Source organism: Heteronotia binoei, chromosome 3, assembly GCF_032191835.1.
Source record: "Heteronotia binoei isolate CCM8104 ecotype False Entrance Well chromosome 3, APGP_CSIRO_Hbin_v1, whole genome shotgun sequence".
Classification (NCBI taxonomy): domain Eukaryota; kingdom Metazoa; phylum Chordata; class Lepidosauria; order Squamata; family Gekkonidae; genus Heteronotia; species Heteronotia binoei.
In genome coordinates, this window is record NC_083225.1 from 136,487,317 (window position 1) to 136,559,405 (window position 72,089).

Consider the following 72,089-nt stretch of genomic DNA (forward strand, 5'->3'; position numbering starts at 1 on the left):
ATGAATGTTCCAATTTATATAATCTAGCTTTCTACTTGTGCCTCTTTCTGAATGTCCATGATGTGTTGCTACTTATTGCATTTTTAGAATACATAAGCAGAATTACTATCATTCCTCAAAGGCATAGCTGAATGACTTTTTAAAGCTACATTTTACAAGTCTCCTCACCTATAATAGCTAAAACAAGTCATCTTCTCATGTTTGCAGATCAAAATTGAATATTTCTTCAGAACAAAATTTAAAGACAGCTGTAACTAATATATGAAAAAAATCGCTAAATTTGGTTTCATTGTTACTTCTGAGGCACCTGAAAAGTAGACTAATACTGGCAAAAAGCCTGTAAAGATTTTAAGGTGACCATATTATTGGAAACAGTAAATGGGGAACCAGTAAAACAGAAGTCCTCAAGAAATGTTAAAAGTTATAGATTTCTGATAAAATCTGTTAGGATCTGAACCAAATAGCTTAGCATCTTAGTTAATCAATTATTAAGAATGAGAACATATTATGAGATGGGTTTGGGTCATCGCAGTGTATAACAGATGCCTAAGCTTCAGCAGCTAACTCACTGTTAAGATTCCTAACAGAAAGATAATATTTATTTATTTATCATTGGGTTTATATCCTGCTCTCCCTGCAAGTGGACTCAGGGTGGGTCACAACAGCTAATTAACAGTACACATAAATACAACTGATAACAGATTAATATTTTTTAAATCAACTCAGTAGCAATACTATCTCTGGTGCCCACCAATGCCTCCTACTAGTGCAGGGCAAGTAAAGATTTTGAGAGAGAGAGAACAACACAGAATGAATTTGGCCTATAGGATTTCTACTCTTCACACATTCTGATTGTAGGAAGGGTGACTTGTGGTGACAGCCTGAAAGTAAATCTGGTAATCTTTCCAGAGGCAGCAAGGTATATATTTATGTCTCAATCTCAGATAAGAATGCAAGAACTGAATTCTGTTTTCCTGCCTGTTTTTAGGTAATTTAAATAAGAGAAATAAGCTTTTGACATTAACCAAAGAAACAGAGTAAGCTAGCTCTGTGAATCCAGGGATCATCTCAGAATGTAGTCTATTGCAATTTACTGTTAATGGGCTACTCAGCACATGTGATTTTTTTCTGGTCTTAGCCCTGAACCACTTTAACTTTTTTCTCTTTTCAGCACTTGTTTTGCCCCCTAAAGTAGTCTCTACTATTCCTCAACTTTTCTTTGGCTTTTGTAACAAGAACTTTTACCACAAGATTTTTTTCTCAAGCCAATTCTGAATAGGTTTCACTCAAAGTGCAGAAATGTGGAAATGTTTAGGTCCCCCCCCCCCAGTGTCATTGATCCCCACCCACTCCCACATCCAACCTCACCAATTGATTCCACACCCCTTTCCCACCTTCCTCCTCCCCTCCACTTGCTTTTTAAAAAATAAATATGTAAGATTAGCAATGTAAAATTGAGTCTGCACTCAGCAGACTCTTTTGGCCAATGTTGCTGCTATGAAACTGACCAGAAAGCCATGGGACCATGAAACTGACTAAAAGTAGATATTTTTCACTGTCTCTCATGTGATCTGATCGATTGCATGGTGGCATCACTTTAAAGTCAGGCCGTTTTCGCACTAGCGTTTACTCCGGCGTAGCACCCCATTTACCTCCGGATCTTTTCCTGGTTTTCCCACCTGTTGCTCCGGCGCTGCGGTTTGCTCCGGCGCTGCAGGGGTTTCACGCCGGAGTATCTAGATCCACCTCCTTCCGGAGTTTTTGAAAACCTCCGGATCCACTCCGGATCCACTCCGCGGAGTTTTCTGTGGGAAATCCATCCACGCCGGATCGACTGCTGTGTGGGCGGCACCCTCTCCCTTTCCGTCCTCCCACCCCATCCACCCCCTTGGCCAATCATCAGCCTTTCGCGGCGCTTCCCCAAAGTGCCGGCACGGTCATTTTTTTTTAAACTTCACAGTTTTGCATAATAGCGATATTTCGAAATTACAAATAGAAAAAAAAAACCCTCCTGGAATAGCCTCAATTGCCACTTCAATTGGTTTCGTTAGAATTTTTTATTATTATTATTGACTTTAGTTGCGTTATTTCGCTGTTGCGTTATCTCGATAATGCGAAAACGACCATTGTTGGGGGGGGGGAATCTAGTGCCGGTGCGGGCCAAAGCGTTCATGTGTGTGTGTTTTAAAAAGGGAATGCCTCCCTCAGCTGTGCCACCAGGATTTCTGGACCTGCACAAAATCGCCATGTATAAAATGGGAAGTTGGAGTCCTGCATTCTTCTCCCTGGCTACATTCCGCTCGGTTAGAAAATAGACGCGAGCTCGCTCTTCACACGCGCCACAGAAGGGGAAGGAGAGAATGGGGCGGGGGGGGAGCTCTGGCAGCAGGAATCAGTCAGGTCCCCGTTGCAAGCGCCAGCCGGGGAGGGGAAAGAGAGCGGAGGAAATTTTGGGGGGGGGAATATAGTGCTTCAGAATTTGGGGGGGGGGCGAATCTAGTGCTAGGATTCTCCACTGTGAATGCTTCTGTTAATACATAAAGGGCTGTGGAGGATTCTACAGCTGCAGCCAATCCATAAGCAGCAGCAGCACACGTGATGCGGTTTGTCCACGAAAAGAAGGGGAGGGAACAGCTCGATGTTACGTTAGTACGTTAGTACGTCATTACGCAACCAGACTTGCGCTTAAAAAAAAAAATGATTGACAGGGCATCGAACTCAAGTCGATGCCAGTGGGAAAACGATTTGAGCCGGGGCTTCAGGGAAGGCGACTCCGCAAAGAGTCACTAGTGAGAAAACGAGAAAAATGATCCGGACATAATTGCGCCGCGGAATAAGGGGAGCAAACGCTAAGTGCGAAAACGACCTCAGTTTTTTTTAAAGGCAATACATATTGCTATATCACTGGAACACTGAAGTAATAGTCTAAGCAAGTTCTCTAATTTCCAGCTTTCATCTAAAGAAAAATGGAAGTCTCCATATCTTTTCCTGCAGAGGTGTAAAGAAAAAGACATATCTCCTCAAGAGAAGAAGCTAGAGATTTACTTTTAAAAAAATGAAAGCTGGTGATTCAGGGAACCATCTAAGACCATTTCTTCAATGCTCCAGTGGTATAGTGATATTTTATGGCCTTTTTAACAAAAGAAAGAAATCACAAATCTTCAGGCATGTATGTGTGTGCAAGGAAGATGCAGATCCTTCACATACTATTTAAAATGGCACCCACTGACATCAGTTCAGGGGCCATTTTCTTTAGCATTTTGTTCCCTGACTGCCACCTTCCCCCCAGAATTCTGTCACTAAAGTTGTCCTTTAAAGATAGCAAAAAAATGGGAACTGCTTGCACTGGCCATTCTGTAGGGAGACTGTTTCTGTTAATTGCTACCGCTTGCTGAAAGAGTTTTGCCTTATATATTATTTAAAATAGCTCCAATTAATGCAGTATTGGGAGCCATTTTGTTGAGTGTTCTTTTCTCCAACCTTTCTAATTGTGCATTGATCATCCAGTCAGTAAACAGAGAATCATCAGTGGCAACAGTTTTGGTGGAAAAAAAATGTCTGTGCAGTAGTGCTAGACTCCATGTGCAAAAACTAAAAGGTGGATGCGGTTGGCACTGTGATGCCACAAGTGATGCCATTGATAAAACCCTGTACCCTTGCTGGATATTCCTGCTTATTTTGTCATATGCAAAAGAACTATTCTGACTCCACACCAGAAGAGATTCAGAGACAAGGCATGTGTTCAGAACAATTTTCCCAAGCCAGTTTAAATGCTTTCAGGTTAGTTGCTGAGAAAATAAGAAGTAAATTTTGCACTTTTAGGTATATCTTTCTCTTTTCTATGAAGAGACTCAAAGCAGCTAACAACAACAACACAATATGAATGCAGACAGGCAGACAGGAAGGAAAGAAAGAAGGACAATATATTTTTGGCTGACTGGGATTCATCCAAGGGACACACAGGCTGTAAGCCATGGGCCAATAATCCTTGCCCTTCAGCTCTCACCCAAGGATTTATGCCTTTGGCTATGCCCAAGCTTTCTATTACTTTCAGGGAAAGAAAGCTAAATTAAGCTAGAACCCATTTCCCTCTGGCAGTTGTATCCATAGATATTAAAGAGTGAACTTAAAGTTTAGTCACAGCAGCATATTCTTTTGAATATGTCTGTTGGATGTGCTTAATTTAGGCCATGTAAAATTATAATGTAACACTGATATATTGACTAATGGAAATTTTGCCATGTACTTCACATTTGCTGCAGTTAAGCAAATCCTGAGTCAAATGAGATGGAAAAAAGCATTAAATACATTCTATTGTCTTTGGTGTTCTAAAACAATTTCAGGAAAGCATTTAAGACAGAGAGCTACATCACTCATCAGAGAAAAGGAAAAGAATAATAAACAATCATCTCAAGATGGAATTGTAAGAATAATGGGACAAGTGGATAATACAATCCATTGCTCTGGTCCCAAATAAATGCAGATGTGGCATGCCATATGTTATAGAGGCATCTCACTATGAAATGACTGATTACTTGCATGATTCATCCACAATCAATCCCCAATTTGATAGCTGGGTAGGGAGCAAAGAACCCAAACAGACTCCTACGGAGAAAACAATTCAACAGCTATTGGAGAAAAATAAATGACTTTGCAACAGTGTTGCTCTGGCTGATTTATATTTGTCTTTTAGGTATAAAATGTGCATTAAAAGAATGTTTCAACTGAAAAGTTACATCCCCCCCCATGCAATTTTTACAGCATTGGTGGTTTGTACACTAATAAAGCAGATGCGCAGTCCTATTTATATGACCATCTGGATCCTTAGTAACTGAAAAGCCTACACATGTTAGTCCACAGCTTGTGGTAAACAGATCACTTGTGAGATGCTTTCACACCACTGTTGGGAAGCTTTGTTTTCCCAGGGCTTTGTAGCACATACTGAAAGCCAAATCCTGCCTATGGTGGTATATTTATGTGAACCATTCCATGGGACTCTATAGATACCTAGTTCAATTCAGTGTTCTGGTTTTAAAATCTTTTAAAGCCTTAGACCTACTTACCTGTAGGACTGTCACCTTCAAATTTACTACCTTGCAAATGAGTATGATCAGCAGCTGCCCATTCATGTACTTTCACTGGGGTTGCTTCCACCCTGTGGTATGGCCTATGTGAGAAGGTCAAGAAGCCCCCCCCTTATCATTTCACAGAATGGACAAAACAGAAATATTCAGGAGGGCATTCATATAAAGAAATTACAACTGTAGCATAACGACATTCCTGCATATAGTTCAAATCCTCCAGCATCAAGTGTTGTATGAACGGTTGTCAATCCCCAGTTGTGGGCAAGGGATTCCCTGGTTTGGAGGCCCTCCTCCCACTTCAGGGTTAGCAGAAAGTGGGGTAGAAGGAATGTCCTGTGGAGACTAGTCCCCATAGAGTATTATGGAGAATTCATCTGTGGTTATCTGGGCCTCTGGAGGAGGTGTGTGATTTTTTGTGGCAGAGGCACCAAATGTTCAGCATAGCACCTGGTGCCTCTCCTCAAAAAACCCTCAAAGTTTCAACAATATTGGACCAGACGGTCCAATTCTTTGAGTCCCAAAAGAAGGTACCCCATCCTCCATTATTTCCGACAGAAGAAATTTTTAAAAAGTGTGGTCCCTTTAAATGTGATGGCCAAAACTCCCTTTGGAGTTAAATCATGGTTGTTACAGACTTGCTCCTGGCTCCACCCCCAAAGTCCCCAGATATTTCCTGAATAGGACTTGGCAACCCTAGGTGTATGCCATTCCTTCATATCAACAATATAGTACAGAACAAATAAACCAAAGGATATTATTGATCCGTTTTGCTCAACTAATGTTTAAAAAATGCATAGGTAGAAGAATGAGAAAAATATAGATTTTGAATTTTAAAAAGGAAGCTTTCAATAGACAGTCCTTACTATATGTGCTCAGTCCACCATCCAGTGACACTTTCATACAAAACATGGATTCCACACACACACCCAGCACATTTTTGTCCCTTGTTCTTGATTAGGTGATGGTATACTGGTTGTAGGCATGAATGTTACATAACAGGATTAAACCCCAAAAGGTACGGTACAATGATGATTAAACTCATTAACTATGTGTATACATCCCAGTTTGTTACTGAATGGTTTCAATCTAACCAGCTTTTTCACTGGTGAAAAAGAGAGGAAAGATTATTACTTGGAATATAACCTCCATGTAGCTCATGTTTGGGTAAGACTTCTACTCTGGCTATATCTGTCTTGTAGAGCTGGCCAGAATGTTTCTAGAAGGAGAACCTTCCCTCCTTTCCTCTGTTATCAGATAGCTTTCATACATTTCTTCTCACTTTCTCAATCTTTTGTCTCCTCTTTTGGTCACTACCCTTTCTCCAGATGAAATGGAAAAAACCAATCCTATTTTCCCCCTTCCTCAAATCTCATTTAGCATAAGTCCAAGCTGGTTAAGCTAGGGAAAAAATAGGAAATTCCCTGTATCACCACAAACGGGTTTTTCAAATCCTTTGCATGTAACTATGTTCCCATAGGCTATCTGAATTCACCATCACTTTCTACAAATAATAATGGGGCAGAATGCAGTTAAGTAAAGTTAACAATGCCTGCACTATTTCAGAAAGGTGTTTATCCACAGCAACAGTACAAACCCAGAAAAGTGTTTAATCCTAAAAACAGTGCAAAACAGAACAACTGTTTGGGATATGGGAACACCACACATTTCTAATTTATTGCTGTAACATTAACAGACATATGGGAAGCAATAAACTAAAAAGAGAGAGAATTTTGTACAATATAGTTCAGTGGATTGTGCACCTCACTGATCCTGCAATTTCCTAGTGGATCAGAAGGGATCAAAGAAGATCATCACATTTGCCATATAGCTAGGGGAGGCTGGTTGCCTCAAATCCAAGCTCAGAGAAAAGCTCTGTACAGATAAATCTGGAATTTTCCCTGTCCTCTTTTCACTGCTAGCATTACCTAAAAGATGGATGTGGAATCAGTCACTCCTTCCTATTCCAGCTTTCTGAAATTCTTTTTTTACTGTATTTTGTCTTATATAATTTCCTTATTTTAAATTTCAATTAATTGCTTCTGCGTATAAGTTATTTACTCAGGGTGTTGTTGTTTTTCCCCAAATCATCTTATACACATCAATTTTGGTTCTGACTACAGGGTTCCTTTCTTTCAATTCAAGCAGTTGTTGTAAAATAAGTGGCTTTTGGGAAGAATGACATGTACTTGACAATTTTTCCTCATCCATTTTTATTGCGATTCTAAGAAGACCTTTTGTTCTTCTATAGTCCTTCAGAATGTCTATAAGCTCAGGTCAGGCTATAGCTTGATACATTTGACACATTTAAAAAAACAAAAAAACAAAATGAATTGCGGGAGGAATCTCTACAAAGTGAGCTTCCCATCCTTCTTCAGGCCTTTTGTAGACATGAAACATACTTTCAAATGATCATGTAACAAATTACATGTGCTTTATCAATAAGAGGGTCATGCTATCTGTGTTTTAAACAATTGCTGGCAGAGTGGAAGAGGAGGACCACAGAGACACAAAATAAAATGTTTGCAAAATTGTAGGTGATCAATGCAACTTAAAACGATAACTACATGAGGTTTCCTGTTCTATATATCACCAGTGTTAAAGTCTCAGTTTCTAGGAATTTCAAAATCCTTTTAGTACAAAGACAAAATGGTGCATGTATCGGAAGCAGGAGAGAAAGGAGTGGTGTTACTCATTCCCAGTGATGAAACGGACTATCCAAAATATGTCTGTGACACTCATGCAGTCCCATTCTATAAAAAATTTACTTTCAACTAGGCAAATCTGGAACACCTAATCTGTAGCAGAGACAGATATGTAGCAAGACATAACAGAGCACTGCTCAGTGTGGTGCTGAGACGGCAGAGTAAAAAGGGATATTGATAAAGGGAAATATGGATTGCTGGATAATTGGAAATGGTAGAGAAGGGTGGAATTAATAAGGCCCACAGAAATGCTTTTAGAATCTTTTGCCTAAGCAAGAGGGGAACTGGCTGCCAGCTAAGCAAACGAAGAAGGCAAGCAGCAAAATTTGTAACTTCTCTAGCAAAACCGCAGGTTGCTCAAGACTAGCTGGAGCCCCAGCAGCGAGCTTAAGGAAGAACTTCCTTTTTCTGTAGGTAGAACATATGTTGAGTATCGGACTCTGCACCCGCGCCGCGCAAGCCGGGACGTCCTCGGGTTACCTGGCGCAGCGCGGGAAAAGTCACCGCCAATCAAGACCAAGCGCGGGAAGTTTAACTGGCCAGGATTGGGCTGGCCAGCAGGGGGGTTGATCCGGGGTGCATGTATATATTAGCGGACCCGGCCGCGTGTTCCCCAGTTCTGTAATGTACCAGCGATTAAAGACCAATGCCTTTACCACGTCTCGTCTCCCAGTACATTACACTGGCGACGAGGATGGGATCTAGATAGGTCCGGCCGGAGACGAGGAAGGCGAGAGACCGCAGGATCGGGCAGCCCGCCGCCACCATGGCGAACTCGAGCGTAACGACGGGCCATCTTGCGGAATTCAACCCGGAGCACCCCGAGAGATGGGAGACCTACACCGAAAGGGTCGAGTGCTACCTGCGGGCGAACCTGATCGACGATGACGAGAGAAAGAGAGACGTCCTGCTGAGCGTCTGTGGCGAAGAGACCTTCGAGATCGCACGAGGTCTCTCCGCTCCAGCTAAGCTGACGGAGAGGACCTACCGGGAAGTCGTGAGGCTCCTCACGGGCCACTTTTCACCCCAACCGTCCATCGTCGCCCGCCGATTCCTCTTCCACAAGAGGGACCAAAAGTCGGGGGAGACAGCGGCGGTCTACCTGGCGGCCCTTCGGCAGATCGCCGGAAATTGCAACTTTGACAAAAGGGACGAAGCCCTGCGGGACCGTTTCGTCTGGGGCCTCCGCGACGAGCGATTGCAGCAGAAGCTCTTCGCGAAGGAGGAGCTAACGCTACAACAAGCCTTCAACGAGGCAACGGCCTTCGAGAGGGCCACCAAGGCGTTCGGCCAGCCACGAGGTGAAGCAGTCCACCAAGGGGAAACGGAGCCAGAAGACCGAACAGAGGAAGAAGCGTTTCAACTCCGGCGGCCCCAAAGAACGGACACAAGGGCCCCCACTAGACAGCGAGCGACGGAGAGGGCCACCGCCACCACCGGTCCCAGGTGCGCCAGCTGCGGCGACCCCCACGAGCGCCGGGACTGCCCGTACCGCAACCTGGACTGCCGCAGCTGCGGAAAGACGGGCCACATCGCTCGGGCTTGCCGGGCCAAGAACAGCCGCCGACAACCATCAGCGCATCACGACTCCCTGGACACCCACACGACGGCATCCACCACTCTGCAGGTATTGAACTTGCCCCTATCGGCCCCAGACAAGGTCAAAATGTCGGTCCTAATCGAGGGCGCCCCCTGCACCATGGAAGTGGACTCGGGTTCCTCCATCTCCATCATTTCGGAGGAAACCCTCAAGAAACTATGCCCCCACCGCCGCCTTCAAACGAGGCCAGCGGACTTCGTACTGAGGGACTTTCAGAAGAACCCAGTACACATCGTGGGGTGGGCCCGGGTGCATGTGGAAAGAAGGGGTTTCAGAGGGCCCCTGGACATCCTAGTGGTCAAGCGCCAACTGACCACACTTCTAGGGTTGGCTTGGTTCAATCCCCTGGGGATCCAGCTGGTGGGGGTGGACCACTTGCAGGCAAGCAATTTCGACGGGGTCTGCCGAGAGTTCCCCGAGGTCTTTGATGGGTCCTTGGGGAGCTACAAGGGTCCGCCCATCACCCTACCGATTGACCCAATGGTCAGGCCCATAAGGCTTAAAGCGAGGCGCGTCCCGTTCGCCCTTAAGCCGAAAATAGAGGCAGAACTGGACCGCCTAACGGCCCAGGGCGTCCTAGAACCGGTAACATACGCGGAATGGGAAACCCCCATAGTAACGCCCGTCAAACCCAATGGGGAGGTGAGGATCTGCGCTGACTACAAGTGCACGATCAATAAGGCGCTACAAGACAACCCCTACCCAGTCCCGGTGGTCAGCCACGTCCTAGCAGCGCTAGCCGGGGCGAAGGTTTTTGGGAAGCTGGACTTAGCACAAGCATACCAGCAACTGCCGGTCGACGCTAAGACAGCGGAGGCGCAGACGATCGTGACCCACAGGGGCGCGTTCAGGGTTAAACGGCTGCAGTTCGGGGTCAGTGTGGCTCCGGGGATATTCCAGAGCATAATGGACTCTCTCCTTAAAGGGATCCCCGGAGTTCAACCCTTCTTTGACGACGTTTTAATCGCCGCCCCCAATGAAGGAGAGTTCTGCTGCCGCCTGCGCGAGGTCCTCAGGCGGTTCCAAGCGGCGGGGCTGAGAGTCAAAAAGGAGAAATGTGTGTTAGGGGTCCCGCGAGTGGAGTTCCTGGGGTTCGCCGTGGACGCGGCGGGGATACACCCGACGGCGGACAAGACCAGGGCCATAGTCCAGGCTCCTGCGCCCAAATGCAAGGCAGAACTACAGAGTTTTTTAGGATTGTTGAACTTTTATCACACGTTCCTACCGCACAAAGCCGCCGTAGCGGAACCGTTGCACCGTTTGCTGGATAAACAGGCCCCGTGGGTCTGGGGCCAACGCCAAGCCGCGGCGTTCCAAGCAGTGAAGGACCTCTTGGTCTCTAACGCGGTACTTCACCACTACGACGAAAACCTACCCCTGATCCTAGCTTGCGACGCCTCCCCCTACGGAGTAGGAGCGGTTTTGGGGCACCAACTCCCGGACGGGAGGGAAGTGCCAGTCGCGTACTATTCACGGACTCTATCTCCAGCGGAGCGGAACTACGCTCAAATTGACAAGGAGGCCTTGGCGATCGTGGCGGGGGTGCACAAGTTCAACGACTACCTCTACGGTAGGCGTTTCACCATCGCCACGGACCACAAGCCGCTCCTGGGCCTCCTAGCTCCAGACCGTCAGACCCCCCAAATCCTATCCCAGAGGGTCCTGAGGTGGAACCAGTTCCTGAACTCCTACACGTATGAACTGGTCCACCGCCCGGGTAAAGCCATGGGACACGCCGATGCCCTCAGCCGCCTGCCGCTCCCCATGACAGAACCGGATCCCGCCCCTGCACATGGGGTAATGCTCATTGAATCGCTCCCCGAGCGCCCCCTGCACGCGGCGGAGGTGGCTCGGGCAACAGGCAGGGACCGCATCCTGGCACGGGTCAGGGACTGGGTGGGGAGGGGGTGGCCATCAGGCAAAGTCGAAGACGCGTTCAGGCCATTCGCGTCCAGGAAGGACGAGCTATCAACCCACAAGGGGTGTGTGCTTTGGGGCAGCCGGGTGGTGGTTCCCCCCCCTTGCGCAAGCAGGTGCTGGAAGACCTCCACGAGACCCACCCGGGCATCGTGAGGATGAAAGCCCTGGCCCGTAGTTATGTGTGGTGGCCGGGCATGGATGAGGAGATAGAGGGGTGGGTGAGGAGGTGCCAACCCTGCCAAGAATCCCGGCCCGATCCCCCATCAGCCCCGGTCCACAGATGGGAGTCTAACAGGCGACCATGGTCCCGCCTCCACTTAGATTTTGCAGGCCCGTATCAGGGCCAAATCTTTTTTATACTTGTGGATGCCTACACAAAATGGCTGGAGGTGATTCCAGTAGCCTCGACCTCCACAGCAGCAGCCGTCCGGGCACTCAGGAGGGTCCTATGCACGCACGGGATCCCAGACACCCTGGTGACGGATAACGGTACTGCATTCACCTCCCGGGAATTCCGGGAGTTCACGGAGAGGTACCTCATACGACACATAAGATCCGCACCCTTCCATCCGGCCACCAACGGCCAGGCAGAGCGGATGGTGCGGACCACCAAGGAAGCACTGGGGAGAATAGTACAAGGGGATTGGGACCACCGCCTCTCAGCCTTCCTGTTCCACAACAGGATCACCCCAAACCCTATAACGGGATCCAGCCCCGCAGAACTGCTTATGGGGAGGAAACTGACAACACGCCTAGACAGGCTGCACCCCGACCGGGCCCCCGAGGTCCGCGGGTCCCCAGAGGTCCGGGAGGCGGTGCGGGGGTTCTTTCCGGGTGACCCGGTATACGCGAAGAACTTCGCAAGCGGTCCCGAGTGGGTCGCGGGGAGAGTCCTTAGGGTGACAGGTTCCAGGTCATACGAGGTGACCACCGAGGGGGGCCAGGTACTAAGGCGGCACATAGATCAGCTGCGCCGCCGCACCCTACCCGAAGAAACAGAGGAGGTAGGGAATAGGGAACCGCGGGCAACCGAAGGTCCGGAAGGGCGCTCGCCAATACAGGAACTACCCACTTATGACGCCCCCAGAGACACCGAACCAGAGCCGGAGCCTGAAACAGACCCCAACATCCCGCAGCCAGAAGCAGCATCGCCCACAACGGAACCAGCCTCCGCACCAAGAGCGACCCCGAGGAGATCGACACGGGAACGGAGAGCACCGGCGTACCTCCGGGACTATGTGGTTTAAACTAAGGGGGGAGGAGTGTTGAGTATCGGACTCTGCACCCGCGCCGCGCAAGCCGGGACGTCCTCGGGTTACCTGGCGCAGCGCGGGAAAAGTCACCGCCAATCAAGACCAAGCGCGGGAAGTTTAACTGGCCAGGATTGGGCTGGCCAGCAGGGGGGTTGATCCGGGGTGCATGTATATATTAGCGGACCCGGCCGCGTGTTCCCCAGTTCTGTAATGTACCAGCGATTAAAGACCAATGCCTTTACCACGTCTCGTCTCCCAGTACATTACAACATATATGCAAGATAAAAGCAATTTAGCAATAAGGAATGTGTGTGATGGTATTCTTGATGAGGAAACAGGGTGCAGCTGGCAGGGGAGGGGCCATATGGGGACAGGCCTAGGAAAAAGAACCAACAGACTAGTACATCACATAAATTGTGGTCGATGCATGTTTTTGTCAGTGTCCCAGGGACCTGGGAAGCTGAGACTGTTTTAGATAATGAGTGGGTGGAGACACCCTATAAGGGATGGCAGGTAACTGTAATCATTGCTCAGAGTTTCTCTGAAGCCCGTGTATAGAGCGGTTATGCACGTTAAATAAAGAAGCTGTTTTCCTGACCTTGCCTCAGACCTCGTTTGTGAGTATGATTTACTATTGATTGGACGGCACAGGACTTTCCCTGCTACAGTGCTCATTGCGGCCTAATATTCTTGGACTGTGCCAAAGCTCAGATCCTCAACCAAGGCAGCAACACAATAAGGTTCTGGCTCAGAGTTGTGTAATGTAGCACCAAACAAAAGTATTAAGTTAAGGCCAGATTTTTAATATACACAGAATAGTTTGGCGTGTACAATACTAGAAGGATATTCCTACCAATTACTCCTGAAAAAGGCACATTTCTAGTGTAATTTGACTACCTGACATCTACTGAATAGCTGTAACATGGTATTTTCCTTAGCATACATCCAACAGAACACAGCTGGACTTCTCTTACGCACTAATATATAATTGGATTTGGCCTAAATATCCAGTTTGATCCTACCAGGTCCAAGACCTTGTGGCAGGGGATATCAATGACCCCCTCAAACCTGATGAGGAAGAATCACTTGAAAAAGATCTTCCTTGCACATGGAGAAACAGGTTCACAATCACAGTAATGGAGCTTATATATGTACAGTCTGTGCAAATGTAGAAGTTGTGTCCACATTTGTGAACATGATTCCCATGAGTTTGATCATGAGTGGCTTGTTCCTGCTTTGACTTTATACATATGGAGTTATCCTTACCTTACATTATGTTGCAGTATAAAACTGCAGTTTCCACAAAGTCACAGGGCAAATATTTCAGTTGAATGAAAAAGCATTTTCACTTGCAAAATAATATTTATCATTCATGCTATGGTGTATTTATCAGTCATGCTGCAGTGAGGTTTTAGTGGGCTTCTTTCACAAGACCTGGTATTATCCTCTTCAGTAATGGTGGCCATGGCTATGAGGACGCACTAGAATTAACATTCATCATGCAAGATTACCTCATCAAAACAGTTATCACCATTTCCTGGGGTTTTCTGGGGTTTTGCTATCTCAAAAAGATAAAGGTAGTCCCCTGTGCAAGCACCAGTTGTTTCCGACTCTGGGGTAACGTTGCTTTCACAAAGATTTCATGGAAGACTTTTAATGTGGTGGTTTGCCATTTCCTTCCCCAGTCATCTACACTCCCCCCCCCCCAGAAGCTGGGTACTCATTTTACCGACCTCAGAAGGATGGAAGGCTGAGTCAACCTGAGCCAGCTACCTGAAACCAGCTTCCGCTGGGATTCAAATCAGGTCGTGAGCAGAGAGTTCAGAATGCAGTACTGCAGCTTTACCACTCTGCCCATGGGGCTCCTTTTGCTATCTCTACATATTGAGAAAAGCTTCTGCCACTAGATTTTAAATTGTGCCCTTTTATTATTTGCCAACTGTATCAACTCTAAGCGGGTTTATGCAACAGTATGCTTCCATTGGTAGTTGTTGAAACTACCATGTCTTACATTTTTAATGTGTTATTCTCAGCACAACCAATACCATGTTTATATGCTGCAAGACTGGACTTTTTTCTCTTCTAGAAAAGTTATGATTTCTTTACCTATAAAAGAAATTGCTTATTCATAACCAGGAATAGAATTGTTTCACTCCAAAAGCAATTTTAGTCAGCATCACACACTGAACTGTAATTAAAGATTTATGATCCTATTAAAGGGTAATGTTGTAGTTAATCCTTAATAATGAAACACCTCATAAAAGTTCAGTGTTACACACAAAGCTGAGTGCAATTGACAACTTCTGCAAAATATTTATTGTATATTCCAAGTGTCAGCAAAGATTGTACTGTTACAATCCCCTTTTGAATAATATTCAATGGAACTTGAATTTAATTGTGCAACCTTGAAATATCATATATATTATGCATGATGTAGATATATTCTATAAAGATATCTAAAGGGCAGATTCATTTATTGCTAAAGTGAATAATAGTATTGCATCCAGACTAAACGTCTCTATGAGATCTCTGGCCGTATTAAGATGAAAACTATAGGCCATTATTTCTTTAAATTTTTAACTCATCCCCAAAGGCTCAAGGTTGGTACTTTCTGTACCAATTTCTTGTTTCTTGTTATGGGACCATCAAAGCAAAGGGGGGAAAGTAGCAAGAATCCTCATTGGTAGTTACCATGGCTAGAATTAATGACTTTGAAGTCAGCGTGGTGTAGTGAGCCACCAGGTATTTAGCTGTGGATAAGTCCTGGGATATGTCACGGGATAAGAGGACAAATCCACTTGTGGATTAAAAACTGGTGAGTTGTTAGTGGAAGGTGGAAAGTAGTAGGCTACCACAAGACGTGGTACTAGAGCTTGGTACTGCTTTTTAACTTGTTCATTAATGATTTGGAGTTGGGAGTATGCAGTAAAGTGGCTAAGTATGTGGATGACACTAAGTTGTACTGTGCAGTGAGAACCAAGGAATACTCTGAGGAGCTCCAGAGGGACCTGTTGAGGCTGAACGAGTGGGTGTTGATGTGGCAAATGAGGTTCCAGTAAAGCACATTGGAGCCAAAAATCCTAACTATAAATGTAACACTGATGGGCTCCAAACTGGTGGTAACTGACCAGGAAAGAGTTCTTGGAGTCATGGGTATATAACTCACTGAAGATACGGATTCATTATGTGACAGCAATAAAAAAAAGCAAATGCTGTGCTAGAGATTATTAGGAAGGGGATTGAGAATAAATCAGTCAGTATCATAATAATACTGTATACAATCAGGACTTTTTTTCTGGGGTAATGTGGCAGAACAGAGTTCTGGAATCTGATTGTGGAAACAATATTCTCAAAAAAAAAAAGTTTAAAAGTTCATGAGGGACACCCTTGTATTTCTCCTTCATTTCTGTCCTGAGAGTTTCGGCACCTCTTTTCCAGGGAAAAAACAAACAAACAAACCCTGTGTACAGTTCTTGTCACTGCACCTCAGAAATGAGATTATAGCATTGAAAACAGTGCCAAAAAGGGCAACTTAAATGATGGGACACCTTCCCTATGAAGAAATGTTTAAAAGGTTAGGACTCTTAGGACTCTTTAGCTTGCAGAAATGACAACTGAAGGGTGACATGACAGCAGTTTCCAAATGATGCATGGGATAGAGAAGGGAGAAGAGGAAAAGGAGGAGGAGATTGGACTTATACCCCACCTTTTACTTGGAGTCTCAGAATGGTTTACAATCTCTCTTCGCTTCCCCTCCTCACAACAGACACCCTGTTAGGTAGGTAGAACTGAGAGAGCTCTGACAGAAACTGCTCTTGGGAGAACAGCTCTGACAGAGTTATGACTGACCCAAGGTCACTCAAGCAGTTGCATGTGGAGGAGTGAGGAATCAAACCCAGTTCTCCCAGAAAAGAGTCTGCACACTTAGCCACTACACCAAACTGGCCCTCAGTTCTCTCTCAGGTATAAAAAGAAGTACTTTTCTTCCTTTCTCACAATACAAGAACTTGTGGGCACCCAGTGAAATTAATGAGCAGTAGTCTTAGAACAGATAAAAAAAAGTATTTCATTGTTGCAGGAAGTGATGTTGGTGGCTATAAGTATAGACAGAGGGGACATGATAAGCATATGGATCAGAGGTCTATCAGTGACTATTAGCTACAAGATATAGCATAGATGGAACACTGTCTGGGGCAGTGTTGCTCTGTATTCTTGGTGTTTGGAGGGCAGCGGTGGGAGAGCTTCTGGAGTTCTGCCCCACTGGTGGACCTCCTGATGGCACCAGGTTTTTGGCCACTGTGTAAAATAGAATGTTGAACTGGATGGGCTAGTGGCCTGATCCAACATGGCTCCTCTTATGTTCTTATGCCCTTGGTGGCAAGGTATACCAAATGTTATGGTGTCATTCCACCTATGCAGGCATCCATTGACTCCCCCTTACCTAGAGGACTTCTGATTATGTTATTTTCTGTTCCTGACTACCAGGGGTGGAATTCCAGCAGGAGCTCATTTGCATATTAGGCAACATCCCCTGATGTAGCCAATCTTCCAAGAGCTTACAAGGCTCTTTTTTGTAAGCTCTTGGAGGACTGGTTACATCAGGAGTGTGTGGACTAATACGCAAAGAAGCTCCTGCTAGAATTCCACCCCTGATACCATGCAGCTTTTTCAAGATTAATTTATTTGCATATTAAGGCCAGTACTGATGACCTTATGGTTCATATCTGACTTGTGAGTAAAAGGTCCATTCATTCCATTGCTTACACTTGCAAATAGCTGCACCATTAGAAATAAGTAATAACAGCCTTAAAATGTATCATGGGAAATAATCCACCAGTTCATTGCTGGTCATGAAAGGCTTGCCAAATTATATTTTTAAAGTTTTCTGGATTTTACCTTAGCACAAATTTTATTAGACCTCTGAAAAAAGGAAGTTTGAAATCTGAACAGGACTCACTATGACAGAGTTGTTCTAGAAATGCAAATCAATATAGTTACCTCTGTCCTGGCCTGTTTAAATCAATGGGTTTAGATTGCAATAACTTTGCTTGGGATTTCAGAGGGTGTGATAGGCCAAAGGAAAGCAAGTGATCTATAGGGTACATATGGCCCCCAAACCATCAATTTATTTTGCAGTCACATTGATTTCACTATAATTTAACTGCACTTAGGATCACTGCCAAAGACAGTTCACATTCTGAACATGATTCTCTAATTGCCCACTATGATTAATGTTACTTTGCAGTTAGCAGGAGGACTATATCTTAAGAAACTAATCACTCAATTTGGACTTCATTACATGAATGCACTTGAAAGGTTATATAGTATATTACAGAGACACTATGTTTAACTATGTCTAAGTGAATTTGCAGTAATATTTCCCTTAGTAGCTATGTTGAATCTGTTGTACTATAACACTTGTTATAGTACCTTGTGTAACATAACAAAAGTATTCCACTATTACTCCAAATATTGCATTCCTAAAGGCTTATGTGGTTATCATGCAAGACAAATGGCTTCTACTAGGGAGAAAGAAGCCCACCTTGGGTATTTTGTGACCAGTAAGGAATTAATTTTGAAAAGTTATAGGGAAATGGGCAGAACCATGTATGCTGTTCACAAAATCTTGGAGGAGAGGTTGGTAAATTGAGACAGATTGAAATGCAACTATACATTTTAATTAAATGACAAAATTAAGTGACAGAACTCATTTATTTATTACCATCCTCAGAGATCTTAGGACAAGCATGCATTTCCCCCCTTCTCCAACAATACCTTCCTAACAACCCAGAGAGGTGTCATGAGAATCTCCCTGTGGGAGGGAGACTCCCGGACTGACAAAAGAGGTGTCGGTTCTTTCTCCCCTGTTGGCCCACTTACAGAGGCCTGTGTGTCACTGGACCTATACTAGCTAGCTACTGCATGTAGAAATACCCATGAGAGTTGTGTTATCAGGAAATAAACTATTATTTTATTAAGACAGATTTTGATAACCTTCACAGAAAACCCAGGCAAGTTGTCAAGCTGCTCCTTGCCCAGCTTGACATTCCCCCTAGTATCAGAGCCAAAGTAGAACAAAGATTCCCTCCCACAATAGACAAGAGTTCGTGGACAGCCTTCCCCTCAGGCGGTTATAACGTTCTTTGAGGCCTTGGAGAAAGCAACCCCAGACAAAGGATTTGGGGTCACTTATATACCTTAGAGATCAATAGTTTCACCATGTGGTACAAATATATAAATTACAGTATAAATGGTCCCCTCTTTGATAAAAAGAATATTTCCTACCTATGGATGTCTCCCCCCCAAATGTGCATATATTTTCTTTATTACAAACAGAAACAAGTTTGACACTACTTGATTACATGACAACATTTCACACTTGAGGGCATAGTATCTGTATTTTTATTCCAAGTCTGAGAGAACCCAGACTCGGTCGTTATCTCTTTATGGTTTGGAGGAGTGCAAAATGCCTGTCCTTCCCCAGCAGAACTTAGAACAATTTAGCCAAGCAGGTCAGACAGGTGCAAATTATTTTGATGTGAGAGAGGAATGTGCATGCATAACAGAGAGATGCTTCTGAGCTTGTTTGCAAACCTGTAGGAAAACAGGCCAAGCCACTATAGTTAAACGTAGAGAGAGAGTGTGACTAGCAACCATATAGAAAGCATATAGGGTTATGTAGGATTTTTCTGGCCCAAACCTAAATATTCTCACAAGAGGAAGATTGTGAGAGACAGCATGACTGTCCAAAGGTCATCAAGTGAACTTCATCACAGAGTGGGAATTTGAACCCAGATCTACCCAGTCTCATCCAGTAGTTCAACCACTATATAACTCTGGATGAGATCAGATGAACCGGGTGCTGTGGTAGAGGTGCATCATGGCAATCAGACAGCACTTGCCTGGTGGCCAAGACAGGCACAGGCCACATACATGCAGGGTAGAGCGTTCACACCACTTCTGAATGTGCATGATGCATCCGGGTCAATAACACAGCCAGAAATGCACCACAGAGGCATGGCAAGGAATTTGTCACTGGGAAGTTTCCAGTGGCTATTTAAGTCATCCAAAAATGAGGTAAGGATGAACAGGACATGGGAATAGATGTGCATGTGTGAATCCAGGGGTGAGAGTAGCTATGGTGAGCCAGAAAGCCCATCTGATCAGAACCTAATTTCTTGTTATGTTTCTTTTTCAAGAATAATTTAATAGCATTTTTAACTGTTTTGTTCATATTTGTTTTGTTCATATTATTATAGGTCTCTTTGGTCAAGGAATGGTTGTGAGATTATGGCACTTCTAATGAACTGTGAGAATTTTAAACTAACATATCTTCAAATAACACTGAAATAATTAAAACTAATTGAGAAATTTTCTCATTTTTGACAAAAAATTGCATATATTTAAGATATTTCTATGCTGAACCTTCAAAGTTCTGCTCAAAGTGGCTTACAATTAAAACAATTTAACAATATAAAAAGAAACAATTAAAAACAAGTCATTGGACATAAACAGCCTTAAGACTATTTCTAGAACAGAAGCAGAACATTCATAAATCTGATAAGGTAAAACACCTAATTAAAACCCCAGGTAAAATGATGTGTTCTGACCTGGCACCTAAAAGAAAGCAAAGTAGGAGCCAGGCAAGTCACAAGAGGGAGAGCATTCCAGAAGCAAGATTCCTCCACAGGAAATGTCCTGTCTTTAATCACTACTCATCTTACTTCTTGAAGGTGGGGAGGGACACAGAGGGGGCATTAACACTGCACTGAATAATGTGTTTTGCAGCTGGATTTTTGCTGTTCTTACGTTTAGTGTAGTGTAAAGCACCCAGAGACAGATGAGAGGCAGGTCTTAACTTTAAAAAAAGTTCTATGACAGTTTAATATTTTTAGTGAAACTGGTTCTTGCAGGAAATCTGTAATACCAAGATTGTATGAATTGTCATTGCACATTTTTGTTTTTATGGGTTTCTTTTTCTGAGGATTAGTATGTGTAATATTAAAATTGCTTGGTTTTAAGACCTGTATTAATTTATTGTTAAAACATTTTTAAAATTCTGAGATAGGTTCAAGAAAGCCTTTTTGGCTGGCACAAAGAGTATACTAGTGAGTTTTCATAGCTCATTAGTTGTGTTATATTGTTTTTAAAATAAAATTAATAAGGAATTGGTTAACTGTTTCTCCAAAGGACTGAAGATAGCTGCTGTCACATGCTACTTCATTTATTTAAGACTCCTTCCTAGGAATTCAAAGGCTCTTTCAACTTCTAGTTATTATTTGTTATCCCTTAAGGGGCCAAATGGTATCTTAACAGCTCTTCAAAAGATGCCATTGAATAGTGGAAGATGTTACTGACAATCTCAGCATGAGCATTCCTTTGCTTTTTCTGGAATTTGACTTTTGAAAGTGGCAAAATGTGACTTTGAGGCAATGTGAAAGGAAGTACAAATGCATTATGGACTCAGCAGTGTTTTAAAATGCTGGGAAGCTTGGTATAGACTGCTCCTGTAGATCTGTACCATTGCAGAAGGGTTCAATAGAAAGCAAGTGGAAATCTTATTTAGCAGGGTTTCATTGCCCTTTGAAAGGCAAACCTTTTCTATGATGCAAAATGAGGATTTATTTAAAAACAAACAAACAAACAAACCTATAGCTAGTTTTTAAAATTCCACCCCTCTCTCTCTCTTTCTTTCTCTCTCTCTCTCTCACACACACAGACTCAAACAGTGCAAGTGAAGCATGCATTTCTGTTATCTGTGTTGCCCAACAGCTTTCCTCTCGGCTTGGCTTCGCGAACGAAGATTTAAGAAGGGTGCAATAGTCCACGTTTGCTGCAGGCTCGCTGGTGGCTGACAAGACCAATGTGGGACAGGCAGGTCCGGCCACAGCGGCTGCAGGGAAAAGTCTGATTTAGGGTTGGTCCTGTAGCAGTGCGATTCTTCCTCAATCTCCTTTTGTCCTCAAGACCAGCTATGCGTGCGTTCTCAAAGGAAGAGACAGCCTGGTGGATGGTGTGCCTCCATGCTTTGCGATCTGAGGCTAGGTCAGACCACTGGTGATGGTTGATGTGACAGGTGCTAAGGGATTTCTTCAAGGAGTCCTTGTACCTCTTCTTTGGTGCCCCTCTATTTCGATGACCGGTGGAGAGTTCGCCATACAGGGCAATCTTGGGAAGGCGGTGGTTTTCCATCCTAGAAATATGCCCTGCCCAGCGCAGCTGTGTCTTCAACAGCAGTGCCTCAATGCTGGTAACCTCCGCCCGCTTGAGGACTTCAGTGTTGGTCACAAAGTCACTCCAGTGGATGTTGAGGATGGTGCGAAGGCAGTGCTGATGAAAGCGCTCAAGGAGTCGCAGGTGATGACGGTATAAAACCCACGATTCGGAGCCGTAGATGAGGGTTGTCATCACAACCGCTTTGTAAACATTGATCTTTGTGCCTTTTTTCAGATGCTTGTTGCTCCACACTCTTTTGTGCAGTCGGCCAAATGCACGGTTTGCCTTTGCCAGCCTGTTGTCAATCTCCTTGTCGATCTTGGCATCTGAGGAGATGATACACCCCAGGTAGCTGAACTGCTGGACTGTCTTCAGAACTGATTCACCCACAGTGATGCAGGGGGGGTGATAATCTTCCTGGGGTGCAGGCTGGTGGAGAACTTCTGTCTTCTTCAGACTAACTTCTAGGCCGAATAGCTTGGCAGCCTCTGCAAAGCAGGACGTCATATGCTGCAGAGCAGATACCGAGTGGGAGACGAGTGCAGCATCATCAGCAAACAGTAGCTCTCGGATGAGTTTTTCCATTGTCTTGGAGTGTGCCTTTAGTCGCCTCAGGTTGAACAGGCTGCCATCGGTGCGATAGCGGATGTATACGCCATCGTCATAATCTAGATCTACTGCGGCTCTTTGAAGCATCATGCTAAAGAAGATCGTAAAGAGAGTTGGCGCGAGAACGCAGCCTTGCTTTACACCTGTGCCTATTGGAAAGGGCTCCGAGAGGTCGTTGCAGTGTCTGACTTGGCCTCGCTGGTCTTCGTGTAGCTGGATGATCATGCTGAGGAACCTTGGGGGACATCCTAAACGTTCCAAGATTTGCCACAGGCCTTTCCTGCTAACGGTATCGAAAGCTTTGGTAAGGTCGACAAAAGTCACATACAGAGCCTTGTTCTGTTCCCTGCATTTCTCTTGGAGCTGCCTGAGAACAAATACCATGTCGATGGTGCTCCTGTTAGCTCTGAAGCCGCACTGGCTCTCTGGGAGGAGTTCTTCTGCAATGGTGGGCACCAGTCTGTTCAGGAGTATTCTGGCAAGGATTTTGCCTGCGATGGAGAGCAGGGTTATCCCCCGGTAGTTGGAGCAGTCTGACTTTTCCCCTTTGTTCTTGTATAGGGTGATGATGATTGCATCGCGAAAGTCCTGTGGTAATTTGCCTTGTTCCCAGCAGGTGACAAGTACTTTGTGAAGTGAGCTATGTAGTACTGTGCCCCCATGCTTCCAGATCTCTGGTGGAATTCCATCAACTCCCGCTGCCTTGCCACTTTTCAGTTGCTTGATGGCTTTAACAGTCTCTTCTAGGGTGGGGATCTCATCCAACTCTGTTTTCACCGGTTGAAGTGGGGTGAGGTGGATTGCTGAATCTTGAGCTACGCGGTTGGCACTGAAGAGAACCTGAAAATACTCCGACCACCGGTTCAGTATGGATGCCTTGTCTGTGAGGAGCACTTGGCCGTCTGCACTATGCAAGGGACTCTGAGCCTGATATGATGGACCATATACTGCCTTCAGGGCTTCGTAGAACCCTCTGAAATCACCAGTGTCTGCACACAGCTGGGTTCTCTCTGCAAGCTTGGTCCACCACTCGTTCTGAATGTCTCGAAGCTTGCGCTGGAGGTTGCTACATGCAGCGCGAAAGGTTGCTTTTTTCCCAGGACAGGAGGGCTGAGCAAGATGTGTTTGGTAGGCAGATCTCTTTTTTGCCAGTAATTCTTGGATCTCTTGATTGTTCTCATCAAACCAGTCCTTGTTCTTCCTTGTGGAGAACCCGAGGACTTCTTCAGAGATCTGCAGGACGGTAGTTTTTAGGTGTTCCCAGAGTGCTTCTGGAGAAGGGTCTGTGGGGCAACTGGGGTCCTCAATTCTTGACTGGAGTTTTGCCTGGAAGGCAGCTTTAACTTCGGCTGACTGGAGGCTGCCAACCTGAAACTTCCTCCGAGGGATACCTCCTCTCCTGGGTGTGGGTTTAAAGTGAAGACGGAGATTGCAGCGTACAAGACGATGATCCGTATGACATTCTGTGCTGGGCATTACTCGGGTGTGTAAGACATCTCGAAGGTCTCTCTGGCGCACCAGAATGTAGTCGATAAGGTGCCAATGCTTGGACCGTGGGTGCATCCAGGTTGTCTTCAGACTGTTCTTCTGCTGGAAGATAGTGTTGGTGATGGTGAGCTGGTGCTCCATGCAGAATTCTAGTAGGAGGCGCCCGTTGTCATTGCAGTTGCCAATGCCGTGTTTGCCAAGTACTCCTTTCCAGGCTTCCGAGTCTTTACCTACTCTGGCATTGAAGCCGCCAAGGATGATCACCTTGTCCTCTGTTGGGGTCTTCCGTACGAGGTTGCGTAGATCAGCATAGAACTTGTTCTTTTCTGCAGGATCTGCTTGAAGGGTTGGGGCATACACACTGAAGAGTGTTGCATGCTGCTTGTTTTGAAGTGGGAGGCGCATGGACATGATGCGATCTGAGTGACCTGTTGGCAGGTTTTCGAGTTTGGAGGCAATGGAGTTCCTGACCATGAAGCCAACGCCAGAAAGGCGGCTCTCAGCCTTTGACTTACCCGACCAGTAGAGGGTATAGCCAGCACCGTGTTCTTGAAGACTACCTTCCTCAGGGAAACGGACCTCACTGAGAGCTGCTATGTCGATATTCAACCTGAGAAGTTCGTGGGCAACTAGAGCAGAGCGTCGTTCAGGGCGATCACTGCCTACTGTGTCAAGCATGGTTCTGATGTTCCAACACGCAAGCTTTAGTCTTTGCACACTTTGTGAGGCAGGTGCATGCCTTTTCTTTGTTGTTATTTTTCGACCGCAAGTAAGGATGCCCGTTGACCGCGGCTAGCCAACTGGGGTGGGGGAGACGAGCTTTGTTTAGGCCACCTTTTCTAGGCCCCTCTCCGTGTGGAGCAAGCAGTGCTGTCCCTAGATAAGGCTGCTTGGTCGTTCAGGGTGCTGCCGAAAAATGCTTGTTCTTTTCCAACAGCTTTAACTCTATTAGAAATCACAGCTTGGAGATATTTGCTTGAATCAGCATTGTCTATTCTGACTGGCTTCAGCTCCCAAGCAGAAGTCTTTCACATCATCTGCTCCCTGATGCTATAACTGGAAATGCTGGATATTGAACTTGGTACCTTCTTCATGCCTTGCTAAATAGATACATTTCATTGTACGGTTGCATCAGCATTGTCAGAATTTTTTTATTTCTGTATTTTGTGTGTGTGTGTCTACACCTGGAAATCATGATAACCTCTAGTGACTGACCCCTACTGGAGGCTTGGAGGATATTCAGAGAGGTGGTTGAATAAAGCCTGCCCCGGTCCTCCCACCTGCTGGTATTTCAAGGAGGGCTCTCATCCAAGTACTTGCCAGAGTCACCCCTGCTTAGCATCCAAGAGATAAGGCTTGCCTGAGTTATCCATAGGGTTGCCAGGGCTTACCTGGCTGCTGATAGGGGGATTGTCTTCTTGTGCATGCGGCGTGATGATGTCACCCAGAAATGACATAATCACACAGGCACATCATGCGGGGATGCTTTAGCATTTAGGTAAAAAACTCTTTGGCACCATAGAATTTTTTAACTAAAATGCTAGAGCATCCCCATGTGACATGCCTGGCGTGATTATGTCACTTCTGGGTGACATCATCACGCCGCATGCACAAGAAGACAATCCCCCTGTCAGCAGTCAGGTAAGCCCTGGCAACCCTATGGATAACTCAGGCAAGCCTTATCTCTTGGATGCTAAGCAGGGGTGACTCTGGCAAGTACTTGGATGGGTGACATCATAGCACCAGGCACATCAGGCACTGATGGGATGGAACATTTCAAGGGCAGGGCTCCCCCACCAGCCAATTCTGTGCCAGTGGGTTGGAGGCTCAAAAATTGGAAGGAACCCTCCCAGCAGGAGATTGGGAATTGTAGCTATCCATGTCAGGGCTGGGCTATTCATGTCAGAGATATGACAGGCTGTCAGACATTCACATCACCTGCTACCTGATCCTGTAACTGGAGTTGCCAAGGGCTAAATCTGTGATCTTCTGCATGTAAAGCAAGTGCTCTGTCACTGATTCATAGCCACCCTAATAAGAGTAACACCAGGAAAGTGACCTGAACATAGTACTATTCCTTAATCTCCTGTATTCTTCTCTCCCTCTATTCCCTGTATTCTTCTCTCCCTCTATTCTATGCTAGGCTGCATCTGTTGACATTGTATGTGATTAAACATTCTTTGGTACAGATGTGAAGTTCTGGATTACCCATGTCAACCAATACAATACCACAGGTTGTGGCATTGTACTGACAAAGCTTTAGTTGTACTGTATTGTGATGATGGGCAAATGTCCTGCCCTTCCTTCCTTCCTTCCTTCCTTCCTTCCTTCCTTCCTTCCTTCCTTCCTTCCTTCTTCTTTCTTTCTTTCTTTCTTTCTTTCTTTCTTTCTTTCTTTCTTTCTTTCTTTCTTTCTTTCTTTCAAAAAAATCCTCTTTGGTCCTGTTTAATGTGTGAACAAAGCATCTATAAGGATCCCTGGAAGGATTATATATTTAACCTACTCCAATTTTCCACTGTAAGAAAAGGCTCAGAATAAGCAAGTATCTCTTTCTTTAATTCCTTGGGTTGCCCATGTCATTATCTCACCACGCAAAACTGATAAACTGTGTTAGTGTTGTTGTTGTTGTTGTTGTGACAAAATAAATACCTTATAGTTTTATGGAACATTCTTATTGTCTTAACTCTAACACTGAAAACAAGGGAAAAAAGAAGAATGCCTATGTGTAAGTGTTGACTTTCACTGTGGGCCATAGACAACACAACATCTGTCCATCATAATCAGCAATCAGAAGCCAACAACTATATCACAGGAGATGCAAATGCAAAACTGATTGGCACTCAAGAATCTTAATTGCTTAACTTAACCATCAGAAACATGGTATTCAAATGTGGCATATTTTTTGTTTCATCTGACTGTCTTCTAGTTGGGGATAGATGGAGGGATCAAATGGCCTTGCTCATCAGCTTATTGGAGCCCATTTATGTATGTGTAAATGTTAAAGTACTGAAAGATTTTTAAAAGGCCAAGAAGTATAAACAAAACACTAACAAAAATCCATGTTCAGGATAGCCTAAACCTGGCTGTGGATAATCTCATGACTGAATATGACTGTGAAGCTACCATCTTGCTCCTCCCAGCCTAGTGTGTTAGATCTCTGTTAAGTACTAGATAAATTGCAAGCCTTTCCCCAAAGTTTAAAACCACCATAGTTGTAGATGTTATTCTTATCAGCACTGATCAAATACACAAGCAAACACTTAAAAAAGTTTAATGACATTACATGCACTGATTTTAGAAATGATATTTTCTTTTTAAAACTGGACTGTGGAATATGCATATCTCATTGAAGGACAGGGCTACCAGTCTCCAGCTGAGGGATGGAGATCTCCAAGCATCACAGCTGATCTCCTGACTACAGATATCAGTTTTCCTGGAGAAAATGACTGCTTTGAAGAGTGGTTATACCACATTGAAATCCTTCCCCTCCCCTGAACCCTGCCCTCTATACGTCTTACCTCCAAATCTCTGGGACTTTTCCAGCCTTGTGTTGACAAACCTAGGGGTTAGAAGTGACAGTCACCAGCAGAATATTATTATGAAAAAAAAATAGGAAACACAAGTTATTTTTTGTAACTCCCATTTCCTGCTTTTCAGTAACATTCATATCCACCCAAAGATAATGCACAGTTTTCGCATTTCAGGCAACATTTCTGTAATAGAGACATTAAATATCGGTACTTTCAGCCTCCAGTCTTATGCCTTCCAGGAGGAACTGCATAGATAAATAAAATCTCTCTCTTTTGGGAATCCTGCAGCTAAAGTGACATCTATGGCTAGGTAACTAGGTTTCATCTTTCTTTTAAATATACTCGTCATGGGAGTCAAACTGTGTCCTCCTATAGAGCTACAGTGCCTGTGGGAGAAAGCCAGAAGGGCAAGGAAATAAAATTAATCTCTTGGTGTTTCACTCTAATCTTCTCTCAAGAGAATAACAATTTAAAGGCTGTAGAAACAGTTAGGGTGTTGCTATGTGTAAGACAGGAGGGATATATTTCACAACTCCAAATATCTCGTGTTGATGCAGGAAAAGAAGCCTTAATTCATTGTCATGCAACCTGGCCAAATCCACATTCCAACATAGCTCTTTTCATGCAATTTCCCAGGCTCCTTGTACTTTGATAAATGGTGTATGCATTTAGGTACCCTGGCAGCTGGATGAATCCACCAGGAGTAATAAATCCAATGATATATTCCCTATTCTGGACATATGAGATAGTACACAGGATCATTGTGTCATCCCTCTTTCTCCCACTGAATGCATGAAAGCGACCACATTGTTGCTGCCACTGGAACAATTGGAAGCTCTAAAACCATAGCAACAGTTACACAGATCACTGGCTTTGCTAAATTCTGGATTGTGGTCAGAAGCAGTTGTTCAAACTAGGCAGAAGGATTATTTCAGTTGACCTATATAATTCAGATCAGCCATTGACATGATATGGCAAGAAGATCCACACATGGATTGCATCTTGCTTGTATCAGATCACTAATTTTAGTAATAAGCCTCTTGAATTATATCATTTAGCTTTTGATTGGAATTGTGAGTACTGTCTGATCATCTAGCTTCAAATGAAACTGGATTTCATAGTGGAATAACATGAAATACACCACAAGGACAAAGGTAAGCTAGATTTGAGTTCAGATACCTGACAAAGGGAACTTTGACTTTTGTCAAGGAAAGCTTGTACCCTAAATACCTTGTTAGTCTCTAGGGTACTATTGGACTTGAATCTAGCCTTTCTACTACAGATGAACATGGCTACTCTGTGAAAGAATACAAGTGATATCCATTCACACACCGGCACCCCGTTCATTCATATTATCCCTAATGTTAAATGAGGCTCTGGAAATTTTAAACAATGCGGATCCCAATCAGAGGCAGGCTGCACGGCCTTGTCTCCGGGGGCCGTTTTGCCCCTTCATGAGGAGGAGTGGGCAGGGCATTATGGGAGGTGAGGGCAGAGCAGGCACGTCTTAACAGCTGTCTCTGCTTCTGCCTCTCAGTCTTTGTCTCGTGCTCGGGGAGTGGCGTGGAGAGCTTGGATGAGCTTCTCCTGTCCTGCCTGGAACAGGGTCTTTCGGCGTGTTGGTTTTCATGCCGCGGTGATCTTTCGGCTGAGCTTCAGAGGAGGTGCCAGTAGCTTAGTGGTGGCGGTTTCAGCCACTTTTGGGCATCGAGGGATGGAGAGCACCTGGTTTTTGGCTGCGTGGAGGCGGCGGGAGCACTTTTTGGCTGCTGGCTGTTTTTTTTTTAGCTTAGCCAGCATTTTTTCTCTGCCTTTTCCCAGGGGTTGTTCCCCCTCTAGCTGGGAATATCGGACGTAGCTTTGGGGCCCTCTTCGGTCCTCCCGTCCTGAATGTTGGGGTGGTCTGCACTGTTGCTGGGCGGGCTGTTTAGGGGGTATAGCTTTGGGGCCCTCTTCATTCCCCCCGTCCTATTGTTGGGGTGTTCTGCACTGTTGCTGGGCGGGGCGGTGGCCATTTTCCCTGCTTATTACTCCCCTGTTGCTGGGCGAGGCGGCCGGCATTTTTGCTGCTTATTACTTCCCTGTTGCTGGGCAGGGCGGCAGCCATTTTCTCTGCTTATTACTTCCCTGTTGCTGGGCACAGCAGCGGCCATTTTCTCTGCTTATTACTCCCCTGTTGCTGGGCGAGGCGGCCGGCATTTTTGCTGCTTATTACTTCCCTGTTGCTGGGCAGGGCGGTGGCCATTTTCACTGCTTATTACTTCCCTGTTGCTGGGCAGGGTGGCAGCCATTTTCTCTGCTTATTACTTCTGTGTTGTTGGGCAAGGTGGTGGCCATTTTCTCTGCTTATTACTTTGTTGTTGCTAGGCAAGGCGGCAGCAATTTTTTGTTAGTCTCTATTTAAAGACACACACCCTGTTCTTGGCAGGCTAAATATTGGACTCCCTAGCCATGCCTAGTGGCAAGCCCCGTATCACAGAGATTGGGGGTAAAAAGGGCGTTTCATCCAAAGCTATCAAGGCTGCTGATAGGAAACGGTTGCAAGAAGAGATTCTTAACCGCTTGTCTTCTCTTGAGAGCAGGTCTGGCCCTGTTGAGATTGATGGAGCGTCACCTCTCCCGGTGAAAGTTCCTGATGTGGACGCCCAGCAGGGTGTGCAGTTTAGTAGGGGCAAGTCTGTACAACGCAGTAATGTAGCTTGGCCCTGGGGGCCGTGGGGGCAATCAGATACATTTGGGCCTGTGGCCAATAGCCAGTCTGCAGTGTTTACTAATCCTTGAGCTTGGGGTTTTAATTTGGCTAACCCTCTAGCGTCTTGGGGTGGCCTGCCTGGCCAGTTTCCTGGACTATCCTCGACCCCTTGCAGTGACTGGGGTTTCCTTTATCCCTGGGGCCCATCTTACTCTTCGGTGCCTGCTAAGACCTTATCTTAGAATAGGGAAAAGGAGAAAATCAAAAGGCGTAAAGTTGATACGACCAGGGCATACTGATGGCAACCCAACCCATACCTTCAGGCAATCTGGGCAAGGGGGCGCATATAGATGTTGAACAACATTGGGGAGAGCACCCCCCTGAGGCACCCCACAATCAAGCGTGTATCTCTGGGACAGTTCACCCCCAATAGCCACCCTTTGTCCCCGACCTTCAAGGAAAGAGGAAAGCCATTGTAAGGCCAGCCCCTGAATCCCCGTGTGGGCAAGATAGCTAGTCAGCAACCAGTGGTCGACCGTATCAAACACTGCCGATAGGTCTAACAACATCAGTACCGCCGAGCCACCTCGATCCAGACTTGGCCTCATTCTTTCCACATAGGAGCAGCTTCTACGGTGGCGGCTCTGGGGTACTCCCCACTGTCCATTCAGAAACTTGGTTGGTGGTGTCCCTCGACCTATAAAGACTATGTCTGCCCTCTGGCGCTGCAGTAACAGGCATCAGGTTATTGAGGGTGTGGTTATTCACTGTTTTCTCAGGTGTTGTTGTCCATGGGGAGGGACGACGCATCCTCATATGGGGGCACAGGTTCGTGTTCTTGGCTGCCCATAGGGCCAGGAGGACTTCATCCTGGTCACAGCTGGGGCTCAGCAAGCGGGTTACCGTAGAGTGGCGTGGACGGCAGGGTCTCCTTTGGTTGGGCCTGTTGCTCTTGCTTTTTGAAAACGTTTTGTCACCACATGTTGTGGTGATACATTTGGGAGGAAATGATCTAGGCTTGCTCAAGGGTAAAGCCCTTGTGCTGCAGGCCAAGGATGACTTTTGAGTCATTAGGAGTTGTTGGCCTCAGGTTTTGATTATGTGGTAAGCCATGATCCCACGCCAGGTATGACGTGGCGCATGGAATTCACAGGCGATTGAGAGAGCTCACCGCAAAGCCAATTTAGAAATTAAAAAAGCCCTTGAGGGGGGTTGGGCCACTTTCTCCCTCATCTTGGGATCCGTGCTGATTGCATGGATTTATACAGGATTGATGGTGTTCATCTTTCCGATAAGGGAAACGACGCTTTTTTGGATGACTTAAAACTCGGGCTTTGGGAAGTGCTAGGCGTTTAGTGGGTGCAGCTGCCTAAGCAGAGGCTTAGCCTTGTGGTGGCTGGGTTTTTTGCCTAACTTCCATTAAGCAGCTCGGTGAGCACCAATAGCACCCCAGTTTTGGGGCACGGGGTCTAGCTAAATCATTCCTGGCCTGTGCAGACTAGTTGAGTGATGACGCGGACTGCCTCGGGTTTGCATGGATTGATCCACCCTTCAGCCGTGCAGATGGGGGCTGGAATTCCAGGTCATAATCTTTGCTAGGCCGGTCGGGTACGAGCCATGCATTTTGGCTATACCTTGAGGCATGGTGGCTCGCCCATCATGCGGCAGGGAAGGGATATTTAGTCTCCTGGCCCTGCTGTGCTGCCTGTTAAGTTTACAGCCCTTGTTGTTAATTTAATAATAAAGAAAGTGGCCCTTAGTTACCCAAACCCTTGTGCCCGTCTCTTCCTTCCATCTGTGGGGTCAATGCGGCTCCCAACTGGAGGCAGGCTGCACAGCCTTTTCTCCAGGGGCCGTTTTGTCCCTTCATAAGGAGGATGAGCGGGCAGGGTGTTATGGGAGGTGAGGGAGGAGGAGGCACGCCTTAACGGCTGTCTCTGCTTCTGCCTCCCAGTCTTCACCTCGTGCTCGGCCCACCCTCCCGCCCTTGAGGCAATGTGGGCGATAGCTGGTTGCTCTTAATTTATAGGGTTTTGGGTAGGAATTTCTTCATCTCTTCCTGTTTGCTGTTGGAAGTGGTGTTTTTTTCCTACCTCACACTGCTTGTAGAAGGGATTGTGGAATTGGCTAGGGTGTGGCTGGTTTAAGTAGGCTGGTTACTTTAAGGTTGGCTGGGTTTTTTGCCTAACTTCCATTATGCAGCTCGGTGAGCACCAATAGCAGCCTAGTTTTGGGGCATGGGGTCTAGCTAAATCATTCCTGGCGTGTGCGAACTAGTTGAGTGATGAAGCGGACTGCCTTGGGTTTGCATGGATTGAGCCACATCACAGTTCCTTTTCATATAGATATTTACTAATAGTCGATTAAATCACAGCTCAAAAAGGAATCTAGATAAATAATTTACTCATTGAGATATCTTTTTGTACACATTTAATGAACAGATATATGATAAAGAGCATGTTGCTACCCATCTATAAGTAAGATAATTGGGAAGCCCAAAATGCATGGAAATTTTTAAATAGGGGAAATATAATAAGCATCTATAGTAAATACTTATTCATATAATCCTTCAGTGAATTCTTATTCATCTTGCTTTCCATTTCACATGAATGTTACAAAGAGCTGCACAATGTGCACAGTGTTTCTTTCACAACTGGTTCACAAACAGAAGTTCATGAACTTCCACAAACTTTTAAAGCAATTTGAGAGGGTTTGTGGATAGAGCAGAAAGCAGGGGTTTAAAGGAACGCTAAATCCCAAAAGCTGCAAGAACAGTTGAGTGGTCAGAGTTGCTCCCCACCACTCAGCTGTTTTGGGCTGTCTTGTGCAGTCCCTTTAAAGTTTAAAGAGACTGCACAAGACAGCTCACAAAACAGCTGTGCTGTTCAGTTGGTTTTTTGCTTTCTGCAAACCCTGTTTAAAGAAGCTGTGATCCCTTTCAACAGTGTTTGCAGTGCCATGAACCATAAATTAGCTTGATTCATGAACAGACCTGGTTTGGTTCAGTTTGTGGTTTGCTTTGTGGTTTAGCCATGAACCATGAACTGAACCACATTGTCCTGGTTCATGCCTATACCTAGCATCAATACTTGAACCTTCACACTGAACAGTGTTTGTGAGGGGAAAGGGGGGTGAAGCTGATGGGCAACATCTTTTTGCAGAAGCAAGATGACCTATGGCCATGAAGCATTTGGGGCTAGAGATGATTATACAAATGCTATTAAATGCAATGGGCAGCCTGTAAGAAGTTTGGGAGCATTTATATTGTAGTTCATAGTGTAATCAATAAACTCTATTTTGTCTAGTCTTCATTTTTTATATGGGAGCAAATAAACATTGCAGGAAATGCATGGCTGCTGGTGAAAACTACATCCCTGGATTACATTCCACATCTATCATATTTAATTACACTGTGTTCCGTGTGTTGTGAGATCATTGTGATATGCTTTCTACTGCCAGCCAATCGTATAGTCTGAGAGTGGGAAAATACATCTTGTAGTGATGTTGAGACATATGGAAAGTTGTACCAGGCACTTCAGAGGCAGAAGGAATATTTTTGTTCGTGCTTACAGTTTTTGGTGGAATGCCCATGCTGTTTAAGACTTTAGCTCTGTTCACATGCTCTTAAGATTAGAAGCACAGTTATTAGGTTGTGAGTTGAACCCTGGCAACTGGCATTGCCTACAGTTTTTTATTTCCTAGTGTACAGTCTTTCTCCCTATTTATTTTAAATGGGCTTTTTTAACCTTTAATTTATTTCACATATTCTTCTCAATGTAATTCCATCTTGCTGAATAGTCTTTTCTTCTATGATTTGTATCAACTGTTCATTTATTTCTTGCCCTTCTTGAGAGGTTTTTTTCAATCCATTAAAATTCTTTCCCTCAAATAGCCCACCCTAATGTACCAATTACTTTCTAATGTTAGTTTCTGGCTAGAAGATATCCCAGCTCTCTTCAGCAATTAACTTGACAGCCATCAGTGGCAACTACAATACCACCCTAGAAACATTGGCTTTTGCAATCTATACCTTTACTGGAAGTAATGGATGAAGTGTAACTTTTTGAAATTGTTACTTCTGCAGATAAGTCTGAATTTTTTTTTTGCAGATGTGGCAGATGAAATGACTAAATAATGTATTCATCTATCCAGTCTCCTGTAATGTTTCAAGCTCATAAATAAGAAACAAAAGTAATACTGTATAGATGTATAGATAGATGAAAAAGTAGGTAGCTTACATCTAACATCAGGAGACCTATAGGAAAATATTGGATAAATTATTGTTCAAAGGCACTCATCATTTCAGAGGTATTCAGTGAAAATTATCAGTTATCCCTCTCTCTACCACATACTGCTTTTTAACTTGCTAGTTTGAAGCAGATTACTAAAATATAGAAAAAGCTAGGCCGCATTTTAATGGCTGTGAAAATCTACCATAGATGTATAAAATTTCACAGCTCTCAAAGTGTGAAAGGTCTGCTATTATCTTCTAATAAAAGAGATAATTTCTCTATATGATCTATATTTTGAAGCAGAGGAAGAATTAAAAGATTTCTAGGCTCAGAAAATTATTGCATTCAAAGGTTACGCAATATAGGGTGTTTACACTACCTGCCCCATAGTCACATATTCTATCAGAGTATGGTATGTAAGATACCTCTCTTGCAAAACTCTAGATGGTAGGACAATAAGTTGTGCCATCATAAAGACACACCTATAGTGAGGAATAAGCAAATAAGAGCAGTAATCAGTGAGCTCTCCAGGTAGAAAAATACCAACAAATTGAGTTGAATATGTTGTGCTCTACAGATTGTACTGTTATAATCGTACTTAAATAGACATTTCTTGATTATTCTTATGGCTTCCTTATGAATAAAGGGAGCCCAAGGAAAGTTTGAGGAACTGTAATCATTGGTGTTAAACAATTTGATTAGTACATTAGTATAACTTAATCTTTCAGAACTACTACTGCACAGGCAATGGCATTTATAAGAAATCCGTTCCCCATATAACACATTATCTTACAGATACATAACCACCATGTTTTCATGGTAGCCTAAAACAAACTCTTTAATGTTTTGACCTATAAAATGAACTAGGAATTCATAATGAAATACCATATATAAAAAGAATACTAGTATCATTCTATGATTTGGAAGAAACAGTAATTTATGCATAACTGCAGTCATTTCAAAGTAATGTCACAAATTGCTGTGATGTTCTTACAATCCCCCTCCCCCAAACTCCATGGTAAAACCATACTTCCCATAGTTCAGACGTCTGACCACTCTAGTCCATTTGCAACCCTTCATGCTTAGGTTCTAAAGGAATTATGCCTCATGTTCCTTTTCAGAACAAGCTTGTGGTTCTCTCACCTATCCATGAACGCCTTGCCTCCTTGCCCCAGGTATAACCTGGAAAGACTCCACATCTTACCAGTTGGTTTCCTTCCCACCCTCCTGCCAGTGCCAGCAAACGTCCATTTCTCTCAACAGCTTTCTCTGCTCCTCCAACCTCTGTCTTTTAACAACATTCTGCCATGCTCCTTTCTTTTCTCTTTCACCTCATTCCTGAGCAGAACTTTACTTGCAAGCAAGTTAGTGCTCAAAACAAAATCACATGTGAGGGGGCGTGGCCATGGAACATGCAGATGCCTAAGCCTGACACTCTCTTCCCCCTTTCCACCCTCCAATCAAACCCTGCAGGATTTATCACAGTTCTGCAGGGCCTGCAAGACTGAACTGTTTCAGATGGCATATAACATCTAATGGGAGAGGGCTGCCACCACATCTGGAGCCATAGCACTTTGATTACTAACTGCCCAGGATCTGTGTGCGTGAGAAAGAAAATATTAATGATCTGCCTGAAGTAGCACCATTGTTATTATCTGATTGTTTTATTGTTTTAATATTGCTTTGTTTACTGTCTATTTTATACTGTTGAGTCTGTATGGAATTGGCGGGATATAAATATAACGTAAATAAATAAATGTGGTAAACATTTAAACTCAAACATTTTAAAGTGATGGGGAAAAGTGAGGGGCAGAAAACAAAAGATAATCTAAAAAAAAAAAATCAGGCTCTTGAGCAGTTCTTTGCCCCAATAAGTTCTGGTGGAAAAGCTTCACAACCAAAGCCTGAAATGGCAGCAGAAACAGCAAAAATGGAGTTTTCACCAGAACCGCAAGTAAACACTGATATTTTAGTGTACCTAAAAGGCATGGAAAAAGGGATTATGGACAGTATGGCCACAATATCTTCCAATTAGAAGAGACAAAAGGCTCCCTTGTACAAGTTATTAAGAAAGCAAAAAAAGGCATTAGAAATCAGTACGACAGTACAAAGAGAAACAAAAGCTTTACAAAAAGAAAATGCTGAACCAAGGGAACAGGCATCTCTCCTAGAGCATGATGTTAAAGCTGCAAACCTCAAATTTAGAGGGCTGAGGGAGGGTGCAGAAGAGAACAATGACATGGCTACTTTCAAGGCACACTGGCTAGCCACAGCCTTGAAACTAGAGGATGACGTTTGTCCAAATATCACTGCAGCATACCGGGCAGGAAAACGTCTGCCTAAAAGCGCCCAATCTCCTAATCATCTGCCTAGGGACATCATAGCCACGTTCTTGGATGACAGCATCTGGAAGCCAGAGTAAAAGGCTCTCTTATTTTCAGTGGGACAAAATTCAGGTGTTTCCTGATTTACCGAAAGCTGCTATTCACATCTGAAGGATCCTGAAGTCTGTCACTACTGGTCTGCATGAGGCAAAACAAAAATACCGATGGCTACCATCTGAAAAACTTTTTGTGGCTTACCATGGTAAGCAATATTATGCTTGGGACGAAAAAAGCAGTTGGGACCTTTTATATAATCTAGACATAGAAACTCCCATGGAACAAGAGGAAGAAAAAAAATCTTCCAAATGGAAGCGGCAGATTCACTGACTCTGAGGAGTCAGATATTTTGAGTCAGATATTCTGAGGAAATATACAAAGATTTCTTCCATTAGACTGAAAGAGCATGACCTACATTAAAGCTCTTCTGGCCTATAAATTACTTAAGAGTGATGGTATTTAGTTTATAATCAGCACTAAGTATGATTGTTGTATGAAATGCTGTGCCTCAGTAACTTTCCTGATTTCTAATTGTTCCTATTGTTGTTGGGCACTTTAGATATAGTTAAGCACTTGGTTATGGTGTTTTGTGGTTGGGGGGTGATTGACTTTTATACCTCACTTCATTTGTGCTTTCAATGTTGTTAAGACATGCTTGTATTTTAATCTCTATATAGATTTGTCCTGGGGGATATATATATAAAAGAAATAAATAAAAACGCAAATAACAGAAACGGTTACACAAATCTTGGAAACATTACAATAGAGAGATATATTTCTATACAAAGGCATAGTTATAAAGTTAATAATCAAATCCAGTTTTTAATGAAAAATAAATTAATTAAATAAGTCACTATTCACCATCATAAGACAATGAATTCTTTCTACACAATCCGCTCTATTAATATGTGCGGTTTAAATAATAAAATCAAACTTAAATGCATGACATCATTCATTCTGAAATCTAAACCTGGCATTATCCTCCTTCAGGAGACCCAACTCAAATCTGATACCAACACAGTCTTGAAATCTTCTTGGTACAACCAACAATTTTACATACACGGTTCCTCAAAATCCCGGGGTGTGGCAATTCTGTTAACCAAAACACTGCACTTTGCGTGCAAAGACACTCTTTCTGATCCCAGAGGATGCTATCTCTTCCTAAAAGGGACTCTAGATGATAAGCCTTTTATAATCACCACAATATATGCTCCCAGCACTCAACAAGAACAATTCTTAGAAGAAACATTTCAAGCCCTACAAAATTTCTCTGAAGGCCATGTACTAATTGGTGGGGATTTTAATCTCATTGTTGACTCTGCATTAGATAAATCTGGCCATAACAAAAAATCAAAGAAAAATAGAAAAGGAAGGGTTACTAAACTATATGATTTGCTGGAAAAATTCCAGTTTTGTGATATTTGGTGAAAACTACACCCAACAGTATGTGATTATACCTATTTTTCCCCCATTGCCAGTCCTATAGAAGAACTGATTTTCTTCTATGTTCTTATTCTCTAATTGACCAAATTACTGATGCTGAAATAGGACAGTTTGTGTGGTCTGACCACGCTTTTATTGAATGTTCTCTTCAAAAAACTGACCATATCCCAAAACAGTTCAATTGGAAATTGCCTAAATGGATCTTAGCGCAGGAAAGCTGTAAAACTGAATTGACTCAACTAATAACAATTATTTTAAAGAAAATGACAATGGTATGGTAGATTCTCCAGAAGTTTGGGATGCCTTTAAGGCAGTCACAAGGGGTAAGATTATTGCTTTAATGTCTCACTTTAAAAAAGAACGCCACAAGATTAAAGACTTAACTTGACAGAATCCGTGACCTTGAAATCAAACATAAAATCACTGGATCAAAAAAAATCTATAAACGTTTATTAGCAGAACATAAATTCTATAAACGTTCGAGACCAATAACATGCAAAAACAGCTGTTGTACTTAAAACAGCAGTTGTGACAAAAGTCCCCCTAAAATATCAAACTCTTAGCCTGGAGAGTCTGGAAAAAAGTTCTATCACATCACATTTTCTCCATGCTAGACATTAATAATGTAAGGCACACAGATACTATAAATATTAGTAAGTTCTTTGTGGACTACTATCAGTCGTTGTATACCTCTTTGGCTCCAATGAATGAGTCTATATCTGACTTCTTTTCTAAAAATAATTTGGTCAAAAAATTGTCCATGGAACATCGGAACTTTATGGACAGACCTATCTCTGAAGCGAAACTATCTAATGTCATCTCACAATTAAAATCTCAAACAACACCAGGTCTAAATGGACTTCACCCGGAATTTTAAAAAATTTTGAAAGTTGAGCTAACTTCTCATCTTACCAAAGTATGTAATCACGTGCTAGACTTGCAAAATGTGCCCTCTACATGGAATGAGACCAACATAGTAACAATCCCTAAAGAGAGTAAAAATTTAGAAAATCCAGCCAGTTACAGACCCATCACCTTAATTGTGATGCCAAAATCTTTTCTAAAATCCTGGCTAATCGTTTACAAGCTATCATAACAAATTATATAAACCCATATCAGACTGGCTTTATGCCCCATCGCTCACTTATGGATAATATTCAAAGAGTTTTAAATGTGATCTCTTACTATAAATTTAAAAATCTGTAATCCATCTTGTTAACCATAGACTTGGAGATGTCTAGGTATTCAGATCCTGCAAAATCTCAATGATCTCCTTTCTTGCAATTTTGGAAAGGTCTATGAAGAAATAAATAACAAACTGAAATCCTGGAACGCTATGGCATTCTCTTGGCCTGATAGGATTAGCCTAATTAATAGTTTCATTCTTCTGAAATTCCTATTTCTTTTTCGGGCTCTCCCTATCTCTGTTTCTAAATCTGAATTAGATAAATGGCAAAAAACAATAAACCAAATTTTGGGGGCATTCAAAAAACCTCGGATTAATTTCTCATCACTAAGATACCACAGCAAGAAGGGAGGTTTAGGTTTTCCTGACCTCTCAGCTTACTATGAAGCGGCCAGTCTTGCTTCTACAATTGGCTATCTTACAAGTCATTCTGCTTTAACCTGGCAATCTATAGAGGAAGACTTTGCAAAACCTCTAAACTATCTAGAATTGTTTTGGACTTTACCAATCACAGGCTACAGGAACTCGACTGGGATACTATTTATACGTCTCCCAATTTAACATCCCTGATTTTCACAATACGCTTTAACTCATTCAAAAATCTCCACAAATGGTATCTGCCTCTTAGAAGGCTACACTGAATAGACACTAATAATAGTCCTAAATCATAGAATCATAGAGTTGGAAAGGACTTCTAGGGTCATATAGTCCAACCCCCTGCACAATGCAGGAAACTCACAGATATCTCCCCCTAAATTCACAGGATCTTCATTTCTGTCAGATGGCCATCTAGTCTCTGTTTAAAAACCTCCAAGGAAGGAGAGCCCACCACCTCCCAAGTAAGCCTGTTCCACTGAGGAATCGCTCTAACAGTCAGGAAGTTCTTCCTAATGTTGAGCCGGAAACTCTTTTGATTTAATTTCAACCCATTGGTTCTGGTCCTACCTTCCGGGGCCACAGAAAACAATTCCACACCATCCTCTATATGACAACCCTTCAAGTACTTGAAGATGGTGATCATATCACCTCTCAGCTGCCTCCTCTCCAGGTTAAACATCCCCAGCTCCTTCAACCTTTCTTCATAGGACTTGGTCTCCAGACCCCTCACCATCTTCGTCGCCCTCCTCTGGACCTGTTCAAGCTTGTCTATATCCTTCTTAAATTGTGGTGCCGAAAGCTGAACACAAAACTCCAGGTGAGGTCTTACCAGAGCAGAGTAAAGCAATACCATCACATCATGTGATCTGGACACTATACTTCTGTTGATGCAGCCCAAAATTGCATTTGCCTTTTTAGCCACTGCATAACACTGTTGACTCATGTTCAGCGTATGATCCACTAAGACCCCTAGATCTTTTTCGCACATACTACTGCTAAGACAAGTCTCCCCCATTCTATAACCATGCATTGGATTTTTCCTACCTAAATGCAGAACTTTACATTTATTCCAGTTGAAATTCATTTTATTGATTTTAAACCCGTTTTCCAGCCTAAGGTCATCCTGTATCCTGTTTCTGTCTTCTTCTGTGTTTACAACCCCTCCCAATTTAGTATCATCTGCAAATTTAATAAGCATTCCCTCTATTCCTTCATCCAAATCATTGATAAAAGATGTTGAACAAAACAGGTCCCAGGACAGATCCCTGAGGTACTCCACTTGTCACTCCTCTCCAAGAGGATGAGGAACCATTCATAAGCACTCTTTGGGTGAGATCTGTCAACCAGTTACAGATCCACCTAATGGTAACAGGATCCAAACCACATTTTACCAACTTGTCAACAAGGATAGTATGTGGAACCTTATCAAAAGCCTTACTGAAATCAAGATAAACGATGTCTTCAGCATTCCCCCAATCCAGCAAGGTAGTCACTTTCTCAAAAAAAGGAGATCAGGTTAATCTGACATGGCTTGTTGAGAAAACCATGCTGGCTCTTAGTAATCACATCCTTTCTTTCTAAATGTTCCAGGACCAACTGTTTGATGATTTGTTCTAAAACTTTTCCAGGTGTAGACGTCAAACTGACGGGTCGGTAGTTATCTGGATCCTCTTTTTTCCCCTTCTTGAAGATGGGGACAACATTCGGCCGCCTCCAATCTTCCGGAACCTCTCCTGTTCTCCAAGAATTTTCAAAAATAATAGCCAGAGGCTCAGAAATTACATCCACAAGCTTTTTTTAAACCCTTGGATGCAATACATCTGGCCCTGAGGACTTAGTTTCATTTAAAGAAACTAGGTGTTTATGTACTACCCCTACGCTGATCCTAGGTTGGAACTTCATACCCTCCTTATATGTTCTGTTTTTGCCATGTTGAGCACCGTTCCCTTAGAAGAGAAGACTGAGGAAAAGTAGGAATTGAGCAGTTCCACCCTCTCTTCATTACCTGTTACAATTTCACTTTTTTGTCCTCGCAATGGGCTTACCATGTCCTTGCTCTTTTTCTTACTCTGAACATAAGAAAAGAACCCTTTTTTGTTGGAAGAACTGTGGCCAATTCAGTGATTGGTGGTACTGTCCACTTATCTGGGATTTTTGGAAACAAGTTTTGTCTGATATCCATATTATAACTGGAGTTCAAGTCCCAGACCTACCTGAATTGGTTCTTTTAGCTTACTTACCTTCATTTTCTGGAACAAACTAACCTTTACTTTAATTTCATATTTATTGTCTCCTGCTAGACAAGTCATAGCTACTTTGGAGAGACAAAAAACCTCCTACAATCCAACAATGGCAAAATAAACTCTGGGAATCTTTTATATATGGCAAGATCTCTAATAATGCCTTAAGGCCAAATCTAGTCATTTATCAACAGAAATTTCAAGCTCTTTGGTACCTCATAGTGAAGTACCTGACAAATCATAATGTCATTCCAAAAAATGCTTACTATCGAGATTTGCTTTACTTCTAAGTTTTTGACATGCACCTTTGTATTTATTTTAGTAAACCAGACCTTTTCATTCATTCTTATATATTACAGTAATGAAGATACTTTGATGTATATGGGTGTTTTTGTTTTTTCATTGAAATTACTTCTTTATTTTGCTATCTCTTTTGTTGTAACCCCTGTTTATTTCAATAAAGTCTGATTTATGTGCCACCCCCACACACACACACACAAAAGCAAAAGAAAATCACCTTCCTACTGCTTGACACTCACTGTGGGTCTTTGTTTTATCTATATTTATCTATCTATCTATCTATCTATCTATCTATCTATCTATCTATCTATCTATCTATCTATCTATCATCTATCTATCTATCATCTCTCTCTCCCTCCCTCCCTCCCTCCCTCTTCCACAAGTGAGCTCAGGGTGGTTTACAACAAATGTAACCAAATAAAAACATTTAAAAATAGTTACACCATAATCCAGTTAAAACTCCATTTTGAAAAACCCATAAACCACCTTTATCTCTCAAATTGAACTACTGTTTTTCCTAGGACTGCTTATTTCACCACTGTTCTCTTTCCTGGAAGCCAGGTCCCTATGTGGCATACAAAGAAGTATCTTTTATATACAAATTGCTGCTTTAACACCAAGGATTTTCTTCCTGTTTGGGGGCTCCATTTCAGCATATGATACTCCCCCACACAAAGCCAAACATCACTTTACAACACAAGTGTCTTCCTTTTTGGAGGGCCTTCATTTCAGTAGCTGAAACCTCACCTCATCCTCCTCAAAATGATATCTTCCCATCTGGGGCTCCATTTCAGCATGACCCCCTTCTAATACCATGTCTGGCCAACTCTCTCTCTAAAGTTAGCAGCAGCTAATTGAATCATTTGCAAAAACCTGTTTCTTCTCCCTTGGATGGGCAGTTGGAAGTTCTATGGTAAGCTGGATTTTATTCATGATGCTGCATAACTGACCAGATGGTTTTAAATGGATTCTCATGATTTTTATGAGTCACCACAGATTTACCATCAAATCACCTATCACACTTAGGTCCACGGACTGTACACAGACACACACAACTCACAATGATTTGCAGTATAAAAGTCAGCGGGGGAAAAAATAAAGTAAGATCTCTACACCTAGGAGTTTATGATCTAAATTTAGATAGTGGGAAAGAGATCAGAGAAAGAGGGATGGAAGGCATGAAAAACTGACAAAATAAGTGAAAAGAAGAACCTCCATGGGCAGGCAGTGCTTGTCAGAAGCATAAATATACACCATCTTGTGTAAGGAATTACTCCCTTCCTAAATTTAGCACAGGGGAGTGTGTTTCATTTTACCCCTCCCCCATTTATTTCTTTGTGAAGGGGCAGGACGAAGCCCTGGAAATCTCTCTGACTCACTGCAACTTTTAAAGGACACCGAGACACAGAAAGCTAAGGTCTATAGTGTTGGAACTCAGTCCTAAAATGGCTGACTGGCTCCATCTTAGTAATAGTAATGTTGTTTCTGCAATGTCATGCTGAGTCATGCTGCATCATGGTCCAGCTGTTACCTGTTACTGAGGTAAGGTGGGATGACCTCACCTGTAATTAGGCTTTGTGCTGACTCACAAAGCTGATGCAACCTTCTGGTAAGATTGCATGATTGGTACGTGTACTTAGGGAAGCTCAGTGAGCTTGCTCAGTCTGCCTGTAAGGATTGTAGGTACTGAGAGGCTCACTATCTGGGTGGCAGCGAACACTGCTGGTGTTGGATCCTATGCTACTGTGCTTGGATCGTGCTGTGTATACTTACTGCTGTATACTGTTATCTATCGTGCTGTGTATACTTACTGCTGTATACTGTTATCTACTGAAGTGTGTACTGATTACTGTGTATAACCTTGGCCTGGCAACGACTCTGAATATTGGATACTATCCTGGTAAATATATCTACCATTGAATGCAGTTGTTTCTCTTGTCTATTAATTCCTGTGTTTGCCTGTTCCTCTCCTTCAGCTCTTCTGCTGCGTGCAAAATACTCTAACATATAGTTTATTATATGCCTTTAAAATGACTGAATTTGGAACCCTTGCGTTGCCTGGTTCCTAGAAAGTTATTAGGGGTGGGGTGATTAATATATTTTTCTTTTGCACTAGTTATGCAGCCAGGCAAATTCCTTGAGCACTGCCACTAAGTAAGTTTGTCAGCAATCTTTGAGAGAGCCAGCATGGTCTAGTGTTTTAAGAGTGGTGAATTTTAGTTTGGAGAACCAGGTTTGATTCCCTGCTCCTCCACATGAGGCCTGCTGGGTGACGTTGGACCAGTCTCAGTTCTCTCAGAACTCATAAAGTGAATGTTGTGTGGAGAGGAAAAGAAAGCAATTGGAAGCTGCTTTAATACTCCTTAGGATTGTTACCAGAATTGCTGGGGTCTCCTTTTTTTTTTGTTGGGGGAATTAGTAGGAAGTAGTCTTAGGTAGAGCTATTTTGGAGCAGGGTTTTCTCACCAATAATATAGAGGTCCAGTTTCAGAAAGAACACTCCAGATTTAAAATAGTTTAAAATGTTTGGTTAGAAAAATATGTAGGAATACAATCACACTTAAAGCAATCATAAATACACACAATCAAGAGACTAGGAAATTAGGCATTAAAAATAGAGATTTTGAGGGGAAATTACAGAGGTGATATTACCTGTCCAGATGTGCAGAGGTCCATGTGGAGAAAAATGGAGATGGGGACATGCATGACCGGTGTGTCATGTCAAATTCATAGTTCTGCTGCACACTGCATTGGTCAGAGCACACCTGGAGTACTGTGTGCAGTTCTGGAGGTCTCACTTCAGGAAGGATGTGGACAGATTGGACTGAGTGCAGAGGAGAACAACAAGGATGATCAAGGGCCTGGAGACCAAGCCCTAAGAGGAAAGGCTAAGGGAACTGGGAATGCTCAGTCTGGAGAAGAGATTGATGGGGACATGATTACTTTCTTTAAGTATTTGAATGGCTGTTACTTAGACGAGGGCATGGAGCTGTTCCTGTAAGCAGCAGAGGACAATATTGGGTTTTAATTAAGGGTGGGAAGGTATCAACTGAATATTAGGAAAAACTTTTTAACAGTAAGAGTTGTTTGACAGTGGAATCAGCTACCAAGGGAGGTGGCGAGCTCCCCCTCACTGGCAATCTTTAAGAAGTAGCTGGACAAACACTGGTCAGGGATGCTCTAGGTTGATTTTGCATTGAGCAGGGGATTGTACTGGATGGCCTGAATGGCCCCTTCCAACTCTATGATTTTATGATTCTATATGTGGTACAACTTGGGTTGCATCTACTACAACACTTAGATGTTCAGCTTCAGTGTGGCTCAACAGCCCCCCTGTCCACAGACTTGTCCAACTCAACACAATGAGAACCATCAGCAGACATATTAAACCTACTCTGATCTAGGCTACCCATGTTCTGCCACATTGCTCTCCTGCATCTCCAAAGAAATGATCTCTTCTTTGTAAATATAGAAAGATCATTTAAAACAGAGGGTTTCCTATTTACAAAGACATGACTGACATGGGCCTGTCCAGACTAAGATCCTGGACTTCTGGGCTTTGGCACTTCGTCTACAGTGGGGTCTGCAGAGCTTGTCTCCAGCAGCCCCCCAAATCAGGTAGTTGGAGGGGTGCCACAGCTGTGGTACCCCCAGGGGGACCTAGGCAAAGGTTCCCTGACAGTGAGGAGCTTGATAGGAGCTGGGGAGAATGGTGTTCTTCTGTTGCTCCAATGCTCCACCGCGATGATCGCCATGATGGCAACAAGTGGGGAATGCCTGACCTTTCATTTGTCTTTGCAACTTTTCTAAGTGTCTTCTTTTCTACTACAGCTGCTGAAACTCTACCATGCAAGTAAGTTTCCTTTACAATCTAACCAACTAATGGAATTCCTATTGTAAAACCAAACGGGACTGTTCAAAAGGAGGGGGGAGGAGGACAATTTCCCCCTCGCCCACAAAAGAGGCTTCTAAAAGAAGAAGAAACTGTTGAAAATTGGCATCCTTCTTTTTGGCATTTATTAATTGGATTGAATACAAATATTTGAATTGATTTGGTTTATAAATAAATAAGCTACAATTGGAACACTAGCATATTATAACACAGTCTGAATAAAAGCTGACTTTCTTAAAAAAATATCTGATGGGGGAGCGGAACTGATGTGGTTTGAACTGGAATTTAAGGAAAAAGCACACAGCAAGAGGAGAACTGGAGGATAAACTGGGACTCTGAGCTATTCATTAGCCAAGTCAGCATTCTTCCATCTGAGGCGGGCGAAGCAGTTGGCCCCTTTCCTGGAGCGTCGGGACCTAGCGACGGTGATCCATGCGACGGTCACCTCACGACTGGACTACTGTAACGCCCTCTACATGGGGCTGCCTCTGTGCCGGACCCGGAAATTACAACTAGTGCAGAACGCAGCGGCCAGGCTGCTGCTTGGTCTCCCAAGATGGGAACATGTACGGCCGGGGCTACGCGAGCTGCACTGGTTGCTGATTGTATAAAGCCCTATATGGTCGAGGACCGGCCTACCTGAAGGACCGCCTCTCCCCGTACGAGCCCCAGAGAGCACTGAGGTCAGTAGGAAAAAACAGACTGACTACCCCTGGGCCAAGAGAAGTTAAACTACAGAACACCCGCTCACGGGCCTTCTCGGCTGCGGCCCCATATCTCTGGAACCAACTTCCAGAGGAGGTGCGGGCCCTGCGGAACCTTGATCAGTTCCGCAGGGCCTGCAAGACCACTCTTTTTAAATTAGCTTTTATGAACAGCTGAAGTACAATTTTACAACGAAGAAAATCCGCCATTAGCACTAACTAGAATAGCGTCAATGATAATGTTATAGTTTGTTTTAATTAATGTTCTACTGGTTTTTAAGGTTAAGTTAATGCTTAATTTAATGTTCTTAATGTAATGGTTTTAATTAATGCACCATTGGTTACTATGTTGTTTATTAATGTTTTATTTATTAATGTACCATTGGTCACTGTGTTGTTAGCCGCCCTGAGCCTGCTTCGGCGGGGGAGGGCGGGGTACAAATACAATTTATTATTATATTATATTATATTATTATTAATTCTTGTTATTGGACTGAGTAATTCCATGGAAAGATGACTTGGCAAAATGAAGCGGATGATAAAAAAGATTTTTTTGCTACCATATCTTCTATAAAGCACAGAATCAGTCTATTAGCGAAATTAATAGAAAAGCGGGTGGAAAACTTTCTTCTAAAGTATAGCAAAATTTAAAATCTACATGAGCAAGAATGTCGAGAGATCCCAGAGTTGTCGAACGAGTTGGGGAAAGTGAATGAACAACAGCCTGGAAATGAGCCGGATGAAATCAAGATGGAGACGACATACACAGTTTTAAAGGAAGAACGGAAATCACGATTTATCAAAGCTGTTGTAAGAGGAAGTGACAGTGTGTGGGCCCTATTGTTGCCAACAGAAGAGATGAATATGCAGAGGGAAGAAGCCATACATTGCTCCAAATCAAAACTTGGAAAGTTTTTAAAAAGAAGGGATTATAGACTGTGTTTTTATATTTGGTCACCAACGGTACAACGTAATGGAACTGATATGTTATCTTGAAGTGAAAGCTGGAACTTTATAATCTGAAGGTTTTATACTTTATAATCCAAGCAGAGCAAATCAATAGAGACTGGGTTGTAGAAACTGTATTATTTTCTCTTTAGGTAAAATAAACATATATGGGGGATGAGGTCCCTATGGTTTATTGTGATATATTTTAAGTGTAAAATTTAATTCCACCTAACTAGGCTTTGAGTCATATTAATAAGAAAGGTCTAAAGAGAGTTTGATCAACAATGAATATGTATAATAGAAGTCTATGGTTACTTAATCAAATTTAAAATAAATTATAGAGGTTGTCAGTTAACCCAAAATTCAAGAGTCTATACTTGAATACTTTTTCACTAAGCTCTATTTTAAAAACCAAAAAAAACGTTTTATTGTGTATTATTTCCCTCTAAAATTTCCTGAAACAGACAGTGAACTGTAAATGTTTAAGAAATATTTTAGCACTTCACAAGTTTTAGCTGCATAATTATTTGTGATGAGCATGCAAATATATTTGTAACAGACAACACAATGGTGTTAATTTAGTATAAAAGCACAAATGTTGCTGCTAAAATAACCTTTTAATAAAAATATTCAATGAAGACATCCAGCATTTTCTCTTATACAATCTCTTTTAGATTAGGCCATCTATAAATGGATTTCTTAATAGAAAAATTAAATTCTAATTGTGAAAGTAATTATTAGATCATGCATGCAATTGTCTTTCAGAGCATCCTCAGCTTAATTAATGTAGGCTACAGTGATATAGATAATGGAGGCAGCTAGCAGTAAGCTTAATATTCATTATGAACACTCTCATACTCTTTCAGAATGATGACAGAATACTCTACACCAGGGGTGGCCAACGGTAGCTCTCCAAATGTTTTTTGCTTAAAACTCCCATCAGCCCCAGCCAGTATGGCCAATGGCTATGGCTGATGGGAGTTGTAGGCAAAAACATCTAGAGTGCTGCCACTGGCCACCCCTACTCTACACTGCTGAAGAAAGGACAAAACATATTTTTGCTGAGATTATTACATGATTTTGGTTTCAATTACACTTCTCATTAAATAATGTGAGACTTACTCAGGGCTAGCCTGACCACTAGGCAAGCCCAGATGATCACCTAGGGCAGGGGTCCCCAACCCTTGGTCCATGGACTGGTACCGGTCTGTGGTCTGTTAGCAACCGGGCGTGAGTTATGTAATTATTTCATTATATATTACAATGTAGTAGTAATAATAATAATAATAATAATAATAATACCTTGGATTTATATCCTGTCCTTCACTCTGAGTCTCAGAGTGGTTCACAATCTCCTTTATCTTCCTCTCCCACAACAGACACCCTGTGAGGTGGGTGGGGTTGAGAGAGCTCTCAGAAGCTGTCCTTTCAAGGACAACTCTGCAAGAACTATGGCTGACCCAGGGCCTTTCCAGCAGCTGCAAGCAGAGGAGTGGGAAATCCAACCTGGTTCTCTCAGATAACAGTCTGCGCACTTAACCACCACAGCAAAATAAAGTGCACAATTGTATCATCCCAAAACCATCAACCCCTACCCCGGTCCGTGGAAAAAATGTCTTCCACAAAATCGGTCCCTGGTGCCAAAAAGGTTGGGGACCGCTGACCTAGGGAACCAGATTTTGAGCAGCACCAAAAAGTTAGAGGAACCTTCTTTTTCCTGTGTGCCCTTCTTCTGGAAACCAAAGGGAAGTTGCCTTCTACCTGCCATCCTTCTTTCCTTTCCTTCTCTTAGCTTTGCCTGAGTGCCGGCTGGCTCTACCACCGCTCCATCACTACCTCCCAATGGGCCAGTTGGGAAACCAGTGTGGGGTGGCAAAGGAGCCTGGGCAACTGCTACCTGCAGTCATTGCTGCCGGAGCCAGTGAGGGATGCAGCCATGGAATAAAAGACCAGCGGGGGCTGTGGGGGCAGCAGCAGCAGCAGCAGCCAGTCTATTTCCCCCTTATCTCAGGCACCTCAAGAGGACAAGGGGAAGGAGGAAGAAGCTACAGGAAAAGCAACAGCAGTAGCATGGATGCCAGAGCAAAGTAGCCACAGTCAGCCTTCCTCTCAAGGACTTCCCACCCCTTTCATTGGCCATGCCAAGTGGCAGCACTTCACCATCACGTCAAGAGGAATTGCCTTTGGATAGTGTTTCTACTTGCCCACTGGGGTAAAAGTTTTCATGATTATAAGGCTGTCTTATGCCTTGGGAAATCATACCTTCCAGGAGGAAAATGGTGACTGCACTGGGGTATTCATGCATGGATGGTGTTTGCATGGTTGCATGGTAGCTTGACTTTCAATGGTAGGAACAGACATGAGAATTGAGAGGAACAATGGAAAGCTAGAGTATCTGAAGTTTTTAATGGCCAGCTACTGCCTGCCATAAGTAGGCAGTAGCAGTGAAAGTTTGCCACTGCTTGCTTCAGCTGGTCTACCTAGCAGCAATGGTTCATCTGCACTGGCCACATGTGGCTCCTGCTGGGGCTGGGTTTGGGTCTTCTATCACGGCATACCACAGTAGCAGAGCAAGGCAGTGCAGCTTGGGTCCCTGATCCTCCTGTGGGCATGCTGTGAGCATATACCCACAGCAGATGAGGATCCATGTTTCTAAAGGACACCCTGTTTGCTGCCTGGAATACTATGATACATGGAAGTCAAAATATAAAAACAAGGGAATTCTGGTAACTCAGCAGGCATGCAACACCACACCCTTCCCAAAGCTGTTGTAGAACTTTCACCTTCCTCCACACTGTCACTGGCACATTCACTAATACTGCCGGATGTAGGGGGCACAAGCTTGGTGCACTGCTAACTGACTTCTAGAAAAACGAAGCCTATTGATTCTGTTCTTCTGTAGCTGTCATGATAGCTTTTTGAAAGCTTTATTTTTATTTTTCACAATATTCATTGTGAAGATCAAGTATGTAAGATATTCATTCTATACTTAATTCTAAAATACTAGTTCACCTAGGATGATGAAAAATGTTGGGCTAGGCTCTGCCCTGGCCAATCTCATCATTGCAATAGACAGGTTGAATCCCTCACTCCAGACAGTTAAACTGCAGTGGTGGCTTGAAGGGATGGGGGGGGGGGGGGGAGAGAGACTCTCTGTACTTGGTGATTTAGAATTCCTATAATGTAACCTTTCTCTTTTTGAAGATAATATAGATTCTTGATAAATTTATATTTTATTTATGATTTAATCAACAACAAGTGAATTAGGAAATGAAATATAATGGCAACAATACCATACATTTATATTCCCTAGTGACCAAAATGATGAAGTGCTGGTTGTTTATCTCTCTCACCACTGAGGCAAGAACACGATTAGCATTGAACAGTATTTTTTGTCTTCTTTTTTGTCTTATTTCATATGAGCATGCATGAAAGTGTATAATATTATTCCTGATCTCAGTAACATTATGTCAGTTATCTAATTCCAATACCATATGGCTTCCTATTGTTTATTATGAATATTGCCAATAGTTTAGAACAGATATTTTTTTTTCCATCACAGCACAGTTTTTGAAGGCAACCATCACTGTGTGATTAACTTATAGTGAATTAGCCATTTGCAGGGCTGGCCCTAGACTGTCTGACACCCTAGGCAAGGCTAACTTCTGGTCCCCCTCCCCCTGCACTGATAACATCACCAAGTCACATGGGGTGCCCAATTTGGTGCCCCCAAAAGGCTGGCATTATAGGCAACTGTGAGTTTTAGTTAAATTTAATATATTCTGAATGCAAGTAAAACACAAGGGAAATAATGCAGAAAAGAAAATCCATGTAGTCATAAAAACATAATAGAAGTCAAGTTGAAACAGGCCAATGGCCCATCCAGTCCAATGCTCTGTGTCACACAGAGGCCAAAACACAGTGCCTTCAGGAGGTCCACCAGCAGGACCAGAACTCCAGAAGTTCTCCCAAGCACCAAGAATACAGAGCATCACTGCTTTAGACTTAGTGTTCCAATTAGGGTTGCCAAGTCCAATTAAAGAAAAATCTGGAGACTTTGGGGGTGGAGCCAGGAGACTTTGGGGGTGGAGCCAGGAGACATTGGGGGTGGAGCCAGGAACAAGGATGTGACAAGCATAATTGAACTCCAAGGGAGTTCTGGCCATCACATTTAAAGGGACAGCACACCTTTTTAAATGTCTTTCTTCCATAGGAAATAATTAAGGATAGGGGCACCATCTTTTGGGGCTCATAGAATTGGACCCTCTGGTCCAATCGTTTTGAAACTTGGGGGGCATTTTGGAGAGAGGCACTAGATGCTATACTAAAAATCTGGTGCCTCTACCTCAAAAAATAGCCCCCCCAGGGCCCCCAATACCCGCGGATCAATTCCCTATTATTCCCTAAGGGAATCGTTCTCCATAGGGAATAATAGAGTGCCTAGTAGACATTTCCCTCCCCCCCATGCTTTCTAAAGGGGGGAGGGCCTCCATACCAGGGAATCCTCCCTCCCTGCCCCCTCCCTCTCTCACACACAAATACTTACTTCGTCTTCTTCCATCAGAACTTTGCTGTGAAAACGAAAGCAAGGCTGCACAGGAAAAGAAAGGCAGGGGCCGTTCTCCATGGAAACTGTTACTGACCCTTTCCCATGAAGCCCTTCCTGTTTCCTGTGCAGCCTTAAAGGGACACATTTTAAAAATGGATCAGAAGCTCTACAATAACATGATGCCTACAGGTATGTTCTCTCTCCCCCCCCGCCCCCAGATTTTTTGAGAGCAGGGGAGAAAGCTGCAAATGCGGGGGTCCCCCACCAGGGCGGGAGGGTTGGGAAGCCTAGTTCCAATTATACCTTTTGGCTAATAGCTCCATATGTTTGTACAATCCCCTCTTGAAGATGTCTATGCCTGTAGATGCTATCACTACCTGCAGCAGTGAACACATGTGTTAATTACTCTTTGAGTGAAGAAGTACTTCCTATTTCTGTTCTAAGCCTCCTGCTAATTAATTTCATTGAGTACCCATGAGTTCTTGGATTGTGCAAAAGGGAGAAAAGTACTTATTTCTTTATTTATCCCTTGCATAATTTTGTAAACTTTTATCATGCCACCCCTCAATTGTCATTTCTCCAAGCTAAAGAACCCTAACCTATTTAACCTATCTTCATATTTAACCTATCTTATCCCCTTAATTGCTGTTTTCTTCATCTTCCCCAATATTATAATATCTTTTTTGAGGTGTGGAGACCAGAACTGTACATAGTATTCCCAATGAGGCTGGACCATTGATTTATACAGGGGCATTATGATACTGACTGATTTCTTTTCAATTCCCTTCCTAATCATCCTCAGCATAGCATTTTCCTTTTTTTATTACAGCTGCTGATCTTCAGTGAGTTATCTATCACAATTCCAAGATCTCTCTCCTGGTCAGTTACTACCAGTTCAGACCCCATTAACATATATGATTTCCACTGATGGACCTCCTGATGGCACCTGGGTTTTTTGGTCACTGTGTGACAGAGTGTTGGACTGAATGGGTCTTTGGCCTGATCCAACCTGGCTTCTCTTATGTTCTAATACTGTGTTTCCCCGAAAATAAGACACTGTCTTATATTTGTTTTTTTCTCAAGAAGACACACTAGGGCTTATTTTCAGGGGATGTCTTATTTTTTATTAAGTATGATACAACAATCTACATTTATTCAAATACAGTTAAGTCATCTTCTGGAACATTGTCATAACTCTCCAGAACCGGAATTCCATCCTGAATTTTTGTGACGCCCATCACTAGGTCTTATTATCGGGGTAGGGCTTATATTTAACAAATGCATAGAAATCCTGCTAGGGCTTATTTTGGGGGTAGGTTATTATTATTTTTCTTTCTTTCCATTCTGGACATGTTTCAGGGCTTTGAGACACCACAGACATGGGAGGACACACACATATGTGGGGAAGAATGGAAAGTCAGCATCTGTTTCAGCTGTGGTGTGGGTAGGACAACAGGGAGTGTGTGTGTGGGGGGGTGAGTGAATTTCAAGGGTTGGGGGGGAGATAGCAAGGGTGGGGAGGTGAGTGGAGGCCAAGTAGTAGGGTGTGGATGATGACAATGTTATGGGTGGGGGAGTAATGGAATGCTAAGGATGTGGGGGTAGTTGAGAGGTGGTTGGGGGGGGGTAACTGGAGGGTGAGTGGGAAGACACCAAGGGTGGAGGAGAGTGAATGCTTCACTTGGGTAGGTGGGAAGACAGTGAGGGGGGTCATTAGCCCAAAGCCTCTTTCTAGAGTCTGTTGTTTTTCTTCACAATGGGCCTTATTCCTAGTCTTTAATAACCAATTCCACCAAATATCCAGGTATTGATGTTAGACTGACCAACCTGTAATTTCCCAGATCTTCTCTGGAACCATGTTAAAGATGAGGATTACATTAACCACCTTCCAGTCCTTGGGAATAGAGGCAGATTATAGTGATAGATTGCATATTTTTGTCTAGAGACACATTTAAGTTATTTCAGAACTCTTGGATGTATGCCATCTGAGCCTGGTGATTTGTCAGTTTTTAAATTTTTCCATCAGCCATAGTATTTCCTCTTTCATTACCTCAATCTGACTCAGGTCATTCAACACCCCTCCTGAAATTGGTGGTTCTGGAGCGGACAAGCACCTCTCATTTTCCACAGACAAAAAATGCAGTGAAGAAGAGGCAAAAAAAAAAAATCTGTTCAGTTTTTCTGCCATTTCCCTATCATTCTTTAGTAATCCTTTCACCCCTCGGTAATCTAAACTCACCCCCCTTTCCTCCCTGGCTGGTTTTCTGCTTCTAATGTATTTAAAATATATATATTGTTGGTCTTTATGTCTTTTGCAATATGGTCCTCATAGTCCTTTTTTGCCTGTCTGATCAACAATTTCCATTTGCCAGAGCCTCTGCTTCTTCTTATTTAACTCACACAGACTAGTTTAAATACTTTCTGAACTCACAGAGTCATGTTATTGTCACAGTTTAAATGTCTTCTGAGTTTACTCACTAAGTTACACCACCACTGAGTCGTGCTGAATATTTCCAATACCGATATTGAGATTGGGAATATTTGGAAATACCAATATTTGAAGGTCCAAGAGACCCATATATAAAAAAATACCATTTTTTCCATACTCCTACCTGAACCATTATTTGAATTGACCAGAGGCAGCAAAAAGAACCACTCTTTTCACAGGATAGCTATGCATTTTATAAGAAACGAGAAATGCATTAGTTAAATAAGAACGGGGGTGGTTTTTTATTTTTAAATCAAGTTTGGCTTTTAAAGTTAATCCCCTTGATCCATCTGTCATGCTGTCAGTCAAAGTAGCTAAAGGGGATGCTCTTTTCAGGATCATTTAAACATGATAGGATAGATAGACATTTTGTAGAAGAAGAATGTGTCTGATTCACAACCGGCTTGTGACAACACCAACCAAGGGATGTTCAAGGCAAAAGATAAGCAGAGGTGATTTGCTTTCTTCCATGTAGCAACTTGAGCCTTCCTTGGTGGTCTTTGTGCTGAAATCAGGCTTAACTGGGCTATTTGGACTATCTAAAGTGTATCAAAAGCTGTGGAGCATCTCAGTGTGCCAATTTCTTCTGGATTAGATAAATGGAAAATACCATTCTGGGTGTCATTAGCCACCACTGTATTGAAAAAAATTCTAAAAACAAGTATATATTCTTTAAATTGAGTTCTCATGTTGCACATTTTTAGGCCCACCCCCCAAAAATCAACACATATTTATGACGAAGTGCTGTTTATTTTCCACTTACCTGGCCTAGTTTGGCCTGCTATAGCAGCCAGGACAATTATTTTCCTGGAACCATTTGTAAGCCTCATACTCATCCTTGCATAACTAAAGTTGCTTTAGCTTAATACAGATGTCATAAAAAACAAGTTTCTTCTTGATAAGCATGAACTGGGTTCTTTGTTGAGCATCCTCCACCTCCCTTGTCTCCCAGTATTATCTCTTGAGACTACAGCTGTCAGTGTTCAACCTATGTTGGACAATGATACTCCTCTCACACAGACATTGGGAGGCAAACCTTTTCTTGTCACAGACAGCTCCCCAATCTTAAACAACATTTATCTCACGATAATACATTTGCTAACATGGACATGGACTCTGGGACCAGGGCCTGCAATAACCAAGGTGTCAGCTCTGCTTCCTGTATTCATTCTAACAACACAATCACCAAACTTAACTCTAGTCATTTTATCTCAGGTTCATTCACTTGTTCATCTTCCAACCTCAAATATGTGTGGCATCTCCAGGGGTCAGGGACTTCCCTCTGGGCCTCCTAGAGAAGTCTCAAGACCGGGAGGACCATTGCAGCAGAAAAGTGTGCTTGATACCCAGAGAAGTCAGTAGAAGGGAAGAGAGTCTAACTGGTAAGACAGATGTGACCTGGCACTCTGACAGCAGGATGAAGATGGTTAACCAGAGCGGCAGCTGTGAGGGGTGAGGACATCCCGTTGGGGCTAAGATGTAATTGGGGCTGTCAGCCCAGGGCCTAATCATGGGGAGGGTCCAGACAGTGGGATGGACTCTTATAGCAGTAGTGAGATGGAGCTGGAAGGACACCAGAGACTGACAGCAGGAAGGAGTAATGGGAAAAGAGAACCCAGGGACTACAGTTAACTATGCCAGATTGGAGAAGACCTAGTGATGTATAATTTGATGGACTCAATAAAGAAAGTTTCTGGGATGTGGGTATGTGCTTCTTTTTTTGTGCAATTGAGCAAAAGTATGTGCAATTGAGCAAAGTCTGCTCAAGCACTGAGTCTGCTCTGGGCGTCATCCCTGCAGGTACCTCACAGCCCCTGCTTCAGTCCTGATCACATATGCCATCAAGTGTCTTTACTCTTGCTCTCTATATCAGGCATCAGGTCAAGCTGTACACAAAAGAATAAATGAACAATAAAATCACAATACTAGAAAAACAAACAAACAGTGGGAGAACATTTTAATTTTTGAAGGTAAGCTTTCACTGACCTAAGAGTGACAGTCCTGAAACAGAGAAGCTACAAGGATAGATTACTAGCAGAGATTCACAAATTTAGAACAGGGATCCCCCAGGGCTGAATAGGGACATAGGATTCTTATCTCACCACAGATGATAATGTTCTGTCAATAAGCATTTATCCTCTGTTCTACTCAAGCAGATTACATTTTGCACTGTACTTGCACTGCATCCTGACTCCCCTCTATGCAACACTCCTTCCATTTTCTGCCTGAGGGGATTGGGGATCTCCATTCCTATTGGTCTTATTGGTCTCTAAGATGCTACTGGACTCAAATCTAGCTCTTCAGTAATTTGGTTTCATATGAAATGATATCATCCTGATTAAGTTTTCTAGTTTAAAAATAAAACCCACAGTAAATGAAAAGAAGACGAGATTGAATTTATACCCCACCCTTCACTCATAGTGGTTTACAATCTCCTTTCCCTTCCTTCCCCATAAGAGACACCTGTGAGGTAGATGGGGTTGAGAGAGCTCTTTTGAGATCTGCTCTTGTGAAAACAGATCTGAGAGAACTTGTAACTGACCCAAGATCACACCAGCAGCTGCATGTGGTGGAGTGGGGAATCAAACTTGGTTCTACCAGATTAGCGTCTGCACTCCTAACCACTAATACCAAACTGGCCCACAGTCAGATATCATGGCTAACCAAATCGTGCCTGTCATGGTTTGTTATATCTGAGCTGATCTCTTTTTCTTGAGGCTACATCCAGAAAGAAAGAAAGAAAGAACCTTGTTTCTTTCAGCCCTGTTAATACTAATGGTTTAAGGCAGTTTAAGGTAGTAAACTAATATAGCCCTACAGGTGATCATCTATGCATTCTGAAAACCAGAACACTATGTGCCATAATAATATATTGCACATAAAATGGAAGAATACTCAAAATGTTTCCTTTTAAAAATTAAGTGAACTTTGTAATATTTGTACATGCATGAATGCTGCTTATTTTTCAACTTCTAATCTATCCTGTATTTGGATGCATTTTACTGTTGGCCAGCCTCTTCTGTATCTTTTATAGCTGCTTCTTATGCATATTGCTAGTAAAATATCTTTACATGTACTTTTATTTCTTTTTATCTTTTTGACGCATATGGGGAGGGACGGTGGCTCAGTGGTAGAGCATCTGCTTGGGAAGCAGAAGGTCCCAGGTTCAATCCCCGGCATCTCCAAAAAAGGGTCCAGGCAAATAGGCGTGAAAAACCTCAGCTTGAGACCCTGGAAAGCCGCTGCCAGTCTGAGAAGACAATACTGACTTTGATGGACCGAGGGTCTGATTCAGTATAAGGCAGCTTCATATGTTCATGAGTTACAGGTGTTTGCTAATCTCTCACTCTTACATACACAGAAAGCTTCACATAGGTAAATACATGATTATGTCATTTATCAACCTAGATTTTTATTATAAGCTCTCCAAAAGCATAATGTACATGTTTCAAAACATCAAGGATGCATATTCTTCTTTTACTGAAATAACAGTTAATTGTTATTGTGCATTTGTGGAAATGGGAGAGTTGTTTTGGCCACAGAATCTGCACATGTTTTCTTGTGTGTGTGTGTGTGTGTGTGTGTGTTTGTTTCCCATTAGTCTGCAGTGAACTAATTCCTTTTCCCAAGTTTCTTGCTGCTGAGTCAAGAACAGAACCCAATGCACTACTTTTCATTAGCAGGCTTATACATTTATAATGAGATTTATTGTGCCTTTTAGCCACTGACTTGCCTTCAGGCAGTGTTGAGTTAGACAAGAGATATTGTGGTGACTAAGGAATTACTGATGAGTTTTGCAGTTTCATCCACAGCAAGTCCTCTAATAAACAATGGAAGTTTCTATCTGAAATAGAAAGTTGAATGCATTATTAAAGAGAATATTGAACTGTATTCATATGTATTTTCAAATTCTAAAAAAATATATATACTGGCATATGTATTTTATTTCACTGATGACAAAAAAAAATGTCATATATGCTATGAGGGAGCTGTGATGGAAGTAAAGTTAAAGAGAGCACAGTACCTAAAGGGAAGCTAGGTGTGAGTCAGGAACACCTTATAGATCAACAAGAGTTTCAGGGTGTAAGCTTTCGAGACTCAAAGCTCCCTACATCAATATGTTGTCAAAGGCTTTAATGGCCGAAGTTCATTAGTTGCTGTAGATTTTCTGGGCTGTATAGTCATGATCCTGGCATTTTAGAACCTGACATTTCACCAACAGCTGTGACTGGTATCCTCAAAGGCATAACACAGAAGACTAACAGATGCTGTGATCAGCAAAAGACAGAAGAGACCCCTATTCAGACCCACAAGTAAAACATAACAGATGCTGTGATCAGCAAAAGACAGAAGAGACCCCCTCACTTCTGCAGGAGTATACCATATACCTGCAATTGTGGACAGTTTTACATTGGGACCACATGATGTAACATCCAGACAAGAATAAAAGAACATGAAAGACACTGCAGACTTGACCAACCTGAAAAAGCAGTGGCTGAACATAGCCTAACTCAAGCAGGACACAGTATCTTATTTCACGACAATGTAATGCTGGACATCACATCCAGTTACCATGTCAGATTACAAAGGGAAGCCACTGAAATCCATAAACATAAACACAATTTCAACGGGGAAAAAAGAGAGTTTTAAAATGAATAGGCCATGGTTTCCAGTCCTGAAAAACACAAAATGCTGTATATCTTACAACAGCACTACAGATAAGATTAGAATTTCAACAGCCAATCCATATGCAAAAGAACCTCCTTAGGGAAGGTCTGCATGTCACAGCCTGGGAAACTTCTACAAGATAATGACTCAGCCCTACCCCACCTTCCTGAATAAATACAAATTACCTGCCTACCATCTTCTTCTCACTTGAACACAGACAGAACTCTAGCCTTCTGTGTTATACCTCTAAGGATGCCAGTCACAGCTGCTGGTGAAACATCAGGTTATACAATGCCAAGATCATATCTATACAGCCTAGAAAATCTGCAACAACTGACTCCCTACATCAGTCATAGTAGAATAGAAGTGGAAATCTTAGTCTTTTTATCTTAGTCAGAAGGTGGGAGGGGTGTTGTAGAGAATGCTTGTAAAGGAAATGTATTGTAATCAGCTTTATTGGTGTAGGGGAGAAATACTTGGGAGCAAAAAATTAGTATCTGTACTGAGTTAAAAGTCCAATGTGTCAATTCAGCCTTGAGGAGGGCATGTGAATTAATTCCAGTTCAGCAATCTCACACTGGAATTTCCCTTTGAAATTTCTTTGTTTGAGGACTGCCACTCTTAGGTCATCAATGGAATTACCTGGAAAATAAAAATGCTATCCCACTAGTTTTTGAGTGTTGTGTTTTTAAATATTGGATTTATGTCTATTTATTCTTTTGCTCAGGGACTGATCTGTTTCTTGAATGTAGAGAACAGAAGGATATTGCTGATATTAAATGGCATATATCAGGGGTGATCAACGGTAGCTCTCCAGATGTTTTTTGCCTACAACTCTGATCAGCCCCAGCCATTGGCCATGCTGGCTGGGCTGATGAGAGTTGTAGGCAAAAAGCATCTGGAGAGCTACCGTTGGCCACCCCTGGCATATATAACACTGGAAGTTGAACAAGTATGTGAACCCAAGATGGTATGGCAGGTCCCAGAGACTGTGGCCATGTTTGTTAGGATATTGCTATAGTTAAGAAATTGTTTGAGGTCAGGAGGCTCTATATGGACAATAAAAGGTTTACCTCCCAATGCCTGTGAGAGGAGAGTATCACAGTTCAGCATAATGATGAATTGAAGTGGTTTGAGCTGTCAGTTATATGTGATCACCATTGGTGTTCTGTTGTTGTTTCATCTGGGCCTATTTTGTAGCAGGTTATCCCTTGGTATCAGTCTGGCTTACTATTTCTTATTACTATTACTGTTTCCTTACTATATCAGGTGGGTATTGTAATTCTAAGAATGTTTGTTGTAACTTGGATTCTTTGCAGCTGGTTGATAGGCTCACATCTCAGCAACATCCTTGAACATGATATGTTTGACCGTCAAATACATTCATGGTGTAATATGTAGCATCTCTACTCCCTCCCCCTTTTCCTTTTGCAAGTTTGGCTATAGGCTAACTGTATTTATGGTGCTTGGAAGTGAGAGAACTCTATACCTGTTAATGACCTATTAATGTTTTTTGTTTATTTCTATTGTTTGATCCCCTTACCAAAGCACACTGAAACCATGGCCAGAGCAATTGCACCTGATAATCTCAGATGAAATCACTATATCTCCTATGTGGACTTTCTAACCAAACCCCCCATAGGATGGGGTTTGAATGAAGTTGCCTGATTCTCACTTGCAATATAAAAGTGAGTTGAGATTAAAAGAAGTCCAATTCTATATTTTTAAAAAATATCTGAAGATGAAAATGCATTTATTTGATAATTTTTGACTTTCGTATTGACAGAAGTAATCCATCTGAGCCAGATGGCTCATTTAGACTATGACTGATCTATCCTTGGATAATGCATTGCTTTATGGAACCCCAAAACTGACTTACAGCAAGGTTAACATTACATATGTTTTCCTCATCTATAATAAGGCACTTTGGGGGAGGGGGATACAGAGCATGAAGCCTAAAGTAAAAAATTCATCTTGTAAAAGCAATATCTTTTTTTCCCTGTGAGCATGTTTCATTTATGATACATCAGAAAAATATGTGCATTTCTTATTTAAAAACAAACACAGCCCCATCCTTTTTTTCCTGCCTAAACTGAATATATTAACATTTCACAGCAGCAGAATAAAATAACCATATGCAAGATGGATTTTGCAAAGATGCGAGAAAGAGAGCAGTTATATCTCAATATATCTCTATTATGGAGAATACAGAGCACTGTTATTAGCCTAGAATCATAGAATGGGAAGTAATCCAATGGACTATTTAGTTCTCTACCTCAAAACAGAATATTCTATATCTAAAATGCTCTGAATGATGGTTACTGAAACTTTTCATGAAATATTCCCAAAGAGGAAGTTTCACAAACCCTCTAGAAATCATCAAGATATCTAATAGTCAATATAGCCCCATCTCTGAATACTTAAACCCAGAGAAATGTAATGAAGAAATGTAATGCCCCCCCCCCTGGAAGTTTAAACTGAGCAAAACATTTACCATGAGTTTTAAAGGGTTTTTTTCTCTCTTGGCAGAGAACAGGCAGCAGGAGGAAAGTCAGTTCAATGGCTTTCCAACACAACTCAGCCACCCTTTTTGAAATGCTGATAGGACTAGGCTAGCAAGAGACAATGGTTTGGTCATTGCCCCCACCCCCACTAACAGGGAGGAGAGATTTGGAGGAATTAAGTACTAGAAAGACTTCGGGAAGAAACTCCTGGAGACTTCAGGAAAAGCTTCTTTGACCTAGCCTGACCTGGTCAGTGACAGGAGGAAAAGAATTGATAAAACTACATGGAGCAACAAAGAGGTCCTTATTGGTGCTGATTCTACTGAAGCAGGAAAAAATCTTCACTGAGGTCTGGAAGAGGCAGCCATTGCCTCTTAAATGTACTGGAACCCCTGTAAACATCTATAATTTTGTAAACTGAAGACCCTGCCTTATATTTAACATCTGCTAGGACATATATAGAAAAAGGGGGCACAGGAATTGCTTTTTATCTTTTCTTTTGAATCCCTTTTTCAGTCTGGTGCTGAGTTGAGAGAATGCTTGTGAACACTTTCTTTGTAATAAATACTTTATAACTTTTGATACTGGTTGTGGTTTTCTGTATTACATAGACTTTCACTGTCTTGGGCACTCTGTTTTAAAAGGAGTGCCAAGAGGAAGGGGAGAGGCAGTCAGTTGCCAAGTGGCTACTCCCCCAGTGGTACACAAGGCAATAACCTGCCCCAGTGATAACCAGACAGTAGACAGTGGGAGACACAGAGGCAAAGCCTTCAGACTTGGTAGTGAAACTGGGAGTCCTGGCCCTTCTGGTGGGCAGTTCCTTTAAAGGCCAGGTGGTGGTACGGAGTAAACAAAGGGCATTTTCGCACTGACCTTACTCGGGAGTGACGTCCCTCTTCACCGTGCAGCGTCTGCGCGGATTTTGCACTAATTGCTCCGCAGAACCCGGAAGAGCCGCAAAGTCCCGCGGCTTTTGCATCGCAAATGTAAACTGGTTTTTGGCCAGTTTACATTTGCGACACAAAAGCCGCGGGACTTTGCGACTCTTCCGGGTTCTGCGGAGCAATTAGTGCGAAATTTGCGCAGATGCTGCGCGGTGAAGAGGGACGTCGCTCCCGAGTAAGGTCAGTGCGAAAATGCTCAAAGAGAGAGAGAAAAGCCCTATTGAAAAGAAACCTGGGAGAGCACAGTGGAACAGGGCTTGCAGCAGAGCAGGACTATTCTACCACAGGAGCCATGGAGAGATGAAACAAATATTTCTACAAAGCTAAGAAAAGCTCTGGGTTTTCAGAAAAATCTGAAATCTTTAAAAAATATATGGGTGGTATCCCCCACCCCCCACCTCAATAATGAAAGTAATACCATAATTTTAACATAAGGGATTCCTTCAATAGGCAACCACATTGTCAATCTTTAGTCCTTGGTTTCTTCTGTAAAAGGCAGGAGGAAAGGGCAGGTCCCTCTTCTGGACTGTTTTGACCTTGAAGGGAGGACTTACTGGGGCCAAAACCAGCAGCAACTACTGGGCAACTTGCTACCATGCAACTTGTACAACTGACACAGGCCTAGTTGATTGCTCCTATTCAACAATATCCACCCCACAAAAGTCAGTGTTTTGTAGTGGTTAGAGCTTCAGACTAGAGACCCACTTTTAAATTCCACTCTGCTGTGGAAGCTTACTGTGTTACCTTGGGCCAGTCACACATTCCCAGCCTAACCTAACTCATAGGATTGTTGTGAGGATAAAATATCGGACAGGAGAATTATGTAAGCGGCTTTGGGTCCCCATTGTGTGGAATGGTGGGCAATACATTAAGCAAATAAACAATAATGGGACAGAAAAAAGAGAAGATGATTGGTGGGTGGGAAGGGGAGAAGGAAGCAGAGAATGGAGAGACAATATGGGGCTGCCAGGAGAAGGAAAAGATAAAATAGTGTGGGAATGGGATACAGGGGGAAATGATGTACCCCCGGAAGTCCTTGCAGCCCCCCCCCCCTGCACAACTGGGTGTGGCTCAGCTGTCACTGTCTAGAGTTTTCCCAGGGGTAGATGCTAGGCTATGGGAAGGAGGGAAAGCTGAAGACAGGCAGATAAAGCTGATATACAGGTCATGTGAAACTATTTCCATGCCAGCTTCTCCTTTCTGCAAGAGCTAGGCTTGTAGTATATATCTGAGAGAGGTTCATAATGGTTTGTAAAGTCTAAACCACATAGCAGCCTACAGTAATATTTTCCTTAGAAGAAGCAGCATCTGGGATTTACTCAAATAGGTAAGGATTACTAGGTAGGTAGGACTTAGGCAGTGACTGCAGCACCTCCATTTATGAAGGGTACCAGCCACTACTGCTTTGCAGTGTTTGTCATTTCAGTTATTCATTATACCATGTTCCTACCTATCAATGGTTTATTCAATTAGCTGACAGTGGTTAGCTCATGTTCTCCCTATCATTTGAGGGATGTATCCTAGACAAAGGGTTACCTGTACAATATCCTTGAAGAATGATCTTTAAACCACTGATGTAACATGGTAGCAGACTTGTTAGTGTCAGACAAGGATCTGGAAAGCCCAGGTTCAAATTCCCACTCTACTCATGGAATGACCTTGGATCAGTCACACACTCAGGGCTTTTTTTGTAGCAGGAACTCCTTTGCATATTAGGCCACACACCCTTGATGTAGCCAATCCTCCAAGAGTTTAAAGGGGTTTTAGAACAGGGTCTACTGTAAGCTACAGGAAGATTATGAATATATGAAGCTGCCTTATACTGAATCAGACCCTTGGTCCATCGAAGTGAGTATTGTCTACTCAGACTGCCAGTGGCTCTCCAGAGTATGAAGCTGAGGTTTTTCACGCCTATTTGCCTGGACCCTTTTTAGTTGGAGATGCCAGGAATTGAACTTGGGACCTTCTGCTTACCAAGCAGATGCTCTACCACTGAGTCACCATCCCTCCCCAATTACACATTGGGGATATTACACATTACATATTGCATGTTCATATTACACATTACATATTACACATGAACATATTACAAGTTTATATGTTCATAATCTTCCTGGAGCTTACAGTAGGTTACATCAGGGTGTGTGGCCTAATATGCAAAAGTTGTTGTTGTGATTATAAAGTGATGAGAATGATGTGATAAGCTACTTTGGGTCACAATTAGAGAGAAAAGCCAGCTACAAATAAAAAACAAACATAAGTAATCTATAAGTGCTGTTTTATTGCAGTGTTTTATTACTACACATTCTTGATGAGGTTGTTATGTATGATTTCATTAAGATGATGCAATATAACATTGGTGCAGATACGTATATGTGCATCAGTAAAATATCATACACACACAAACACAACCTTAATGCAATCATATATACAATCACACCAAGACTACATTTTATTTTATGTTTTTTATTTTATGGTTTACCAATGTGAGTGTGTGCATCAAAAATGCAGAAGAGGGGGAATGTGCCAAAAAAATAGAGGTCCTGCTACAAAAAAAGTCCTGCACACACTCTGTTTAACCTATCTCTCAAGGTTGTTGTGAACATAAAATGGAGGAAAGGAGAATGATGTAAGCCAGGGGTGGCCAATGTAGCTCTCCAGATGTTTTTTGCCTACAGCTCCCATCAGCCCCAGCCAGCATGGCCAATGGCTGGGACAGATGGGAGTTGTAGGCAAAAAAACATCTGGAGAGCTACCATTGGCCACCCCCGATGTAAGCCAATTTGGGTCCCATTGGGAAGAACAGTGGGTACAAATGACATAAAATAAATACAATGTAAGAACTTCAGAAGTGGTCCATGATTATTCCATTTATCTCCTTCAGTTGCTGTGGGAACTATGATGTACATGTAGTCTTTTGCCTCATCCTTCTCTGCAAAATGCAATGCAGGTTTGGGTATGTGAGACTGCTTTGGAAGTCTCTGACTAAGCACTACCTGGGTGGTGGGCTAAAGTGCATCACACAGATTTTTTAAAAAAATACAATATAAGAGCACTCAATTTAGTTATAAATATAAGCCTCCCCTGCCACTTCATGAACTGTTTTAGCTGCACAGGTGACTTCAAAATGGCAGGAGATGGTTTGTAGTCTCATGAGCAGCAACTTTGGTGTGAAGGGCATGTGGAAAATATGCCCATTCCTTTCACCTAAATGAAAACTGGTTTTCTTAGGTAAGTATTAAATACGAAGGTGACAGACATACTATTTAAGTGACTTGAGCTGAGTCAGAGCATTACACATACACATGCACACACTCCTAATATGAAAGTTATGTCAAGGATTTTTATGTCAGGTCATCCCATTTGGCCTATCTTTCCTCAAATAGTTCAATACTAATTCATTTTATATAGCGTCCTTCACACTCGTACTTTCATAAAATGCTTCCCAGAGAGCATTGATCATAAGCCACAGAGAAAGGGAAGCTTTTAAGTTGAGATTTAAAGCAGGGGTTGACTTACTATAACTCAGAGGAGGAGAAAATTACTATCGCACGAAATTGAATAGCAAATGTTTGCCATACAAAACCTCTGACAAGGAAGAAAGTTGAGTTCTTTTTATATATTTAAGACTTTCTTAGAATAATTAAAGTACTATGTTAACACACGTTGAAAGTGAACATCTTCAAGAATACTTGAAAGACAATGGGAAAGATCCTCCAGCATAATCCCTTGCCCTGACTTATGGAATTCACTGCAACAGGATGTTGTGATGACCACCGGCATTTTCAAAGGGAATTAGTCTAATTCATGAAGAATTAAAATTATATTTTAAGACATTATAACTAAACAGGCAAGCTTTGTCCTAAGGCAGATAACTCAACCAGTTGCTAAGGTAAATATAATGGATAGGATGATTCTACTAGGAGCTGGAACAATCATGTTTGAGTCCTTGCTGTGCTGTGACCTAGACCCATCGCAGTTGCTAACCTACTCTATATCACAAGGTTTTTGTTGTGATTATAAAGTGGAGATGAGAATGATGTGATAAGCCACTTTGGGTCACAATTAGAGAGAAAAGCCAGCTACAAATATAAAACAAACCTAAGCAATCTATAAGTGCTGTTTTAGTGCAGTGTTTTATTACTACACATTCTTGATGAGATTGTTATGTATGATTTCATTAAGATGATGCAATATAGCATTGGTGCAGATACGTATATGTGCATGAGTAAAATATCATACACAAACACAACCTTAATGCAATCATATATACAATCACACCAAGACTACATTTTATTTTATGTTTTTTTTTATTTTATGGTTTACCAATGTGAGTGTGTGCATCAATAATGCAAAAGAGGGGGAATGTGCCAAAAGACAGAAAAAAAAAACAAACAAACACTGCACCAAGTTGCATGTTATCCCATTTCAGAATTAATTTTAACTTTTCCCAGGTTTAAACTAGAATTAAGAAGGACTGGGTGTAGCACACAGCAAACATTCAATAAAGAAATGGGAATGAAGAAAGTCTGCTTATTCCTAGAGCTTCCAGCCATGTGTACTTGAGCAATCAAGCATTAAGGATGTTACTGGATTATTGACAACTTTGGTTTGATTCAAAAGTTCACATTTCTGTTGGGACATTCCTTCATTTAGCTATAGTCATTCACTTTTCCCAGCAATCTTAACATAATTCAATAAAATGTTGCAATTAAAGTGATAGTATCCATACATCAATTTCATATAAATACACAATAGCATGTAGAAAACAAAAATGGACTTTGAAAGTGTAAAAGAAATGAATTTTAAAAAGTTTTCCAAAGATTCAGGATCAATATGGTCTTTCTGATATTATACAGAAATATCCATCGCCGCGCTCCATCGCCCCCTGAATGTGCTGAGCCACACTGCGCCGAGGCTGGGCCCTACCGGTTTTGATGTGGCTGGTGTGCCATCTGATGCTTTGAAGCCAGTGCAGGAGAAGGCTTTGCTCCCCCTCACTTCTGGTTCCAGGGAACTACCTTTATCTTTTATTTATTTGCACTGATGAAATAACAATATATTCTACATAGTTTTTTTAAAAAAATTATTGCAGGATGAAATACATTTGACAGATGGCTAGAAATTTCAGTTATTACCAGATCCCTAATCGGACTCCCACTTCTACTGTGAGAGTTCTTTCATTATTCATCTCTCTGCTTCATATTTAGTCTGTGGGAGGAACAGGAAGGAAAAGGGACTTTCAGCTACATTTAGCCAGATGTTTCTCTATATTGCAGCTTGAGAACATCACAGAAGGATCACTCCCTTTAGTGTGCCATCAGTTGTGCATTTTGATCTAGACAAATACAAGGAGAATTTCCAGTACTGTAAACACAAGGAGAATTTCTGGTATACATGAATGATGGTCTAGTATAAATGATTTTCTGCCCATTGTTTGGATGCAGTTTCCATTTCTTTCCTTAGCCACTCTGAAAGCAGCCAATTTGTAGTTCAGTCTTAAGAACACTTTCTTGGAACTGAGCTCCATTGAACAGGCCTAAGTAGGATCCTGAATAGACTCTTGTTCTGGAGGAGGTATTCAAGACTGTTTAAAAGTTAGTGTTTAAACTATATTGAACTTGGTTCCTACCAAATGGCTTTGTCTGTTCTGTTCTCCAAATACCCCTTGCAAACTACCAGTTTAAAGCAGAAGGGCATACCAGTATGCATTACAATTGATTTATTTATACGCCATGTCTCTCCCCAATGTAGGGTTGCCAATCCCCAGGTGGGGGCAGGGGATCCCCCGGTTTGAAGGCCCTTCCCCCACTTCAGGGTCATCAGAAAGTGGGGGGGATGTCTGCTGGACACTCCATTATTCCCTTTGGAGACCAATTTTCATAAGGTATAAAGGAGAATTGATCCAGGGGTATCTGGGGCTATGGGGGCTGTTTTTTTTGAATTAAAGGTACCAAATTTGCAGCATAGCATCCTATGCCTCTCCTCAAAATACCCTCAAAGTCTCAAAAAGATTGGGCGAGGGGGTTCAATTCTATCAGCCCCCCAAAAAGGTGACCCTATATTCATTATTTCCAATGGAAGGAATTTCCAATATTTAAAAGGTGTGGGATCCCTTTGAATGTGATGACCAGGTGTGGGGTCCCTTTGAATGTGATGCCTTGTATGGCTGAGGACCAGCCTACCTGAGGGACCGTCTCTCCCCATATGAACCCCAGAGGGCACTGAGGTCAGTCGGAAAAAATAAAATGACTATCCCTGGGCCGAGAGAGGTCAAGCTCCAGAACACCAGAGCACGGGCCTTCTCAGCTGCGGCTCCTGCCTTGTGGAATCAGCTTCCGGAGGAGCTGCGGGCCTTGCAGAACCTTGATCAGTTCTGCAGGGCCTGCAAAACTGTCCTCTTCAAACGAGCATACACCAGCTGCTGAATTACTGTGAATTAAGGACCTGCCAGCATGGTCCTGTTTCAAGGACCTATATTATCATGGAATTATTAAACTGGCAGACCAGCATCAGAATGCCACCACTGCTGCCAGATTAATTTAAATTAACCTAAATTAACTTAAATTATGTATTCTTAATTATTAACTGGTTTTTATAATGTTTAAATGCTTTTATTGTTGAATTTAAAGTTTTTATCTATTATTGTACATGTATAAAAGGTTGTTAGCCGCCCTGAGCCGCCTAGGCGGGGAGGGCAGGATACAAATAAAATTATTATTATTATTATTATTATTATTATTATTATTATTATTATTATTATTATTATTATTATTATTATTATTATTACCAGAACTTTCTTAAGAGTTCAGTTATACTTGTCATGCCCTTACTCCTGGCTCCACCCCCAAAGTCCCCAGATATTTCTTGAATGGAACTAGGTGAACTACGTATTTATTTATTTATTTATATTTCGATTTATATCCCGCCCTTCCCACCGAAGTGGCTCAGGTCCCAATGGGGACCCAAAGCAGCTTACATCGTTGTCCTCTACTCCATTTTATCTTCACAACAGGCTTGTGAGGTCAATTAGGCTGCATGACTGGGCCGAGGTCACCTAGCAAGCTTCAAAGGCAGAGTGTAGACTTAAACTTAGATCTCCCAGACCCTAGTCCAACACTCTAACTACTACACCACACTGATACTCATTGCAAAAATAGCCTGAAAGATATAATATTGTCGCACGAAGAGGAAAAGGCAGAATGCATCTGATAGGTATTTGGGGAATATTTTTATTAAGAAGCCCCAAAATAATTAAGCCACCACCCATATAATTTTAGCAAGAAAATTCTGAAAAGTTAATTGATTAGCTTGCTAACTTATAGACTTGAGGAATATTCAAATGCAGTATCTGAAGTCTTCAGGACGTGTGCCAGAAATTCAATATAATGTAGTGTAAACAAATTAGTGGAAAATATTTTATCTTGGATTCCTGTATATTTTTGCTTTGTTTGCTTCTTCTGACTTGCTGAATTATTTCTCTAACACCACGAGGTTCTAAAATGTCCATTCTACAAAACCAGTAGGAGATCTAAAGCACTGCAGAAATGTTCTATTCATTCAAGTTCACTTTCCTAAACATGCCACATAGAGAAAATTCAAATTTAGACAAAAATAAAAATCAAGCACTTGTATAATAATAATAATAATAATATTTTATTTTTATATCCCGCCCTCCCCGCTAGGCGGGCTCAGGGCGGCTAACAGACACGGGAGTCTCATGATTCACATTAAACAATAATAGACATGGGAGTCCCGTGATTCATAAAACATAACAACTTAAACATTAATTACAATAAATTATTTAAAATACATAAAAACATATAAACATAAAAGATATAAAAATAGGTGCTAAATGATGTATTTAAGATGGCTGAGTGTCTATTCATTCATTAATCAGGTTCCGTCTTAGTTGCCACATGGTGACTCAAATGCTAACTGAAAAAGAAATGTTTTGCAAGCCCTGCGGAATTGGTTCAGGTCCCGCAGGGCTCGCACCATCTCTGGGAGATCGTTCCACCAGCGAGGGGCTATCACCGAGAAGGCCTGCTCCCTAGTGGCCTTCAACCTAACTTCTCTTGGCCCAGGGATTGTTAATAAGTTCTGAGAACCAGACCTCAGTGCTCTCCGGGGTACATATGGGGAGAGAACATCAGAGAAGAAAACATCAGAGAAAGGAGAGTTGACATAACAGACAGATGCAGTGTCGCATATTAAATTGGCAAGGTACTGCAAGATCTTTTTAAAGCTCTTGCTGGGACTAACTTGAAGTGCAGATAGTCTTCTGTGGATATGAGTGGCAGGGCTAACTAACCAGCCAATACTTGGATGATAGATACCATATTACATATGATAATTATGACTGAAAAATAATGTTGGTGAACCCAGTAACCCTCATTTCTAAGAGCAAATAACATTTTGTGCATAAATAAGAACAAACTGGAATACCGAGAAAGTGTACAGGAATGCAGACACATTTTCCAAAAGAAAGCCCAAAATATAGTCAAACCCCATTGAGTCAGTCTGGGAAAAATCTGGCAGATCTGGATTATTTCTAGTTGGTGTCACCTTTCTTTTTAGGCCAATAATGCTATCTCCCCCAAAATATGATCCAGATGATGAGACTGAGCTCTCTGATCTGCCCTGATATATCAGAACTCACTGGCACTCTGTTCCTATAGTGAAAATCAGAGCAGATCATTTTGGATACTCCTGCCTCAGTTCTTAGATCCAAGACTTTACAATCAAAATCAATTTTTACCCAGTGCTTTACAGCATAATAAATCAACAATGGCTTAGATTTTATTAATCATATTAGATTTAGAAATAAGGAGGTAATTAAAATGAACTCCCCTCCCCAGCTCAGGAAATCACTGAACTATGAAAACTTCAACCTGAACACAGCTTTTTGAATTTTCACTCAACTCAACTTTTTTCTATAGCTAGCCTGGTCAATGTAACCTCTGCATCAAATCCCTTTAGCACATCATGAAAGAATAGTTAACTCATACGTTGCAAGAAAGCTAAAATCCTAGAGTAGACTCAGGCAGTCTACAACACTGGCCTAGATTGAAGGAACAGGGTTCTTACACCACCACATAATCAAATTGTCCAGAATAGCTATCCACTAGGGTTGCC

General features: G+C 42.5%; 1 protein-coding gene across 1 annotated transcript; it reads left to right on the forward strand.

Moving 5' to 3' along the window:
- Positions 1–9,449: 9,449 nt before the first annotated feature.
- Positions 9,450–36,748, forward strand: LOC132569105 (uncharacterized protein K02A2.6-like; the record flags this gene model as incomplete). The annotated part of the gene is given in 6 exon segments (XM_060235287.1): positions 9,450–10,628; positions 10,713–11,400; positions 11,403–11,518; positions 12,143–12,268; positions 35,448–35,501; positions 36,362–36,748. Coding segments are annotated over 6 exon segments (2,550 nt in total), but the record flags the coding sequence as incomplete, so codon positions are not given.
- Between the last annotated feature and the right edge of the window lie 35,341 nt (positions 36,749–72,089).